This window comes from Anopheles ziemanni, chromosome 3 (genome assembly GCF_943734765.1).
Source record: "Anopheles ziemanni chromosome 3, idAnoZiCoDA_A2_x.2, whole genome shotgun sequence".
Taxonomy (NCBI): Eukaryota; Metazoa; Arthropoda; class Insecta; order Diptera; family Culicidae; genus Anopheles; species Anopheles ziemanni.
The window spans coordinates 27005488-27077227 of NC_080706.1; the positions used below are offsets into that span (position 1 = coordinate 27005488).

At 44.4% G+C, this 71740-nt stretch overlaps 4 protein-coding genes across 4 annotated transcripts; 3 read left to right on the forward strand and 1 right to left on the reverse strand.

The window, feature by feature from the left end:
- Positions 1–19678: 19678 nt before the first annotated feature.
- Positions 19679–22054, forward strand: LOC131284436 (transcription factor mef2A-like). The gene is made up of 6 exons (XM_058313294.1): positions 19679–19940; positions 20052–20315; positions 20383–21037; positions 21113–21273; positions 21561–21685; positions 21745–22054. Exons 1-6 carry the CDS (start codon positions 19679–19681, stop codon positions 21898–21900), a joined length of 1623 nt encoding a protein of 540 aa, XP_058169277.1. The 3' UTR covers positions 21901–22054.
- A 1496-nt stretch (positions 22055–23550) lies between these two features.
- LOC131289886 (coiled-coil domain-containing protein 25) lies at positions 23551–24409 on the forward strand. Its single transcript, XM_058319226.1, has 2 exons — positions 23551–23693; positions 23753–24409. Exons 1-2 carry the CDS (start codon positions 23621–23623, stop codon positions 24304–24306), a joined length of 627 nt encoding a protein of 208 aa, XP_058175209.1. The 5' UTR covers positions 23551–23620; the 3' UTR covers positions 24307–24409.
- LOC131289885 (queuine tRNA-ribosyltransferase catalytic subunit) lies at positions 24398–25836 on the reverse strand. Its single transcript, XM_058319224.1, has one exon. It carries the CDS (start codon positions 25787–25789, stop codon positions 24485–24487), a length of 1305 nt encoding a protein of 434 aa, XP_058175207.1. The 5' UTR covers positions 25790–25836; the 3' UTR covers positions 24398–24484.
- Positions 25837–39908: 14072 nt separating this feature from the next.
- LOC131289755 (fatty acid CoA ligase Acsl3) lies at positions 39909–47192 on the forward strand. The gene is made up of 9 exons (XM_058319063.1): positions 39909–39988; positions 43031–43166; positions 44357–45002; positions 45078–45412; positions 45505–45644; positions 45712–45884; positions 45961–46224; positions 46305–46580; positions 46674–47192. Exons 1-9 carry the CDS (start codon positions 39966–39968, stop codon positions 46826–46828), a joined length of 2148 nt encoding a protein of 715 aa, XP_058175046.1. The 5' UTR covers positions 39909–39965; the 3' UTR covers positions 46829–47192.
- The last annotated feature ends 24548 nt before the right edge of the window (positions 47193–71740 follow it).

A 71740-nucleotide genomic window follows, 5' to 3' on the forward strand; every position in this document is an offset into this window, starting at 1 on the left:
ACTTGCATAATGCATTTGTCTACCAGTTTATTATGTCACCGTCGGTACAAGTTCTGATGGACCTAGAGAAAGTTTATTATTTCATCATCGTTAAAGTTGCGCTAGCACTTCGTGGGATTCGGGAAAACACTTCAGAGCTTGGCTTCTTTTTGGCGCATTGAAACTTCACGTAATCCGCATAAACGTATCCCGTGTAGGCACTGTTGAGTAAGAAAGTTGTTGATTCAAATCGCCAACATTACCGCATAACGTGAAATGATCGTAAATGTAAATAAAATGGAAGTAGTAAAGTCTAATACGGTCAAGCAAACGCAAACTAATGAGTGAAAATGTACAGTTTGTTGGCATGCACCAGGAATCGAAACGAGCACTCGAAAGAGATCTATTTATTCCCTTTTATCACCGTTCCGGTGGCGCTGCTATTAAAACGATCCTCTTGTACTATCATCCTGTGAAGTGAGCTTTTCTCCTGTTCCTCCTTCCTGTTACGTTATCTGTCACACACATTCACAAAGAAGTAGAAACAGGCACTATTTGGGGATTAAGGATTCGTCTAAAGTGAGATGAAAGTGAGGAGTTTTCTTTAAACTATAGAATTCACGTGCAAACAATTTGTTCAGTTGTTGAACGCAATCTAAGATGGAAGCGAAATGTAAATGTATTCTAGACGCTCAAGTTAAAACAGAATGGGACATAATGTCTTCAAATAAGCATCGTTCGGTAAAGTTATGCATGATAACTTCGAGGATCGAAAAGTTATGCAAGTTCCAGTCACAAAGCGTTGCTTTTTAGTATTGATTGTTTGTGCGGACGATGAAAGGAATAACGTTGAGCAATGATACATACAGGATGAGTGGAAAGGGTTGACGCTGTAGCGCATCAATATGTACCGAGGAAAAAAATAAATGATTTGGACTCTCTCAGGAAAATAAGGAACATGTAAGAGATGGAAGCAGAATGTGCAAATAAACTGCAGGGAAAATTATCGAAATTGCATTGTCGAGTAGTAAGCATTGGTACATAGATGAAACTAATTTATATATTTTTAAGCTTTTTCAAAAGAAATAAAAAAGGGACACTCAAGCGAACAAAATTGTAGAGAGAAACAAGCAACGCACAGCAAGTGCTGCATGGTGTGAATTGGAGTGGGCGATTGCAAGATACAAAACTTATAAATTAATGTTCTGTAAGAACGTATTCACGCATGCACGTAAAGGGATATGTGCAGTGACCACCGAGAATCCTTTCACTCGTGCGCCCTACGGCTTGTGTCGACGATCATGTCGCCCCACATAATCCTGTCAAGTGGAAAGTGATGAAATAAATGAATTATTTGAAGTAAAGACCATCCTCCCTTGGTGCCTTATTTGCGTAACACCGTCCAGGAACAACCAGTTGCTGCGAAGAATTATTAAAACGGTCGTGTAATGTGCTATTAGTATGTCCGGCTGGTGACCATTTATTTCTCTAAATGGGACGACGGTCTGTCCCGGAATCGGCGAGACGAATGATTGATAGCTTGAACAGCAGGGTCACGCAATAATGCAGCCATTAAGGAAGACGTCAATAAATTTCAGTGTCATTGATTTTTCTGTCCCGCTCTTTTCATTCCACTATTGCCAGATTGTGCATCATTGTAGCACCTCAGTCACAACGGTTCGCCCGGAAAGTAACAACATCGCCATACACATTAACACAAGCACCACCGGGGGTGTGGGTTTGAATCGCAAATCATTTTTCCTCATTAAGTTCGAATCGTGCCTCCACCCCATTAGGCCATTCTTTTCCCTTTCTTGTTTGGTGTGCAGGAAAAAATATCATTATGGCACCAAGTTAAACGGTGCAGTCAAAAAGTAGCGATGACTAGTGACAATTTTGGTAACAAATTTCGCCCACCTTCCATCGCCGTAGTGTCGCACAGCCCTGCTTTGCCACTGACATCCGGATGGGGTTCCTGTGAGTGCCGGGATGGATCCTTCGTAGAGTGGCTCACGGGCTCCAATGCACGCACACACTCAAACAAACGTATTTCAGGGTTCCCAAATGCAATCCTACAAGACGAGAAAGCAAAAGACTCTGCAAGATCTACTCCTTACAACTATTTTTATTCATTTACTGCAAGTTTTATTCATTATTATGTATAAACTGGTGGTTTGAAGTGTGAGTTAGTTTTTGTTTTCGCTGATAATAAAGGTTTTGAACTGAAAATGTCCTTACGTTTAATCTTATTTCTTATCAATCTTTTTTTCTGTGTCGTAGGTTATAGAAAATGTCTTAAAAATGAATTTTTATTTCTTCTTATTTGATAATGGATATTTAAAATTCAAATGCTTACAATCGCCCTTGTTATTACGTGAAGATTACGGATTTTCACGATCGTAATATAAAAAGCATATAAACGGAGAAATTGGTGAAGTTTTTCTTTTCCCATGACTAATTTCTGTCCCGCAATTATTTTGCATTGTTTGTTTAATTGCATAGTACCCAAAAGTATTTTCATAGTTATTATTATTGTTGTTGTTTTTAAGGTCAAATTGGTTCATTTACATGTGCCAGGATTTAAGATTGTTCAAATTTTTGTAAAATAATTTTAGTGTCTCAAAAAAAACTCAAAAAGGTGTGTACAGTTTTTTTTCTAGACTGAATCAACTTTGTGCAATCTTGTACATCAGTGTGAAAACCGTTGACCATGATTTTGGTATTTGGTTTAACTTAGTTTTTCTTATGGTTCCCGAACACTGAAAGTGGTGGATGAAAACTGACAGCTACCGAATGTCGTGAGTGTTTTCCTTGAACTTCACAGCATGTTTTTCCATATCCACCCAAGAAAGCAAATATCCTTTCCGAGCAGGCGCTGCAGCGGTTCACGCGCTGAGTTGCCAATGTTTTGAATGTTCCCAGCACACCCACACAGTCTCGTGCGAGGCTTAAATTTCCCGGCTCACTCGCACCAACCACCGTGATGGAGAGAAAAACTGCTTGGATTAAATTTCCTCCGTTCACGCTGATGGCGGACGTTGGCAGGAATCTAGCATTTGTTGTTTCGCTGGAACTGCACCGAAAAGGTAATCCAGCCACTGTCTGCCGATGTGTAATAGTGTCCGTGATGGAGTGAAAGTGTGCACTGACGAAAAGAGACACGATTTGTCGTTTTGGAATTTTTGCCGTGAAAACCGTGCATTTTCCGTTGCCATCACCATGGTGAAATGAGGTGCAAATGGGGTACAGCATCCAAGTACTCACAGACAACTCACACAAGCTACCTTCCACTGGACGTGGCGTCGTGGCGTGAACTGGGGAGCCACCGCTAACTAACATTAACAACATTAACCCCCAACTTCCCAACCAATCCGACAGCCCCCTCTCTAGGTTTGGAATTTTTGCGTGCAGGCGCGCTCGCTCACTCGGTCGCGTCAGTGTCCGTCGTCCTGCCGAAGGCTCCTGGCTCGACGGTGAGCAAGAACTAAGCAACGGGCTGCCCTTCGGAACCAAACATAAAAAAAAACAACAGAACACTCCAAAACGGACTCCAACTGCACACAGGTCAAGTCCGCGGCTGGACGGAAAATTCGATTCCGAAGGGGAAAAGGTAGTTAATTGCCATTTTATTGCACCGAATTGAGTCCACCGTCTTTCCTAATCGCGTGTGTTTGTGTGCGTTTGTGTGTCGTTCGGTCGTTTACTCATTGTCGTTCGCTGGAACGATTTATGATTCGGTCCGGAAATGTAGCCATTTCGTTGTTGATGCACAGTGTGGAGTCGTGTCGCTCGTTTACCGTTCGCGAATTACTTCCGTTTTGGCAATATGACACACGTCTAACAAGGTTACATTAGTTTCGTTTCTTTGTTTTCGTTGTGAAATCTGTGCGTTTTCAGTTAGGTGAAAAAGTGTGTTAGTGTGGGTAACCAGTACGATGGTGTTATATTATTGTACCAACAAGCGACCTTAAAACATCTTCCTCATCGTCTCGACGGTTGAGAACGGATGCTGTGAAGGGGACGGTGTGAAACCGCAATTTTCACAGACGCAAATGGCGGAAGGATCGTGGACCGTGAAGCCAAACGGGCACGAGTAAACAATAATTAGCAACGAGTGGCAACGATTTTCCCGTTTCGGATTATGTAAACGACGACAACAACGGCAAAGTCATTCAACTTAACGCTGCCTTCGGCTCTTCGTGATGTAAGTATGCACTGAATGTCAAGCCTTGTCTGGGCGTCTGTCGCCTACTGTTCCTTTTAAAAATATAAATCAAACAACCCCCCTCCCACACACACACACAGACGAACCTAGCTACCCAAGGGTAGAAAGGTGAAGTTTCATAATTGCACATGGCAACGGGGAAAAAAACCCCTCCTCCACCGCGTGTCACGGGTACTACCTCACGATGGCAGCCATTGTGGGGTTTCTTTGTTTGCCTTCGGTTCGGTTTGACACGCTTCGTCGTGACATGTTCGGGCACGACGTAAGAAGGGGATGCAATCCCACTGGAGTGGTTAGACACAACTATCCACCAACACAAATAAGATGTAGAGAAAAATGTGTCTTTCCACTCAGAACGGGCACGCCGTTCTGCGCTACGACAAAAGAAATTTACAAAGGATCTCCGAACTCCCAAAGCGCCCCGAACACGAGCGGGTGGCAGAACAACGGGACGAAAATCGATTCCCTCCCCTCCCTCTTTATCTCTGCTCGGGCTTTTGTTTTGGTGTGTCTGCAGGCAACGTTCGCGACGAGAGTGTGTTCCCCCAGAAACCGAGTGTATTTATATATATTTTTTGTAGGTCAATCCAAAGCTGGAAATAAACGAATTAATCCACAGCGTCCCGGACGGTGCGCTTGGACAGCTGTTCGAATGTGTGTGCTCGTAGTCGCCGCCACTGCTGGGAACATTATGCTTGCCCGATGATGGCGCCAGCTTCGCCGCAGGTGGTCAATTTTTTGTACCTTCCCCCTCGGCCCCATGCAGTTTATCCGTTTTTGTTCATATTTCAGGGAGACGTTTGCACGCCGAACACACGTGCCGAGTTTTTCTCGGATGTGGGGAAGGGATTTTGTTTTCCGATTTCACTCCTTTTCCACACCGTTCGAAGGCCCATCGTTCGAGGGTAAACATTATGCATTATTGATGTGACGGGTTCAACCGGTCCGACTGGCTGTCAAGGATTTGGTTCGGTTTTCGAGCGAATGGTTTTTGGTCCGGTTTGTTTGATTATTTCTTTTTGACGATCGAGTGAAGTATAAACAAACGCAGACGCACGCACATATCCAGCTTCTCACGTGGAGGTGGCGATTTTTTTAACAAGACACCAGGCGTCTCCATCGAGGACAGCTGTGTTTTTTCGCAGGGAGAAAGTGAAGGGTCATTACGAGCCGGTCGTGGCTTTCGACCCCGATAAAAGCGTTGGCGCAAAAAAAACAAATTCTAAGACACGATCGGAACCTCAAGAGGGTTGCCCTCAATTTGATGGTCCACTTCCTTCTTTGCGAGGTAGCAATGAAAGCCGATTGGTAAAATTGATACCTTTTTTAAGATTTTGAGGTTGTTTTATGACCCTACTTAAGGGGAATCTGCCTGTAACGAGCGCAAACTACAACAACACCCGATTTAAGCTTTTGGGATATTCGTATATTTGAACTATCAAACTTAATCAAATTTGAGTAGTAGTATTTATATATGGTAATTATTTTTTAAGCCAACTTTAGTTGGTTGCGAACAAGTCAATTATGTATCATCCGATTTAATTCTGATTGTTTATTCATTTTTTTAAATAACTATTTATGGTTTTGTTTGAAAACTCAAACTATTTCAACAATTGTGCTGCTTGCCATTTTTGAAATATGCAACGTTTTATTTTCACATGATTCGAAAAATTTTAATGAAGAAAAAATAAATCTTTCTGCGTCTACCGTTTCCATTTTCAACGACCTTTTCGCACGTGTGAAAGTGCTTGGTTTCCTTTCGACGAGCCCCGCAGAAGAAGCCCCGTTTGGGCAACAATTTTATCCTTTGTGGGGCTTAAAACTACCAACCAAACCGCACTTCAACAGTGAAGCAACTGGTGAAGGAATTTTTAATTTCCTCCAGGAGGATGATTCCAGCACAGGTTTCCTTTTTATCGTGTTTCAAAAGTTTTCAGTTTTTGTTTCGGTGCTAAAACTTACGTCCGTCGCGTCAGAAATTCTCCAGCTGCTATGAAACTGAAATCACACGTCGTATTCTTGCGGTTTCCCGCCTTCCACCGGGTTGCATTACTTTTCCCCTGGTGTAAGCAATAAACTTTGTATCAATACAGACTTTACTGGTAAAAATCCTCTCCACCAAGTACACACAAAAACGGATTCAATTTCATCCTAAATCGCTTCCTTCTGTTCTTCCTTCCGTTTGGTGGGGTAATGATTTTGGTAATTTCTTTCCTCCCCATTACAAACACCTCTTGCGGATCGTAGGTTTTCAACCCTCAGCAAGGATGGTAAATGGTAGCGAACATACCGATGGTGGTATAAGCTGACTCGAAAAATCTTTATGAGCTCCATCTCACTCTTCCGTCCCAAACCAAGCGACAAACTGAAACTCGACGACGACCGTTTGGAGCGAAAAATGCGGGAGGAAGCTTTACAGTTGGCAAAACGCAGCGAAAATCCGAAACTAATATCGTTTTACCAACCAGCCGCCTTCCGGAGTTGTCACCTCCGTTGGCCATTCATTCGTTTCGTTTTATCGTCTCCTTCCCGCCCTTCGCCAGCTAGTATGGGATGTATAGAATTCTTTCATTTTAAAATACATTCATTCCATCGCTCGTTTTTGCTCTTTTGATAAAAAACATAAAGAAGTAATCCTCACACGCACAATATTGGCTCTTATCTCTTTCTTGCTTGTGTACAACACTTCATATATACAACCCATTTCTATACGAACGGTTGGGGTTCAAAGTTTAAAGCCCGAAACTTTTTCCCAAATGGGATTGGTGGCAATTTAAAGCCATCTGGTCAATGAAAAGCAAAGAAAGTATTTTCTTACTTTGTCTTTATTTGGTGAAACATGATGTAAAATTATTTTCATTTTAATAATTTTTGTTTTCACCTTTCCTTTGTTTTGAAAACAGTGTTTATTTTACAAAAGTGACAGAATATTGAAATACACATTTTAGCGACTATATAAATTGATAAAAATCGTGAAGTTCAATGTGGAAATTTTGAATATGTATACCGGGAAAAATTTATGTACTACGTTTTAACTGTACAAGTGATTTTTTACAATCTTACATCCTTTTTTACTTAACTTTTTCTCACATTAGCGAAAGGGCCAATAGGGAACAAACGATCTTGTCTTCCTTTGAAATATACCTCTTGTAGTCCCTGACACTCCACCTGGTCTCTTATTTTCTTATTGCTTTGCCAACTGAACGACCTAAGAACGTGTCACTTTCGAGAGAGTGTCATTCTGGTCAAAAGGAGTCGCACTGGAGTTCATTATTTTTTTTTTTCTGGAAATCAAAAATGAAAGATACCAACTACCCATCTGGCCCAATTTGAAACCCACCGCCACGTACTACCTCCACTACAAGGTGCTAGCTTTTATGGTGCCGTCAAGGGTCTATGCGAACGTTGGATATGTTTCGAGTGTTCCTAAAGGTTCCTATCATCCCGACCAAGCAGCCAATTGATGTAGTAGCTAAGGGCTTCCCAAAATCCCGTGTCCTACCCCAAGGAGTATCCAGACGGTGGGCACGATACGAATCGATCCCCTTGCCACTGGTGACTTTGTACGGTACGGCGTTATCCCTGGGGATTTGAGAAGCAAAGTAAATCCTCAATAAATATAACCCACCCCAAAGTCACCGTCGCGTGGAATCTGTTTTCTTTACGAGAAAGTGATTTTTTTTGCGCCACTCTCCCCTACCTGGCCTGGTTCTTTACATTTCTTTTCCTGGAAAGATTTTACTTCCTTCCTTCGAACGGTGGGAATTATTTAGCCGGACACCGTCGTAATGCAAACTAAGAAGGTAGCACCAATGACACTGTCCTGTGGAAACACTCGCTAGGGTTAGGTTTTGAATGGAGAACGAAAATATAAAAAAAATAAACAAAAGATGAAGGTAAAGGTGCGAACGCATAACCCCAGAACTCGCCAGCGTGGATCGTACTTTATATCGAGGGCTTATAGGGACTATATAAACAACGAAAATCCTTAATAACACCAACCCCACAGCAAACCGTAGCAACGACTCCCTTCCCCTACGGGTTTTCCCACCCATCGAGCCCCATATCTGTCAAACCAACCACCAGGCGCCTCCATCGTTAGAAGAAAAAAGCGAACAGGAGCAGCAGTAGGAGCTAATAAAATAAATATAAACGACCATACGTAATTCTCGGTGGACAGCGATCCGATGGTGTCAGTGGGGCGCAAAATCCCTACCGGAATTCACTTAATTGATATGGAAACGTTCCCCGTACGGGTCAGTAAAAGCGCATTGAAAGGCGAAATGTTTCCTGAAGTTTTCCGCGAAACGATGTCCAACGCTTTGCATCATTAAAACTATGCTGAATGATGTGTAATCGGTTTAATTGGTCCTCGGGTAGCTTCCTGGTTGTGAGGTTTTATTTATTTCGATTCTTCGAATATTTTATGTTTATTTGAAATGTGTGCTTATTTTCTATGAGATTCACTATTATTGGATTACATTTAAAATAAAAGTAAACACTCAAACAACCCACATCTGGTGGTGCTGAAGGAAAACAAACATAATGTGTGCAAAAATAGCACAAGGTGGTCCATTACTAATGCAATGCCATGGCCCTGTTGGTAGTATCCTTTTTTTTCTGTCACAGTGTACGCTTCCCACATTGTTCTTTCCAAGGTTGCAATTATTTTAAGATCTTCCCGCCAGATTCCAACCCGACGATTGTTAACTGTCTAACATTTCCGACGTCAAACACGCAGTACAAAAAAAAAACACGTTTACAGCAACCGCCGCAAAACATTGTTTTTCTCATACATTAGTTACCACGCTATGGCTTGATATGGTATTGTTCTTGTTGCGTTGCATTTCCACAACATCCACTTCCGCGAAGGATTGATTCCATCGGTGTAAAATATTCATCCCAACGGCTCCAACGGCTAGCACCGACCGGTATAAGTTTTTATTGTTCCGCGATGTTCGCTTTTCATTTCGCGTTTCTTTTGTTTCCACTTCGCTAGTTGTCACCTTGGAATGTGGTACATTTCCCGTGGAACTCCGATGGGCCAGTGGGAGTGGAGCTCGCGGCAAAAAGGCAACAAGGGAAACAAATGGCAGAACTAGCAACATTCCACCAAACATACCATGTCATCGGGGTTGAAGTTTTACACCATAACATAATTTAACATTTCTTCTGCTCTGTCTTTCGTTTTCCTCCGGAACGGTACCCTAGTTCCCCCGTTCAGGAGTTCCGTGTTTGTGTTTTTCTTCCTTACACATTTGACTTCCTTACTGACGAAGAGAAATAGAAACCACTCCCATCGCATGTAGGTTAGTTTTATTGTTTTTAATAATCATACCATTCTACCCGCGTTCTAACCGTCGGACAGCTGGCAGCTTTCCAACTACTTTTATCACTCTTTTGTGGAGTGGAAACGCGCCCACCATGGGATCCAAAGGGAAAGCGCCAGCAAGCTAAACCGTAATCGTTTCCTGTACGAGAATGACTTTCTTTTCCACCCAATTTCATCAAGTCAGTCGATGGCTTCTTGGGATTGTCGGAGGGAGCGCAATATAGAAGACACGGTTTTGTTGCCTACGATGTTGGAAGATTGAAGGGGAAAATTTAATCAATCAAAGCTCGGAGAAAACTTGCACCGATGCAACTTGCTGCAGTTTTTGCTCCCATCTTCTGGCACGGCACCGTTTCCTGTATCTGCAATGTTCGACCTTTGAGATCTTAAGGACTCCTTTTGTGGCCAAGGATGAGCTGACAAAACGAACATTTCTGCCAAATGAAAATTACATTCTCGCTGATGCCCACATCATTTGCAGTACTTGGTAGAAAAATTTGTACCGCACAAGCTGAAGCACAAAGCAAATAATTGTTCGTTTTGCTTAAAAAATTGTAAATGCTTTTGAAGTTAACTTGTGCCTCACACACATCATGCGCCCCATCGTTCTGTACAAGTTCTGATTTTAATTACCATCACTGTCAATCTCTCCGCTGACAGCATGACTAATCCCTCGCCGGGAGGCTTCAAAAATCCCCAGCTGTTCACTTTCGATTTTCGATCGGTTGTAATTAAACATTCATCCAACTCCGCAGGACAGGAAGGCGAGCGGATGCATAACGCCGGGAGCAAAGTTCATCATTGTGTCATATGTATCGAGTGGCGGAATCCTGCCGAAACGTTTCAGAATAGATCATTATCCAGGGCTACATATTTCACAACGGGACGCTGAGTCAATGTTGAAACAGAGCATCATTATCAATATGGGATGTAACGAACGGATTGACGAGCGACGATGACGGATTGACGGGATGATGGAAGTGGTGGCAATTGGAATAGAAAATGGAAATGAGAATTTAGTTAATCGTTATCTGTCCGCATGGGCCCTTTGGTGGAATCTCCGTCGAATCTCTGTCATGTACATTCGACAATGGCTAGCTGTTGGCATGCCCAAAGGAAAATTTATATAACGGATAAATGGGGTAGAAACGCTTTGTTTCAATTAAATTTAATTACACAATCGATTGACAGAAATGTCTTCAAAAGTTTTGACAGTGTTATACGACATCGCACAAATTGAACCACCCTTCAGGTTGAAAATTATAAAAAGAGTAAAAATCATGTCTATGGAAGCACACAGTTTTATCAGTGCAAGCCTCGGATCCCTGAAAAAGTGAACGAAACGACTGAGATGACGAGAGCAGGCAGGTTGACAGAATCTTCATTATCGGAAGTCAGCATATGACGGTGGGACATTTGCTTTGAAGTAGAAACGAGTTCCAGAGAACACTGGAAGCTTTATACCAAGGCAGAATAAAAAACCTGTGCAGGATTTTACTTGTAGAACGTTTGCTTCAAGATTGCCGAACAAAGCCAAGCTATCCGCCATGTGGGAAAGCTTTTCCATGCAGCATAAAATCTGTGCATGTCAAATCTGGTCTGCATGCAATTCCCTGGGCTGACATGAACAAATGGAGAAGACTGGTATGTGGTGCATGGACAAGTATAGGGGTATGGTACGGACAATACCTGTCCAGATGAATGCGTTAACAAAGCTTTGTACCGCTGGTCGAGGAAAGCCCTGAAAAAAATGAATAGCAAAGAGAATGAAATATTGGTCTGATATAAAAAGAAATGTCATTTGATGATTGTGTAAAAATACAACTATATTGATCAATAAACATTGCTTATCGCATGGTAAACAAAGGCATTCCCTTGATAGTTAATGACATCAAAGGTCATTACGATTCATATTTAAAACCACAACGATTAATATTTAAAATTATGCTACGCCAAGTGCCATAAAATTTCAATGTTGTGAAAGTATTGTTTAAATACACTTCAAAACAGATCCGCTAGATACACCTTTGCTCAGTTACTTTGCGGTAAATCTGAATGACCCATAAAACCATTACACTACGACGGCTGGCATTTGTTTACCACCGTTGACCGTGGTCGGCCCTCAAAAATGGCGTTAAACGGATTGGCGTGCCGATTTTTCACCCTTTTTAATAAGCTTGCCAAAACATTATCTAACCCAGCGCCAGCGTCCGGTATCTTCTAGGCTTCGGGTGCTTCGTACGGCCGACCGGCTTGAAAAATTAACTTCCCAGACGGGTTAAAACACCGAGCAAACGGGGAGGGAAAAAAAGATTAAAAAGAACTGAGAACATACTCCACACCATCACAGGAAATTCAAGCCGGTCCGGACCGACAATTTCCCGTTGGTTGGTGCAACAATTTATCACTTTCCCCAGGCCCGGCGCTGGAAAGAAAACTCATTCCGTGGTTCGTGACCGCCGCTTAGCGAGCGTGTCTTCCAAACTAAACCGCACACAAACACACACACACACACTGCCAAACACATTTCCGGTCACATGTTCCGGACAGTAGAATTGCCTCTCTCGATCGGTGGCGCGGAAAAGTACCTTGGGCTTACTTTCCCAGTTCGTGGACAGCGTCGCAAAACATATTGCAGGCTTTGCATCGCCTTGCATTAAGCCACTGCAGCCACGTTGGTTCACCCGGTTTTCGCTGTGGGCCGTCCGCTAAATGTAAAACCGTGTATGTACCGGTGGCAAGGAGCGGAGTGTTGCCCGGTTTGCCATGAGTGATGAAAATGACAGCGATTTTCCCAATGTGTCAGCTGGCCCGGTGTCGCTCAATCGCGTTTTCTACTTAAGTGGCAATGCAGTGGCGGTGGTTTTGGGAACGAAAACGAAATGATCTGCTTTTCTTTTGACTGGTTTTTATTTTGTAAAATTTGAGCTATCTCAAGGAGAGCAAAAAATTGAACGTCGTCGTTGCTACTACGATAAAAGTAACGATTTAAACATATTATTCCGATTGTATTCCGAAAAATTATTAAATTTCATAACAAACAGGAAAGACCAAAATAATTTTAAAATGATAGCATAAAACCAATAAAGAATTGGCTAAATGATAGGAAGTAGTTGAAACTATAGATATTTAAAAATCGCTTATATTATTATGAGCATGAGCGCTCTATGTAAGTGAATGTTAAAGTGTTGCTTAGCAAAAGATCGCTATCTCTGCCAATATCATCATGATCGGACATCATGAGATGAATAAGAGTATAGCACGAGAACCACGACTGTTAAAAACAAAACGTTTAGTAAACGGCACCAAAAAACTAAAAAAAAAAACCTTAGTACCCGCTCGGCTCCGGCCGAAGTAAACACACGAGCTTTTCGGTGGAGCTTTCGCAGCCCGCCTTTCGTTGGACGTTGGAGTGCGCTCAGTTGACTGACTGCCGTCGTCCGGGACGGTTCACGCGGTTTTACTTCGCTCGACTCGGCTTCGGGTTTTGCGCGTTTGTTCCACCGCAACGGGTGAATTTTGTTTACATCCCGCCGCCTTCCATCAGCTGGTGTCCTTCCGGGGGCAAGCTGACCACTAAATCATCGCCCGTGCTTAACCGGAGGCGGAAAAATGGTGGATGACGAGATTTAGTTGCATTTGCTGGCAAACAATCATCGGTGCCCGCTGGGTGGTGTTGATGAGTCAGTCAGTCGGTCGGTGTGACATGTGAGCACGCGGGCTCGCGAAATGATTAATATTACTTTCCCGTCGTTCCCGCTGATGGATTCTTCCCAGTGCTCCCCAGTGCAGTGTGTCCGTGTAGCGCACTGCCTTGCCTAGGGCTACAAATTAAACTCTCCCGCACGTGTGCATGTGTGTGTATCAAATGACAAAGTGTAAAAATAGATTTACCAATCTAATATACCAAACGCAGGCATGCGAGCTGTTTTATTTGTTTGTTTTATCCCCCGGAAAAGTAAATTGTGCGTTGGAGTTATATTTTGCGGTGGCGCCACAACAGCGTGCCCATGTGCGTGTGTTTGCGAATTATTTTCTGGCATCAGTTTTACTATTTTCACTGAAGCCAGATGCGTCAGCCGGCAGATGAATCAGAAATGGCGGCCCAGTGCTAGTGCTCTCGAGTTGGATGTGCTAGTGCGGATAAGGGAGGATAGTGATCGGTTGTGGCATGTGGAACGGGGAACAAAACAGACCACCATCCGTACTACAAACAGCCAGATGGCACGAGGAATGATTTGTTATGTAGATTGTGTGGTGCGGCACGCCAAAATAAAGGGCTTCATGTGTTTGCCGATAAGTAAGCGTGCGGTTTTCGATGGAACTTCAAATTAAACCGGGGCTTATTACGCTACTCGATAAGTCAAACCACCACCTTCGATGGATGGTTACCATGACAATCGACTTATAGTAACGATTAGCTGTGAAAACTTAGAATGGTTTGCTAATGCCCTCAGCTTCAGATTCTCGTCTTGCGTGAATTTGATAATTAGATTTGCCTTTGATTGTAAAATTTCCTATCGATCAAATTGTCATCGATCGTCCAACGTACGATTGTCTGAGTAAGGTATTCAGCCACCCTAAGGATTCACACAAGTGACACACGTGGTGTTACCGATTAGACACCGGTGGTGGCAAATCGGTTTGTTGTGTAGTATTATTGCAAAACAGGACTAATTACTAGCGTTCTAGGAAGGGCGAATCGAATGGCCCTATTCGTCCGTGTATCGACCACTTTTCGAATGACCTTTGTCGCCATCGGTAACGATAGGCTTCAGCTGTGGCTTCATGTTGCTGCTTTGACAGGCCGCTGCTCATCTGTCGTTCGAGGACAGATGGAGAACGCGTTCTACCGACGAATAGGAAGAACATTATTCAACCTCTTGCATGGTTCAGTTGTCGAACGGTAGTAGTAGTGGTAGTAGCAGTAGAAGTACTAGCAGAACCAGCCGAGCACCAAATTGGTAATAGGATTAGCGGGATTAGGTGGTAAAATTGTACCGGCGTGGGCACACAAATATCACCGCAATTCCTGCGCAGAGAAGGGTCGTCCCTACGGCACGGAACACCTCTGTGACCTTCCCGTGGCACCGGTGGCTCATAATCAGAGACCTCGCGAAACATTGGTAGCTGATTGGAGCAGCAACCGATGCGCCGTAGGGTATCACTGCTCAAGGGCTTGTCAAGGTGGACGTAACGACAACAATCGAACGTTCCTCGGGAACCGAACCGACGGGAGGGGTTTAGGAAAATCCTAGAATTAAGTGAATTAACGACAAATCCGACGAAGGCTTGAACCACCGAGCTAGATCGCGCCAACGGGAACCAAAAGGAGGAGCCGTCAGTTAGTGCAAAATCTAATACAAACACCGGAACGATTCGAAAGTCAACGGTGAAGCCTTAGTCCGGGAAGGCGAAATGGGAGCCCCTCCGCGCGGGTTTTCATTTAATCACGGATTCTTCTTTCACTGTCCTCCTGCTCGTCCGAACAACCCACACAGTTGTACAACCTTTATTAAAGAAACATCTTTGAACCGGTACCCGCCATTAAGTGCGAAATGTTTCGTGCTTTCTTGGAAAGGATCTGCATGTTGTCTGTTCTTTCTTTTTCTTAAGTTGGAGCTAAGTGTAGACCCACGCATGCATAACCTTATCACGTTGTTGTTAGCCACAGGCGGTCTCAAGGTGGCACAGGACTCGCTGCTTAGAGGATCGCGCACTCATTGTGAATGTTTTAAAGAACCTCTGAAAGCAAAACCATTATCGGTGGGAAGCAAGCTATGTGACATCGCATTAATGAATACCGTTTTGTACGACCGGAGCGTCCTTAAAACCGGCTGGCCTTTTAGTGACTTCAAATGTGATACACACAAACTCTCAAACCCGTTACCGCCGTACCCGGTGAGCAAAGTTTGGGGATCTTCATGGGGTCGAGATGCAACTGGCAAGAAGGCTGAGGCGGATGAGGTTAGATAAAAATTACCATCGACAGCTTCTTTCGAGTGCAGCTCACTGGGAGAACTATTTGGAACACGAACAGAACATGGGACACGTTGCTAAGTGCTGGTTGGAGAATAAGTAAGGGATGCTCACAGCACGTATCCTTTTAGGTGCAAGAATTTTTGAAGTTTTTTTATAAAGCCTTTCTGAGCTTCCGTAATTGGAAAAAATAGTGTGGATACCTAAAGACTATCTCAAACCAAATTGTTTTACTACTCAAACTTGATTTGGATGATGTGAAATATTTTTACGAATTTTAGCAAATTCTATATCCATTAATATTATTCTATGACATTACGTTGGCCGTAATGTTACGAATGCAACACATTGAAAATTATCATTTTGAACATAAACTTATAGCCAGGAATAATTTGTTTACCACGATTTATCAAGCAAAATAGATGTAAATATAGTTGTTATGTTTGTAGACAACCTTAAGCTGCCTTAACCGAGTACTAGAAAATTCTCAACTTTGAACGAGTGATATTTTTCGAAAATATTTGGATGTAGTCGTTTTTTGTTGATAAATATTTGATCATGCCCTGTTTGTTACAATACAACAAATAAATAAAATGTGGATAAGATATAAAAGTAGAAAGTGCTTTTATCATACTAATCACAACATCGCTATTCGTTAATTTATAGATTAAAGTATGAATTCATTTTTTTTATCTATGAAGTTCTCTATTACACCATTCTTTACCTACCATACTGTATCATTGTAATTGGAAGAAAATAAGTTGTTATCCCCTAAATTTTTTATCACCTTAGCCTCCCCATTAAGCTGCATTCTGCTTTGCGCCAAAGCTCAGTTTATCATACAGGAGTGATGGAAAATGATAGTGTCCAATACTGTTTGGAGCAAACATAAATCATGCTCAGAACGGTCTCATTTGCTGCGGGTTCATTTTTCATTGCATGATTGCACCAAAGCTGGTCGGTAATGAACGAACATGCCTTAGGTTCAATCAAAGCATCTATTTTCCCCGCGGTCATCAACCATTGCAATGTGGTTTATAATTTTGTTTTTTTTTTTGCTGAGTTCTTATAATGCGTGGGAAAAGCCACAGGAATGCCGTGTTGTGGGCCTGAGCGCGCTGGAGGCGCAGAGTAGAGTAGGCAGATCAAAGCTAGTACCTTATTTGCAACATCAGAAAAAAAACGAACTGGCAACCATGACAGGATACATGAAAAGTGAAATCTATTCCACTACAGCCAAGCCGGCGGGCAACAGGACACACCAGCTACATGGGTGGTGGCCGAGGGGGAGGGAAAATGCAACATCCTTTACATCGTTTGGCATCCTTTGGCATACATTAGAGCTAGGTTGCTTCTTGAAAAAAGAAATCCCCAGAATATGAATGCCATTATCAACCAAGACGCCTGTCGCGGTTGAAGATTAATGTGCACCGATTTTTTTCCCCTTTTTCCCTTAATTAATGGGCTTGAGTTTCGTTCGTTTCTTTCGGCGGTAAGCGGATGCGTAATTGCAGGGCTTGGAAAACTTTGAATGAATTTTCCCGCCACTCCGGTAAAGCTCAAATTGAAGGTGGATTGAGAGAGAGAGAGAGAGAGAGGGGGGGAGTGTCACATGCTTGAGGAGAAGATTTTCTCATCGTTATCGTGTCACCGTTACGCGGCACGCGGATGCTGCACTGACGCGTTGAATGTTTGACACACATTTGCTAGATTGAAAAGGAAAACTTCGCTTATTTCAGGGTGTTTCGAGTGGTTGCACGTTCAGCAGAAACCCCGCGCGTGTATGGCTGAAAGAATGTTGTCGGGCTAATTCGGGCCCCATTTCTACAAAATGGGAGGGAGCAAAAATTCAGGTGCCGCTATGATGATGCGTACACCAGTTTTTTAGTGTGGAAAATAAATGCACCACCACCTGCCCCATGCAAACCGGCACTCTGCGTGGAATGGAGTGTTTTGGTTTTGAAAATACCATCCTTTTGCCAGTTTTCCCACCATTTCATTGCAAACACACGTTTTTCCCCCATTTTGCGGTGTGACGAGATGTAGGTCAGTGCCGATTCCACGCGAGAAAAGAGACATTGCTGATGGGAAGGAAAACAAAAAGAAGGCAACCGACATATTCTGCATATCGTTTGCATGGTCGCTTTGTGGTTGGTTAAAAAAAGGGCAGAAAATTCCTGCACGGAAAGAAAATTTCGAACGTCTGAGATACAGAAATCATTGTTTATTAGAATGGAATGCAAGTCGAACGGATTCAAGGATTCAGACAGAATGGCCGGTTGCGGATGGCAGAAGACAGCTTCCTAGCAAGCGATAAGATGTGACACAGTTGCACATTCATGAGTGAAGGTTTGGAAGCATTTGTCTTTTCCATTCGTTGTGAAAAGATAATAACTGCATACAACTTAACACGCACATGACGGGTGTGTGGTATCATTTTATTTTTCTTTTAAAGAAAAGTAAAAAGAAGCTTTCTCATATGAGCCCCCCATTAACGAGAAACATTTCATAACCACGTGTACACGCAGTAGTTCTTTTGTCCCTGCGTTGGTTTGTACTTCCATAACAATTATTTTCCACACAACATTTCATTTCATAGACGAGCGGTGAGTGCTGTATCGAAACCAATTTCATTAAGTTTCGATTAAAAGTGGTCGATTTGTATGTCAATCATCACGTTTTTCATTACGGATTTTTGCTATACCTGGATAATGTATGCAAGGATCATATTTTGGTTCCGTATGTGTACTGATAATAAATAGAAAATTATTGTGAGGAAAACTTAGCAACAATTTTTAATTAAAATATACTTTCCCCCATAAACTAAATTGATCGTCTGGAACAGCATAGTTCTATAGCAATCTATGGCAGTAAAAATGCTTACTTACGCAACAGTAAAAATAACTAACAATATTTAAATTATTCTCTTTGTTCAAGATTACACAAAACATATTTTTAAAAGTTCACTCTAAAAAATTTGACGAAATTAACATATCCACGGACCGAGTCGTCAACCTCTTAAAACCTTGACCACCATCCATGGGCTGGTCGTTGATGGCCAGCGTGACTCTAAGCTTGAAACGCTGGACAGAATAATGTCCCCGCCAAAATACCTTCACTCTTACGCATGGAATGCGATTCCGCCACCCATCACTCGCATCACTCTTTCAAAAACATTGACCAAACATTCGTCCAAAAATGGGGCTGCCAAGCGACGTGATCGACGGTCGGTCGTGGCAATTGCTTCCGTCTTTACCGCCCTGCGGGGGAAAAAATGGGTAAAGCTCAATCAAGACTACCATTGGCGGACACCGTCAAATTGGCAACCGATTTGAACCGTACGGTACGGATACATTACGACCTAGGCAACGAGTTGACCGTGGTTTGTGCTGCACGCTCGGTTCGGCTCTTCCAGTGCCATCATGGAAAGGTGTACCACTAATTGAAGTAAAACCGATTAACATAAAACGTGTCCCATCGAGTGGCGGAGGGGGTGGCCATCATTGCTGGGGAAAAAGGGTAGCTACAGTGTTCTGAGTTGGACATGAGTGACACAACCCATCGCGCAAAGTCACGACGGAGGAGTCAAACCAAAATTAAGTGGGTGAAGTGAAGGAAAAAAACGAGCACAACAACCAATGTGAACGTTTGATAATTCAATAATAAACGTAGCACATCCTCTTTCATTTCCGCCCGGTTGATTCCATTCCGGTGCTCGGGAGAAGTTTTGCGATGGTCAAATTTCCGGATGGGCCCTGCAAGAATCTGCAACTCTGGCGAGAGTTAAAACTGCTGTTTGTCCTCGGGTCGGAATCGTGGTCTGGTGATGGTTTCACTTTCATCTTGTGTTTGTCCGGTTGTTTGTTCTTCGGTGTGGCTTTCGAACTTCAAGTGGGTCTAACTCTATCGACGTCCGCCAGTTGGAGGTTTCTCATCGAAAGTTTTCCACAGACACAGACAATCGTCGCACCGGCTTCGATGTAAAGCTTTTTACTTGGCGCCAAACGCGTTGGGGATTATTATTTTCGATTCAGTGCCAAAGAACATTCAACAAGTGATTCCTGTGTCCTGAGTGCGCGTGTGAGAGTGTGCGCACGCGTTAGTGTAAGCGGTCCAGATATTGAACTCCACTACGACGGCGACCCGCCTCGGCTGGACAAATGATGCCGTCAACCACACGGTCACCGATGGCGTCGGTGCCTGGAGCTGGTGCCAGTCTGCTCGACAAGCTGGACCGCCTGGTCGGCACGACAGCACTCCACGAGGCGAGGGTTTATCCCGTGACGGTACCATCCGGGGGCGTCTCGCAACCAGCGACGGTGGGGATGGGCGAAGTGTCCGGTGTTGGTACTTTAACGAGCTTAACGACCCCACCGACCGCTCTGACGACCATTGTACAAACGAACGATTTCGTGGTCTTGCCAGGTATAAGGGGAGAAAAAGGAATCACCGAACATTTGGTCGGCCAAATCTTCCTAAAAAATCAAATACAACTCTTCACTAACTCGAAACGCTTGTGTCGCTTACCTTACACAGGGCCAGAGGATGTACTGCTGCTCAACACCACCACTGGACTGTACCAGCAATCGGTGACGCTAACCGCACGAATGTATCCGATTGAGGCCACGGCGGCAAAGTCGATCTGGGGCCTACCGACGCTGATCTGGGGAATACTGATCGGAACGGTCGTGATACTGATCCTGATCCTAGCGACACTGTTCTTCTGCTGCTGGCTGCAGCCCCGTACGAGAAAGCTACTCAACTCGAGCTACTACACGACCGCCGCCAACAACGGAAACGGTAGGTCGCGTGGCCTTAACATGTTGTTTGAAATAGAGCGTTTTTAATTGCGTTTTCTTACCCTCAGCTTCACAGAGCTCGATCGTGGCCAAATCGTGCACCAGCAGTGACTCGAACCAACTAGTGATGCCCTTATCGATCGGCATCTGCCCACCACAGTACAGTGCACCTCCACCGCCCAACGCCACCCAGCAGCCATCGCACCAGTCCCCCAGTTCCTCCTCGCACGCCGCCCAGCCCACGGGACCGGTGGCCAGCGGAAGCAACAGCTCGATACACCACCATGCCGCACACGCTGCCGCTGCCGGGGCCCATCATACCTGCAGCGGAACGCAACAGCAGTGTGGCAGCATGGCTTCCGGCGGAGGCCAGGACTATGCGCACGTGAAGTATGGCAGCTCGCCGCAGCAGCAACAGTACGCACAGCAGTACGCCCAGCACCATCACCACGGACCACAGCAGCAACAGCAGCAGCAGCACCATCAGCACCAGTGCATTCACTATCAGCAGCAGTACAATCAGCAGCTTCATCACCAACAACAGCAACAGCAGCAGCAGCAGCAGCATGTCCAGCAGCATCACGGACATCATGTCCATGGGCAGCAGTACAGCCCGTACAATCAACATCAGTACTATCATCACCCCTCGCCACAACAGCAACAGCAGCAGCAGTACCTACACTATCAACAGCATCAGCAACAGCATCATCAACAACAACAGCAGCGGTATGTGAAGCGATCATATAAACAGTAACAGTAACACCCAACGCCCTAACTAACCATCTTTTTCCCCTGCAGGGAACACCATCACCAGCATCATCAACAACAGCAGCAACAGCAACAAGTGCATCAACACCATCAGCCATCCTCTAGCCATCATCATCAAGGGGCACAGCTAGTCCACACGCAGCTCCACAAGTCCATGTGGGCGATCAACCCTCTTTACGCTTCCAGTGGAGGTAATAACATATTTACCAACACTCTCCGTTTCAGAAAAAATTAGTCAATTTAGGGGAAACAATTTCATTAATTGCTTAATCAACATAAAATGAAAATAATCCCTGATAGTAAAATCTATTTTTTTTTTTGTTATCTGCACAGCGAATAACGAGAATCGTTGTTATTGCGTTGTTATGGAGCCTCATTTACTCTTTTACCGTTTTATACAAATATTGTTTTGCATTTTTAATAAGGGTTTGTCTTAAGAAGTTTCAACATATTTTCATTCCTTAACCCACGCTTCCAGTGATCAACGATGAAAGTGAAGGTGAAACGGGAACTTCCTACCGGACGCGATCGTTACCTTCCTGGGGCAAGAATAAACAACGGCCACTATCGAACGCGGACGACCTGGAGGAGTTGTACGCAAAGGTACAGGAATGGTAAAACCATTGTGGCAGTGTCTGGTCTCATAATTCGATCTTCCGTAGGTAAATTTTAGCAAAAAACGACGCAATCGAATGCGCAACGATGAGGCCGCCATCATTGCGCTGTGTCGGTCGCGCTCGCAGAATCTCTCCGCACTGCCACTGGCGACCACCGAGCAGGACGCGGTGGTGGTGTACGACGAACGGACGGCACTCTAGGAAGGGCGAGGGAGGCGACACGGATAAACCACCCCTTGCCTTGGCCCGCCCTAGACGGGCCCGCGTTTCGGCAGGCTCGGATCCTTAGCTATGATAATTTACGACGCAATCTTTCGGCTGTAGACTAAAATCGGTAGCAAATGAAGCGTTGTGGAAAAATGTTTCCCGCAGTATTCGTAACATGATCGTTGGAGGCTTCGAAATCGATCCCAAAGCTGGAGCGACCGTCATAGGAAATATGTCAACTAGTCAAAACCAATCGATCGGACGTTTTAGGTTTGCTTAAGGCGCTGATTCGCACTTCAGGGGCGCTTTGTTAGGAGCTATGGTTCCGAATTGTTAGCTTAAAATTTACAATTCCTTAGCCAAAAAAAGAAAAGTTGCCAAGAAGGGCAACGATGGTGCCACGATGGAAATAGTAAAAAGTTGACAAACATCAACAGCGAATCGAATTTCTAGTCTCGTGAAACATACCCTGGAATGTCTCGGTGACAACATTGGTTCCAAAATTTGTTTGAAATACAATTAAGTATGGCTTTGGCAGGAGTATTTGTAGCATTAAATGTACTTTATCGATTTGCATTGAATATCATTAAATGGTTCGCAACGTCCGCGGGCTCATCAGTAGCGACCGTCGTAGCGTAGGCAAATCTTGAACACCTGCAAAAATGCGCGTAGTAAAAGATATCCGAAATATCACGTAAGCCACCGGCAAAATCCAATTCCCCTTCCCCATACAAAAGAAATGTAAATGTGTTTAAGACAAGACTGATACAATCCGCAATACACTTTCATACTATGTAGAACTGGATCTCTTTAAATCTTCTCAGAGATACAAGATGGTAGCAGACGGCACAGCGGATCCTAAACTCAGATAAATTAATTAAAGTACACACGTGACGAAAAGGAACACCTTTTAATTGTCGGGAAAAAATGTATAAACGATAGCCAAACGTGTGGGGTGCTTTTTTGGCTCGACCCGCCGCAAAACTCGCACCCATTGCCGGATAGGCAGGAGACAGCAAATAAATCGTTCAAAAATGCTTTTAGTTCCATTTTCTTGCCCCAGAAAGGCAGAAGATTAGTTTCGCGTACTTAAACTCTAACGAAAAGTTGATTGTATTCCTTCTCGCCGGAATCTCTTCTTTAGCAGTAGAAAACTATTAGGAAACGTTGGATAACGCGATAAATGTGGATTTGCTTAGCATATGAAGGAAAACGTTAAATGTTTAAGCTGGAAAGACCAAACGCAGAATCTGTGGAACGGTAGAAAAGATGGGAAAAAACAGGATGTAGTGAAATGAATTGTTTGAAATAAGTCAAAAATAGTTTGAAAATATAAGATGAATTGATGAGTTGAGTGTTTTAGTTATGGTTCACTATATTTGTTACATTCTTTTTAGCCCTGATGCGTCCAAGAACGACTGTTTCATGCGTTATTTTATTTCCTCAAAAAGAAACGGCTAATTCGAATATGGTTGAGCGAGAAAAAACTTTGAAACAAATTCTTGTACACAAGAAGGGTTTGACAATCGATTTGTAACAACAATCGAATATGACTGAACCTTGCCTTCAAGTACCTTGGTGTACGTCAGATCATCAACTTTAGCGATTTGTTTCTGTCAGATTGTCAAATACCGGTTGTGTGCAGTGAGACCTACGAAAAACACTTTTCTTTTCGATTGCGGAATGTAAAAACGGCAAAAACTCAAGACTCACGATGGTATTTTACTTCACTAGCAATGTCGTTCAACCACCGGTGACGTTGTTCATGGGATTGGACAAATACGAAAGTAAGTTTGTTGTCACATTTGTTTTGCCTGAAACTCACTCTTCCTTCTTCGATCGTTAGACGAAGATCTTATAAAATGGGGCTGGCCGGAAGATGTGTGGTTTCACGTGGACAAAGTGTCCTCGGCGCACGTGTATCTACGGCTTGGACCAGGTCAAACGCTCGACGACATCCCTTCGACCGTGCTGGAGGATGCCTGCCAGCTCGTGAAGGCCAACAGCATCAACGGCAACAAGATGAACAACGTGGACATTGTGTACACAATGTGGGAAAATCTGAAGAAAACACCCGCCATGGAGGTTGGTCAGGTTTCGTTCCATCGAGACAAGGAGGTACGCAAGTTTCGGGTCGAGAAACGTAGTAACGAGATTATGAACCGGCTCAATAAAACCAAACGCGAGGAGTCTGTCGATTTCCGCGCCGAACGCGAAAAGCGAGATGCGCTCGAGCGCGCCGATAAGAAGCGGGCCGCACATGAGATAAGAGAGCGGGAGAAGGAGGAACAGAAGCGGCGCCAGGAGGAGGCGGAACTGCGGAGTTACAATTCGCTGATGAAACCAGAAAATATGAACACCAACTACGACGCCGGGAATGAGTCGGACGAGTTTATGTAGGTTGGAACGCGGCAAGAAAGGGACACGCGGGAGCGGTCCAACTAATAAATTATTGATTGTTTGGTTAAGAAAAACGGTACTGCGATCAGTGGTTGACTTTATCACATAAGTACAAGACTGGTTTATTCATTGAATGTTTTGGTAGTGGTTAAGTAATAAATTATGACCATTTTTGTTCTTAAAGGCTGACGTTGACGGCAGCGAGGGCCTCTCGAATCCACTGAGGAACTGTATTGTCGGGGAATCTAATGGCCATGTACGACTTTACAAACTCCGGGAATCGATCCTCCTGAATGGCGTCTCGCATGTCCTTCATTAATTTCAGCTGGAATGCCACGTTATGCACGCTCACGATGCTACAAGCGACCGGTTCCACGGTCACAATATGGTGCAGGTACGCTCGGGTGTACGTACGGCACGTGGAACAGTCACAGTCTTCCTCGATCGGTCGGCTGTCGTGCGCAAAAATACGTTGCTTAAGATTGATTTGCCCCGCCCGTGTTAAGGCACATCCGAAACGGGCCGTCCGCGTTGGGAACACACAATCGAACATGTCCACTCCTAGCGCAACGCACACGACAAGATCGGACGCAAAGCCGACCCCCATAAGGTAGCGTGGTTTATCCTCCGGCAGCAAATCGGTGCACAGATGAACCGTTCGCCAGAACTCGTCCTTACTTTCGCCTCCACTCAGTCCTCCGACAGCAAATCCACGCGTATCACGTTTAGTCAGCTCGGCGGAACAAACCCGCCGCAAATCCGGCTGCAAACCTCCCTGGACGATCGGGAAAATGCTCTGGTCATCGTTTCGTCCATGCGCAGCAATACTTCGATCCAGCCAGCGGATCGTCCGATGCATTGCTTCCTCGACGCGTGGCCCCGTTGTGGTTGTCTTGACAACATCGTCTAGTTGCATCATGATATCGGCACCGATGGCATTCTGTATCTCCATACTGCGCTCCGGTGTCAGCATGCACTCGCTACCATCGTACGGACTTTCGAACTTTACGCCCTGCTCGGTAATCTCGGCCAGCTGCAAAAGGGACACCATCTGGAAGCCACCGGAATCGGTCAGCAGTGCCCGGGGCCAGCCCATGAAACGATGCAAACCGCCCGCCTTTTCCAGAACCGCCGTACCGGGCCGCATACCTAGGTGGTAGGTATTGCTCAGCATTATCCGGCAGTCGAGCTCGAGTAGCTGATCCGGTAGGATTCCCTTCAGGGTTCCCTGTGTTCCGACGGGCATAAACACCGGCGTGTCAACATCCGCGTGCCGCACAGTCATTACACCGACTCGTGCCTTTGTAACACTGCACTTCGCTGACACGCGGTACTGCAACGGCGGACCTTTCTTTGCTTCTTCACTATTTACCGGCGTAGCTACTTGCGCTGCCATTGTCGATGCCATTTTACTAGAATAAAGTAGGCGCGCTGACACGTGCAAACCAGATGCAGCTGCGGTTTTTACTTGCGACGTAAACATCCAGCGATGCAGAACGCCCGGCAATTTTATTCGTGCCAGCTGCGTAGCATTTGTGGTTTTTTTCTGTATTGCGCAAACATTTGACAGAACCGGCATTGTCAGTTGCGTTTCAAAAATATTTTGTTATGTTGTCAGTGAAACCGTTGCGCAAAGTATCAACGTGTATTTCAATTGAATTATTGAACGAGAATATTTTGAAAACCTTAAACAAAATTATACGACATATCAGAATCGAATGAACATGTCCTCCATTCCCCAGGAAATAATGGTTTGAAGATGTCTTGCGTAAAAAGTACTATAAAAAATAGAAGAAGGGTATTGATTGATTGATTTTCAAAGCATAATTTTAAATTAAAATACAAATGGTTTAGCAAACTCGAACTCGGCACCAAAAACGGGTTTGAAATGCCAGCTGTCACACCGCGGGGCATCTGTCAACTGCAATCAAATCGATCCGATGCGCCACCTCAACGGTTCTGCAGCTCGCACGTTATCTAGACGCGGAATTCATCATCAGGGGTACTTTCCATCGGATGATTCAATCATTCCAAAGTGCTACACACAATCGTTCGCTGTTATGGTTCGGTTGATTGAAACGACGGATTTCCGTTTGCGGCGTGGCGTTTTCGTGAGTCACGGGCACGCCAGCAAAACGTAAACAATCACGCGTGCCACGCCGCTTTTTTCTCGCGCGCCGCTCTGATACGCAGAAGAGAGCAAAAGGTGACGCAAGCAATCACGCCACTATTTTCGTGCCCTCGTATTGGTTGGTTGTTTTGAACCGCGAGCATACGTTGGAAGGAGAGTAATGGGAAAAGGGGAGCGCGAGAGAGAAGGGGAGTTTGTTTCTTTGTCGGAGAGAAAGAGAACGGCAAAAACGAGCGAGGACACGTGTGCCTTTTGAAATCGCTTCTCGCAAACGTGTACGCTCGGGATTGGGATAAAAAATGTAATTCATCAATGAAATTGCATTACAAATGAAGAATCTGATTGAATACTGTGTACTTCGATGGCTGAAAATGACTTTCTACACCCAAACGATGTGACAAATGATTATTTTACCTAAACATGAGTCAATAAACAAAATGATGCAGTGCTGCGAAAACAAGATGAGATCTCTTTCTCTCACTCTCGTTCTCGTATTCTCAGAGAGTACACCTTTTTCCTCTCGTATTTTGCTGCTGCAAGCATCCGACTGCAGACTTTAAGCAGTTTGCTGTCAGTCGCTTGCTAGACCGTCGTCAACGTGGAAATGCTGGCAAATGAAACACGCATCATCTGATAACGGATTACGTTCTGTGTACGCTAGTTAAGATAAAGGTCTTCTTAAGTGGTTCGTGGAAAACAGAAATAGAACGGTACTTATTCGCCAATTCATTATTCATCCTTACCAAAGTCTCAAAGGTGGACTACGTGTACGCGTGGTTTGTTTGTGTGCTAACGAAAATAAGAAAATTGTGCAAAATTGGTACCGTACCTTTCACCGCTTTACTGATGATGAGGCTTTCTGCTCCGTGAAACCAGCGTTCCGTTTCCGTGCTCTGCGACGTATTCGCCCAAAGTGGAGTGGAATCAAATTCCTTGCGAAAAGTAAGCAAACGGAGATATGCTACCCGAAGGAGGTTAAAAAACGCGTTGCATCCTCCAAAAGGTTTGGCAGTAACAGGCAGTGAGAAGAGTTTTAGCGAAACCGGTGCAGTGTACGCGCGGTGTGAACATTTCTTGTGTGCTAGCGGAGGGAAAGTGCTTTCATCCTACATCGTTACCACCATCATCCACGTTCGCAAGAAGTACCACCTGCCCGTGTGGCCGGATTTTCAATCGAACGGAACCGCGAGGCACCAACAGCAGCGGCGAAATTCACATCACATTTTTGGTGAAAGAAGACGGTCGTTTGCGACCTCGCCTCAGTTTTGACGTTTCATCGAAGCGCGGATAGGGCGAGAAAGAGACGGAGCGCGAAAAGGTGTTCCCGGTGGTGAACGGAACAATCTTTGGCCAACGATTCTAGGTGTTGGCATATCGAAACGTCATCAGAGAAAACACCGTCATAATCAAAGGTACCGGGAAATAGGAAAAAATGTTTGCAACCATTGCAGCAGCTAACAAATGGATTAAAAATGCTCTTTATTGAGCCGGCTCGGGTCGGTTTTGAGTAAAAATAGACTCGCACCGAAGGGTAAATGTTGTTCTTTTTCCATTTTCGATCACCTCGATCGATCCCGCTGAATAACCCCACAATAAAACCCGTGTGCGTAAGCAGCGATCATCTCCCTCGTATGGTTCGGAAATACCTACGCCTGCGTTTGGGTAAAGCATCCCAAAAATGTGTTACATGATCCTTGCTTGCACAAACGCACGCAGTCTGTGGTCCCCGGAGGGGTGGATAGATGAGCCGTGTGGAGATGGTCGGTGTAGTGTACCGTATATCGTATGGGGATTTAAGATTTCAATTCGTTTTAATCTATGCTGCAGTTCGCTACTTCGAAGCACCGTCATGGGTCGCATGTTCACTAAAAAGTGGTCCGATGCCGACGTCATTTCCTTCGCCCTCAAGATGTGCGATTAGAACGAGAACAAAACAGGTCCGTCATCAGCTCGGTTGAATCATTTCTGTGAACAAGTAAATCCTCAACAAAGGAGGCGGTTCTGGGGAAATCCCCCCTCGTGGTACGTTGTTTCGATTTGTGCAACTCTATACCCCACCGCAAACCGTCATTGATTATCGACTGCTGCGACAAAAGAGTGCAGCTATGCAATTGCAAATTCGCTGCAGCTTTTGTAGGTCGACTGTCGGACCCGGTCGGCAGACATTCTCTTTCTGCAAAGGAAAGTTACCGCAACATGTTGTTGTAATCCTCACGAAGCGACAACAGCAGCAGCAGCAAAACCATCATCCGACGTTGGCCTCGATAAACTCTTGCTGCCCGGTGTGCGTACCGCTCAACAGCAACCACCACCATCAGTCGGGATAACCGGTAACCACGACGCAATCATACTGGCCGCCTTTGCCGGTCCGTAGTCCGCGCGCGCGAATATGGTCAGCGGATCGTACGATGCCGAATGCCGTACGGCGCAGGACCGAGCGTGCCGTGGAAACACCACCGCGTGCTGTGTTGGATGTATTTGTGTATGGGTTAAGCGAATACGATTTCTTACTGTTTGCAATAGATATTTTCCTATTTCTCTATGGTTGATTATTTATGTTTGAATTTTTTCCCGTAGCCCACAACAATTCGCATTTACTCAGCCACGCATACAGGCACTGGAAGCGAAGCCACCCGCGCCAGGTGGGAAAAATGGAGGAAATAGCCGAGCACCTTTCTTATGCTACATCCGCCAGCAGAATTGCGTAGGTGGAGGACACTTGCTTACATTGGTATTGGTGTCCCCAACGAACATAAACATACCTTTTCCCATCACATCGAACAACATACGGATTGATGCACCGACTATGGAAATGCCCACACACCCCATGCAAACGGCGCATACCGAAGGAGGTCACTAGCGCCCTTGGAGTGGTAGAAGGGGGAGGGTACGATGCCGGGTGGAGTTTTCGTTTGGCTGTGTGCGAGAGAGGAAGCGGTTCGACCTCATTTTTCGCATCACCGTGTTCGACTGGGCCCTCGTTACCCTTCCCTTTTGCTTGCCATCCGGTTGGGCTAAATTGTTTTTTTTTTTTTTTTTAACATTTCACTAGCCGGCTTGGATGGGGTTTCTTTTCGTTCCTAGGGACTTTTGGTCCCTTCTTTCACCGGTCTTTTTTTTCTTAAAAAAAGCATGGCCTACTCGTGCCTTATCTTAGGAACGGTTATCCGATGACAAAGAAACTTTCCAGTGAACGTTCAATATATTATTGAAAACATCTCAGAAAACGTGGACGTGAATGCGAAAAAAAGGCAAAAAGCATAATTCGCAGGCAACCTACACCCAAAAAGGATTCCTAATAACCTCATTATTGCGCAATAGACCGTGGACAAACTCAAAAAAAGACAAACTGATCCGCATGGGACTAGGATAGCAGTATACGCTCCATGTGTCTGCTCAATGTTCCTTTCTGACAAAAGCACGGCGGTAATTTTAAAGTTCACACGATACGTCCGAGTGACATAAAAATTATCGATTGAAAAGAAACCCCATAAGGCCCTTTGCGAAAGGTTCACCGGTGGTTTCCCATCGATTTGCATTGTGAGGAATACTTGTGTTTTTGAGCTCCCAACGCACGCTCCTGTTCGATACTGTACCGGTATTTTAATCCACTTATGCTTGGCTCCCTGTTTCATAGTGAAGGCAGCGAGCAATTTGCATAAAGAGAAATTCTACTATGCAGTTGTGTTATGCCGCATTCTGTAGCCTTAAGAAGCTTTTAAGGGAATAAACTATTTGAATGCAGTTTAACCTCCCTGCCATTCGCGAAACATGTTAGCCACTGTTGCGGAGTGGCAAAATACAAAGGCCAGATTATGCTTCGCTCGCGTCAGCCATCAACCGGAGCCACCAGGTAGGCCACGAATACACCCGGGAAAAACAATACAACCCCCAGCACCGACCGTCTTGGTTTGCGTGTTGTTTTCATCGACGATTGAATTAAGTATTAGCGGTATTTTACCTTTTCTTCCACCATCCGCCGTGTTACGCTTTGGTTGGCGTGTGTCCTCCTTATGGAACATTCCACAATCTTCGATTTGGACGACGGGGATTGGGGTGGTAAATGGCCCTCCACTCCGTACGTTACTCGCGTTACGTTGTGGCTTTTAGCAAACGTTTCTTCCGCTCCCGGTGTTGGCCGGTTATTTTCTTACCGACGACATTCAACGCGATTCCAATCGATTTCTTACCACAACACGCAACCTTGGTTTTGTTTTCGCGAAGTCCTGCTTAATTGTTTATTTTTATCTCCATAGCCTGCTTTGTTTTCTTGCACTTATTCAAGGGCAGCCTCTTTTTCAAACCCAGGGACGTACTCCAAACCCGGTGAAGGTTTACACTACTCTTAATTTGGTCATGGTTCGCTCCCTTCGATCGAAGAAGATAACACCAGCATCTTCACCTGATACGGGGGCTACTGAACCACCTTCGTAAACTCCACCGGAAGAGCCCCCCAGCATGACCGACCCATCCCCTGGTATTGAAACCTGTTTTGGCTTTTTTGTTGTTTATGCTCCCAAACCCGTTTTTCCTTCGTGTGCACTCTGCAATTTTTCCAGTCCAACCGCAATCTAAAGAACAGTGGGAGAGGTTATGGTACTGGGCCCCCATATACACAGTGTGCAGCCGGGTCCGTGAAACGGAACATTGATTTATAATTGCACATTTATGTGTGTTGTTCTTCGCCAACTCTGTGCTCTTTATGCGTAAATTTTTCGCCAAAGCAAGACGATGGCCTCCCGGGGAGTGGGATTTTTTTTCCACCCGTTCGATGCACGCGAAATGCAGTCTGCCATGGGAACAAAGCGAAGAACGATCACGTTCCTCAGATGGAAATGCTTGAGTTGGTTCTTGCAGTTGTTGTCTCGCGTTCATGATCGGTTGGAGGAAGAAAGAACTGTTTGTTTGCTTCTGCTTCGGTGCAATACTCTTTGATGCTCTTTTCTTTCTGCGGGGGCTCGCCTTGGAGCTCAAGAAGCAAAAAGATAGTATCAGTAATGATCGTGCTAGAGTAATCGTAGGAATGATTTGAACAGATGTACCGGAAGATAATTATTTTTGTTGGTTGATTTAACGCCGGTTTCACTGTACAACCAAAAAGTACCGATAGTTTCCTCTAGAGCACAGATGCCTTCGGACCGGGGATGAAACGTGGTCACAGAGTAGGACACTGCAACACTGGGGCACCATCTATATTGCCCGTGCTAGATGTGATAAACGAGTTGTTGACTCGCGAGAAGTTGTTTGCGATTGTGATATGGTACGTCGAACCTTCCAGATTATTTTCTTCTTGAGCTGCTCTTTTGAGCAAACACAAACTACCTCCTCTTCAAGTGGCCATTTAAAGTGCTAATTTTTATGACCTTTGCGTCCGGTGGGGTTGCGATCGTATGTTAACCAGTTTTGTTTTGCTTGATGAGGTTTATTATGGCATCTTTTACATTCTTTGCCCAAAGATAGATACCCAACGCATAAGACACAACCTTATGCAGTTGTGGATAAGCTATTCGACATGGTTAGAACCTGTTTAGTGCAATCGTTCATAATTGTTGCTTGTGGCATACAGCTTGTAATTGTCAACTTATGCATGTTCTTTGTAAAGACTTCGTGTTCTAGCTGTGAACATTTTCTGCGGATAATGTCCCTTAACTTTACATCGTTAAAATTCCTTTGGAATCATGGGTTTTCTAGCGTAAACAACGATTGACTTGTTGTTATAGGAAGTGTTTAAAACTCTTTTTGAACTGATCTGTCTGATCTTTTAATGCCTCTATGGCGAGGACGCAACCATTAACATATGCAATAAATGTTAAAACGTGAATATGTCGTAAAAGTAAATTATTATTACTAATAATCTCAAGAAAACAATCGAGTGTTTTATTGCTTATAGGTTTTCTAGTAAAAAAAACACGAGTCGTGACTATAACAGAAAAGTTTAAAAGAATTGTTAAACATTTTATTTTGAACATTGGATGAACGCGACAAGTTGTTAAAACAGTTTCCTACTTGTCGGCATAATGTTGAAATGACGGGCATTTTCAAAGTTTTTAAAAACAATTGACTTGTTTGTTGTGATGAAAAAATGTTTAACAACTTTGTCCATCTTTTTCTGAAAGTGTATAAAAATAGCCATAATAGTAGTCTTTTAAAGACTTTTTTCATAAAACCCTGCAATTTAACAAGGTTTTAACAGCCACAAATCAACTTATTTTTATCCTACAAACAACTAAAGCATGAAAGTTACGGATAGATTCAATGTTTCACTCGGGATGGATTGTTCCGTGCCGTACCATGTGAGACCGGGGAGAGGTATGTTGGGTTTCTAAAATTAAATTAACGAATGCAACGAAAAACTCGTCTGCGCTCTTGGTCGAGGAGGAAATACTTGAATGACTGAAGCAGTGAAAACACGTGGAAGGATCTGATCAATCTACGAACAGTTTGGTTTATCGATACAACTATTCGAGCAAACAGTTTACAAAGGTTGTTTGATAATGTTTAAAATCTTTGTATGATATGGATTACATTTAAAATAAACTTATGATTTCGATAAGAGGCAACGGTTTCGTTCAGCGTTTAGTATGGCCACAAAGTGTCGTTGCGTAACGCATAACGCGTACGAAAATCGTTCTATTTCTCGAGAGATAGAGCACGTGGGAGGAAAAATGAGTTTTATGATCGGTTGGCCGATGCACTTTAGTCCCAAACGATTTCAAGTATAGTGTTGTTCGCAGCAACAGCAACGCATATCCCCAGCATTCGCAACGAAACTGTGTACAAAATTGCGTTTATCGAGTGACCCGTCTTTTCTGCTGTTTTTTGAGTTTCCTTTTTTTATGCTGGATTCAAATAAGGAAGTTACAGTGCTGATTGATGGCAAACCGGATGGCAGCGGCGGATTCGTCACTCAACCGTCGTTCGGTCCGGCGTGCAGCACCACCTCGCGATCGCCGTGGGTCGTACGATGAGTCCAAAGATCGGTTGGCACGTACGCAAACACATTACCCTTCGCCCGTTCCGAATCTTCCCACCAGGTACAACCGGTTTTTTTTGTCCTCTCGCGGTGCAAACTTGCACAGACGTACGTTTAATGCTGGTTTTCTTTTTTAGTCCCATTTTCATCGCACTGTTTTTTTCCTCCTGCTGCGCCTTTAACCGCCTTCGTGTGTGCGTGTCACAACGTTTTTACTTGGGAGTAGCAAAGCATATATGTCGTCATGTAACGGCGTAACACCGCATCCACTTACGAGACGAATGACCTCGCCGGGCGCATGCTTCTGTCCAACGGACCGGGAGTAACTTGCGCGCCGAATCAACGAAGACGAAGGCGAAGGCGACGACGGCCGTTGACGCGCTAGTGTTGTCGCGGACCCATTAGGCGATCGTTAGTCTGCGATCTCGTAATCAGTAGGAAGGATTTTCACCTCGAACCGGGGCCGAGAAAGCAAGATGAAAATGGAAAGGCAATCTTCATCCATTTTCACTTTTAATTAAAGCTGTGTTTTCTTCTTTGGCACTTGGGCAAAGATTTTAATTTCCTTTTATTGCAGCTATAAACATATGCCATAGTTTTTTTTTATATTGCTCGGTATAAACTTCAACTGGAAGTTATTTCAGTCCTTTCAGTAGAAAGTTTGGCGAATGTCCGTTAGACTTCGGAAGGACTCGTAAAACATACACTCTGCAGAAGATTGCATGCACACAGAATGAGATGGCAAGATTAAGTGAAGCCTGTGTACGGCCATTTGCGTAATTACTGACAATTAAATATCGCTTACGCGATAGGGCTTATGGAGAGTTTGGTTGACCTGGTTTACCGCCAATCCTAAGAAGAGAACGCTGTTGCGTCAACAAACAACATTTTGCTAACGTTCAGCTGATAAGAGAGAGGTATCGTTTACTATTTGCTTCTAATTGGATGGTTTTAAAACTTCATGCGAATAATATGATCATGTGTGATTGATCGAAAAGATAGGATTTGTTTGAAAATAAAAAAAGAATGATTATTTAATTTTGTATTTTGTTCAATATGAACACGTGTTGAAATAGTCAAGAGGAAGCTTGCTACCGGACCTAACTATTTCCAATATGATCAATTCCTTTAGAATGCTAATTTCGTTTTCCAACCTGGCACGAGGGTCGATACTCTAGCATTCCGATGGGACGGCAATAGGGAATACATCTTCAAAACAAACCATTTTTTCTTCTAGACTATCTCCTTGATAACTCGTTCGAGAAGATTCGCATGATCGATCGATCAGGGGATAATTGGTGCCGTGTACCGTGTGTTGTTACATCATAAATATTGCACAAATCGAAACCAGTTTGAAACTGCCGTACGATTCGCAAGCTAGCCTAGTTCAAGCAGACATGAACCAATCCGCAATCTGGTCTTTTCATTATCGGTTCTTGAAAACATCGTTCTGCATCAAAATCTCGATCGTAATGTGCGTGTGGAACGCGCTTCTTCTCGCGTCCGCTGCGTTCTTGTCTATTCCCATCCCACGTTAACCTCAAAGGGGCAAAGTCCAACGGTCAATCAGCTGACTTCAGTGTAGCGCGGAGTTTTACCGTGGACCAGTGCAAAGTTTACTTAGCGTGCGCACTGCGATCACTTTAGCTTCCCCGCGAAGTAATCAAGGTGTTTGCGACTTTAGACCCTCAGGAAAGAGAGGGAGATCGAATGAAAGATGGGTCAATTGAAGTCGTTTGAGGGAACGAAAAATCATTGCCATTCCAGCATCCAGTCGTGGCCTCGGGTACAACCATCGATGTGACAGTCTCTCAAGTTCAAGTTCAATTGTTTGCAGCTCCTGGCCTCGGTCTCATGGCGTTGATGATCGAGCGTGTTGCTGGACGGCTTTGTTCGCTCGTTAACCGCCAGCAGCGCCAGCGAGAAGATGCCGATTGATCACGACTCCATGCCAGAGGATCCACGCGGCATGGAGCATAGAGGGGCTCAAGATGGATCAAACGATGGTTCCGGTGAGGCGCGTGGTACAAACATTCCGGTTTCAACCGGTATCCGTTAGTTGATTGACGAGCTGACCCCAAAACTGCTTGGGGTCTTCTTGTTGGTTGTTGAAGAAAATCGCAGAGTAGAGATCGTGGTTTCGGTGGGAATGATAATGTTTTCTATCGCCAATTTCAATGGGGAATCAATTTGTGCTTGTTGTTTGTGAAAGTCCAAACAGCGAGAAAGGCTTTAATCAAAGGGGATTTATGGTAAAAAAAGGTTGAATTCGTCAGTTGACGTAATGTATGTGCTCATTTGTTTCTTTTATGTATTTTATTGTTCATTTGCTTTTTTGTAAATTTGCTTCAAAAGTATATGTTGAATTCGATCGTTATGAAACGAAGATTGTTATAACATTGTACCAGACAGATGCAGAAACGTTGAAGGGCCTATCAGACTAATTATAGACCGTACACCCTTTACCCCTGATAAGCGGGATCGGGCTGGTAATCGAATGTTATGACCTTATCTACTTACTATTCGATCATAAATTGCGAATCGGTTCGAGTGTCAATGACAGATTAGAAGGTTCGTTATGCCCGGCATCAATTGCTTCCATTCGTGTTGCATTTATTAGCGTCTTCTCGATGTTTTGTTGGTAAACACTCGGCGTCGATCGTCGACTGAGACACCACTCGAGACACGGTACCGGAAGCGTTGCTTTCCTCAAAAGGGGAACGATCTAATCTTGGTGCTAATCTTGTTTACCTCGTACAGTTCATCCTCCCCGAACACGACCTCAGACACTTCCTTCCTCGTTTGGTGGGTGGTTTTCTACCCCCACTTCCGTTATCTAATGTGCGCTAATTGCGATCGTTTGAACTTTGATCTTGCTAACATCGAGACGGTTTGACCCGTGGTGGCGCCATCGTGTTTGTATGATCGATCGATTAAATCGAATCCGATGTCGATCGTTCCCTTCACTGAAGTGATCGTGTTATCGTCGTTCAAATGAACCTTGACCGGAACCAGAATGAGGCAATTGCTTGGCGCTTTCCTTTGTGGTGACAAGTTGAGCGAGTAAAGTGGTTTGTATGTTTGAAGCACTATCGAAGGGGACAATGAAAATGCCACTTGAAGGTGACAGCTTGTACCTGAAGAAGAAATGTAGCGCTTTGTAAGAAACCCTTAGTCAGCGAGTAGAAAGGTTGAGCCCAGCATTATGATTGATTACTATAACGAAAGTTAACAAACCACTTAACCGAAGGAAAAAGAATGATTCAGAAATGGAAAGATATATCAATTAAATCTTCATAATGTTTTCTCCATGCATGAGGTAGGATGTTGATGGTAAAGTTTTCTCGAGGATTTGTTGAAAATAAGCTTCAAAATCGATACCGTTCGTCAATCGACTTTGTTTCGTTAACCATAATAATAGGTATTACTTCCACCTGGTCCTACATCATTCTTTCCTAACTTACCAGCCTACTAGGTGGATCATCAACTCTTTAAGCTTTTTTTGTGTGACCGTTTCCGCTCACGTGTCCTTGTGATGCATTATTCAAAGGATGAGGATAGCTTCATTTCTTTACGTCGACCTTACTTGTACCATTTTGAAAGCTTTCGCTTTCCATCGTAATGAATTATTGTCTGTTGGGTGTTATATGGAGGTGTGGGCGCAGAACTATCTGTATGATTTGTGGTAACGTGAGTGGGTACCATTCCCATTAATAATATAGTACCATTATTAAATAACTAGGCACATAGGAAGGGTGTTTTTTTTTCAATTGGTTTGTTCGGCTATCATGAGAGTGTAATTATTTTCTTATAATTACGATGCGGAACGCACTTGTTTTATTTCCCAGTTATGGATTCTGATTGGTTATTATCTTAGTAAATGAACAGAGGAACACATTTTATAGAGTTGTTAATGCTTAACAAGGGATAAGGGATAAGCTTCTTGCGATGTTTGATATGTTTGATCAATACGGCTGTACACAAAGACATTGAGAGTTGCGAAAATGGTGTGAATCATTTGAACCTCACTTGGCTAACATTGGCTAACAAAAAAAGGTTTCTCGCATGATGAGTCACAACAAAGTTATTATCTTTTTGAAACGTGCTTTGCGGCTGAATTGATATCTTACGCTATTTATTTGTGAGTAACAATGATTCTAGGTTTTAAAACTAAAACAAAACGGTCGGTACCTTCTAGTCGTTCTACAAGCGTGCGAAACAATACCTGATCATACTTTATACTTCCCTTCCCCCAGTAGAGAGATAAGTAATTTTATTACTTTGATTTATTTACTTATGCTCATACGTCAAGCGAATGTCGGGGAAAATTGGAGAGATCATTTCGCATCATTTACTTTTACCATCGGTCGGAAGTGGGGCTTGAACTCCAGCGCCATGCAGTGGACGTTCGTACGTGACCGGGCCAGGTTTATCTCCCGACCCCCCACTCACCCAGATGTTGGTGTGTATGTGCACGGTACGTGTGTACGATCGTAGTATGTATGGACCAACCAAGCTCCACTCTGGTAATCTCACACAACCCCCCTGGTGCACTTTGTACCTGTGCCACGTGATGCGCGTGCGAGTGATCATTATGGCAAATTACTCGCCACAAACGACGACCACAAGCACACACAGGCAGCAACCCCTCGATGGGGTAGATGAAGGGAGGAAGGGTTTGTGGCGGTTCTAATGATGGACTTCCAGTAGGCGCGAGTGCCTAGAAGATGAGGAAACAACATCTGACAAGATGTAGCGACTCGGCGTGAATTGCAGCTTATCTCACCTCGGCCACCTCGACTGACCGTCGCCTTTGCTCACGTCTTTCATTCCGGCCTGAGATCATCGCACTTCTCTTATCGTTAAGTGTGCCTGCGAGGAACGCAGCATGCAACAGGTCGCGCCTCAACTGCAAAGCTCAATTTGTGTTCATCTACTTTGCTAGAACAATCGAATTATGATGGCGGCAACAACCTATGTGCTGATTACACTAACATTCATTCTATCATGTTTATTCTGAACGTAGGAATCGGGCCACAAAGTCCCACCAGTGGACTCGAGAGACATGCAAGAAAGGGAGGAAAATTGTGCATTGGACTTTGAATGTCTCGGAAGATTGTCCAACATGGACAATAGATAATCCCCTAGATCTCTAGGGAGAGGGAGATATACCATGCGGAAGGAAATTGAAAATTGACCCACATTTCTTGCCCAACAACCTCTTCAACTAACGGCTTATTTTAGTGTACCTTTTGATAAGGTAAGCTTGTACTGTGTCGGTGCTCACATGTATCAATGTGAATACAAAGTGGCCAGCATGAGGTGTGGGTTTCTTACGGTTGTAAGCAACTAATAGAACCCTCCAATATTATTTGAGTAATGATTCCATTTAGTATGTTTTGAACATGCAAAAATTCTGTGTGTTTAGAGGCATGGTGTAACAAAATGTAGATACAACAAAGTTTCTGAACATGTACTGCATAAGGAAGTACTTGCTTGGAAACAAAATCCTTCGTAAAACCTAGTGCTGGAAGGGTATTTCCACACGCTTCCTGATATCCTTTCCATAGTAGCTGTAGGAAGAAAATAATTAGGCTCCACTCTTCCGGGGCACGATCAACGAGCTTGATCGTTATATGTCATATGACCATAATAACCCTTCAATCGAAACATACAGGGCATTTTTATGGCCTTTAGTGGAAGGGGGAGCGTATGTCGAGGGACTAATTACTTTTTACGCACCGATTGGCGTCATTCGTACGCTGGCGGTTGAATTGCAAGCATTGCCTAAAAACTAAGCGAGAACTCTACGAAAAAATTAGATTAACTGATTTACGTACGTTGGATGTTGCTGTGTCTCTAGTGTTGCAGATGGTCATCTAGAAATATATTAATGCCTTTTTTTTGTTTTCTCCATATCGTTTTAGTTCGCAACAACATCATCCTTTGGACAGAAGTGTATCGAACCTCTTGTGCTCTGTCTTCCCTCTGGACGTAATAAAGGTAGACAACAGCGATACACGCGCGGCTGCAAAGTGTCGGCGATCGTTCTTATGCGTTGCTTGCCCATCATTTGTTTGCCACCGTTCATCACGCACTGACCACCATCTTGTGTGTACGTACGTCCCACGTGCTGCTTTTATCGAGGAAGTGGCAACAGAGTCCGTGTCGATCGTCCATTGATCATCATCACCCCATCGTCATCCTTTTGTAAGGGGTGTGTGCATTGTCCTTGTGCTGGGTCCTTAAAAGTTAGTGAAACGGAGAAACAATAGTTAACGTCGCTGTATTTCAGTGTGCATCACACCAAGAGGAGTCACCCGACCGAATTTCGGGAGGAATAGTTTATATTTGTATGTTAGTTTGTTGTTCACCTCCACAGTCGTGTATCGTCCAAGACCATAACGGGTAGTGTTGAGTGATAAGGAGTTAAACAAAAAGATACCCGCTTGAGGGGTTTTAAAAATTTAAGTGGAGTGCACCCTTAAGTAGTTCGCACAACCGCGGTAACGTTGTGTTGGGTGGGACGGCATCGATATTTCTCCTTACTCCAAAATGTTCATCGAGGAGGACAGCAAGTAAGTGTGGCCAACGTTGGTTAATAGATTTGGCTTATTTTTGGTTTGCAATTTTTCTTCTTGTTTGTTTTTGGTTCTACTTTAAAATTATGTACAATACGATTAAAACTCCTAACGAACTAACTGAGTAAGGCTCCGCTAATCTACTACCTAACGCTGGACTGAGCGAGCGAACCGCCCTTCAGTCAAGAGTGAATAACGATCAAATCCTCTTTTTTCTGTTCCTACAATCTCTTTCGCCTACGTTTAGCACTAACTTGCATGACAAAATGAGAAAGCTGTAAGAACACACAGTTTTCTAATAATGTTTTTTCCGTTGTAACTTTTTTTTAGCTATTAGTGTCCTTCATTCGCACGTTGCTTTAGTTTTTCTACTTCAAGTAGCCTTAAATCACTGCTATCTTTTACCATCTACTAAGTAACTTTTTTAGCCATAAGTATCCCTCATTTGCTTTAAATCACTACTATCTTTTACCATTAACTTAGAGCAATAAACAAGAACACTGTAGACTTCTGAGCGTTGTTAGGAATCAACCACACCAAACCGCGTTTAGTGTCTAACCATCAACAAGTGCACGTGTTCACGAGCTTTTTATCTGGGTGGTGTAAGTTATTTTATCTTATCACGTTCGTCGTTATGTTTGATTCATCGACGAAGAAACATCAAAAAGCGGAAAGAAGTTCCAAAGGTTAACTTTCTCGAAGGGATTCTTCGAACGTTTATCTGTTCGGTTTTTCCTATACAATTTGATTTTGTTTCTTCTAGCTACCGGCACGTTGGCTACATAATCTTCGTGTCGCTTAAATCCCGTCGATAAGGGCCTGGGTTCAACACGCGTGAAGTGATATGAGATGGCGCGCGACAGGAAATGCACCAGGCACGGACAGAGGTCACATTATGAAGCCGACGACAGCACAAACCGATCCCGTCGTTGATATTTAGGCCTCCGGTGGGTCAGAGTCCAACCCCTTAATAGACCCCGTGCAGTGAACCACGTGATTGTTATCGGCATGTGAACGTTGGAAAACCTCTCAGAAGTCTCGGAGAAGCAAGAGGTGGAAACCAAGAGCTCCTCTCGGTAACATCAACTGACGGTGAAATGCAACCCAAATATATACCACTCGGTTGCCTAGGGTCTCACTGAGACGATAAATGTTACGTTATCAGTCAATGATACTCGATTTTTTTTATGCCTGCGCCGGCTGTAACGAATTGAATCGGGACCCGTAAATCACGTCAGGCGATATAAATTGCGATTTTAACAAATCCGGTTACAGTAGCGCATGTCCATCGCGTTTGTCGCAGGGGGTAGCTTTGTTTTATGACACTCCATTCTTAAATTGCCAACCCCCGGGTAAATCGCACCCGCTCGATCTTATCCAAGCAACCGGTGTAGCTTTAGGGGAACGATAAGCGATAACGTAGGATTGTTAGCAAAAATTGATTACGTAACGGGTTGGCGCTGGTGGTGGTGGAAAGGCCGTCGTTAAAGGATTTGCGAAATAAAAAAACAACAATCGAAAGCCACACATCAATCGAATTTTTGAGTGACGCAAGGTAACCGAACAATCGCGCACGCTTGTCGGCTTTATCTTATCACAAATGTGCCGCGATCACGAAAAATCTTAGTACAATCCCGTCATCTGCAACACAGGACGGCCGGTGCCTGCGCAGAGAACTGAGGGTTATCCTAATCCGTTCCAGACCATTGGAGAAGATCCGTTAACATGTTCCCACATTTCCCATACATCGAGGGAGCTCCCCGGGGATACCGTTTGATGTCACTACAGAAAAGTTGCTGAATGTCCAAACACATTTTCGCAATCCTCCTCTTCTTGCTCCCGTCCCTAGAGCTTATCGTGTATCTATTGGGTATCCCCCCACCAACTTCCCGCGTGGTTTAGTGCAAGGTTAACCATTATCTGTACCGTGTGCACCGATTAGAGGGGACTTGCTGGATAATGTGCAATGTGGCGAAAGGAACAGGGGAAGGGATAGATAACATTTGGGAACGATAAGTTTCCCGGGAGACACACAGCATGGTAACGCAAGTAACCCTTGCCACCATGCTCCTTTCCCGTCACTGTGTCCTATCGGTGTATCTTGCATATCGCGAGGGATAAACTGGATTTTGCGTTTCTTTCCGTTTTTCCCTTACCTTCTTGGGCTCGGTTTGGCTTTTTATGTTTATGACCGGACCGGTGCACCGATCAGTTCGTGGTTCTACACGCTACGGTGCGGTGGTTTTTCGGCAGCGTCTCTCCTCCCGCTTCGGTTGCCCGGTTTCCGCTCGGTTTTGTGGCCTCACTTGCTCTTCGTTTGCTAGCACAAGTGCACTTGCGGTGCAACACTCCTACGGTCTGTGGATTCAAGTTCTGGATCAAGTATTGACTCGTACGCCATCGGTGATTGCTGAAGTGAAAAAGCAACGCGCGCGCAAGGATGAGCCAGTATAATAAAAAGTAAGAGTTGCCTAGGTGACGAGATCCCACCCAGATCCTAGCAGTTTCGCTTGCTACGATATGTGTTTGAACTGGAACGATGTTTGATCAGCGTAAAGGAAGCTTAGACCATGTGTATCGATGATTAACGTACAGATTTGTTAAACTTATCGTAAATATGGTTTCGACTAAAAATTAAAGTTTATTCAGAAAACGTGATAAAGTGTTTGATAGTTAGAATCTATACAAGTAGCATCTAGTAGCCTGCTACTAGCATCGAGAAGAGGAAAAATGGTAAAAGATCGGGAATTGCACAATCATCGGGAAAATATGCATGCTACTTTTGATACCATGTTTTAACTTATTTAACCTTTAATTTCTGTAACAAAATAGTCTTTCAGTATTTTCAACTAACACAATTTCTTTTGATATTAGTTCTTTAATGGCTTGTTCTTCGTCCTGCAGTAGTGTTCATCCACGCACGTTCATCTATTCTTTGCACCAGTTTCGTGTTTAACTTTCTTGTGCAAATGATGGTTGTTGTGGTTCTCATTGGTTCTTTTTTGTTACATTTTCCCCCTCAACGTCTCATCATTGCAGCATGGAGAGCGTCTGGGTGCAGACGGCCATCGGGGCGATCAAGATCATCACGATGATGTACGACATCATCACGATGCCGATCTACCTAGTCATCCAGCGGCCGTGGAAGCGGAGGCAGCTGGCACGCCGAGTGAAGGTAAGCAATTTCGGTTCCTGCGTGCGGGGAAAGCGTGGGTATCCTTTTTACCCATAGTAGTAGGTCTCCCGTCATAGCTTCAGGATCGTGTATCGCAGCCTACTTACGGCTTAGTGGTTCGATCAGCGAAGTATCCCAAGTGCGTCACTACTTGGATCAACATAGAAATCGGCTAGGCAACTGTTTCAATTTAAAGGATTACGAACAATTGAGTGCTGATAACCAAAGAAAAGCCGGAGACAGAAATGCCCGCTTCCAAGCAAAAGTTCCCGTGACTGCCGGAGATTATCTTTGACATTTTTGATATACGAAAGAGGTGTGGATTACTTTTCCATCGCTTAAGGGTTATTTTTACTGCCTTTTTTCATACGGGCTACAACATACCGAAACTTATCACAATCAAATTTATCTAAAGCTCTACGTTGCTATCACACACCTCCATAAAAACAACCCGGTGCCGTGCGTATTTCTACTGCAAATTTGTTGACTCGTGCCTGATTGTTGCTTATCTCCAGCTAGCTCTCCTGTGTGGTAGTAATGTAGTAAAAAATATATTTACCACTAAACCTATTTACCAGAATGCTCCAGAGTTCGAAAGAGCTTATGCCACTGATTCCCAACTATCAAATTTCTCTGGCACGATTTAGAAAACCAGTGGGTGCTTTCTAAATTTTTGTTAATCCAACTGACCCTTTCATGAAATCATGCATAAATAATATGCATCGGTTATTTTTCCCTTTGGCGATTCGCAAAGGGCAAAGGGTTTACACCTGGAAAATCATGATAATAAATCTTGGGTTTGTGAATGATTGCTAGCGCAATTCACAACGTTATTTGTATATGCTGTTTTGCAAAAGGAAGAAACACCAAAGGGAAGGGAGAATTGCGTAAAATCCCTGTGAGCAGTTGGATGAATTTTTAGCTGACTCGCTTGCGATAAACAATTTATTAGCACGTGCCCGCGAGAATACGATATCGGACGCGATGGAATGTTTAAATACGTCCCGTGCAAAGTACGGATTAGCTCCGTAGCTTACCCCCCTGCCCCAATGGCAAACCGAGAGGAAGGCGCTTATCTATTTTGCGCAGGATGACTTTCTCATACTCTGTGCGTGATAGAAAATTCGTTGGCTAGCTAATCCGCATGTGCACTGATTGATTTTCCCGATTTTTGTTCCCTTTCCCCACAGGCTAAGGTCATTCAACAGGATGCCACCTCGATCACATACCGGTCGGTGGATACGCCGGGTGAAATGCACGTCAAGATGATGCAGAACAACATCGATACGCTCGAGCGGATGTTTAACTTCGTCACGAAGGTGCACACGACCAAGCGGTGCATCGGTACGCGGAAGATCCTGGGCGAGGAGGACGAGATGCAGCCGAACGGGCGGATGTTCAAGAAGTTCCGCCTGGGCGAGTACATGTGGCGCAACTTCATCGAAACGGAGCACGCGGCCGCCTGCTTCGGACGCGGACTGCGCGAGCTCGGCCAGCAGCCAAAGCAGAACATCGTGATATTTGCGGAAACGCGCGCCGAATGGATGATTGCGGCCCATGGTTGCTTCAAGCAGAACATGCCGGTGGTAACGATCTACGCCACGCTCGGCGACGACGGGGTAGCGCACGGAATCAACGAGACCGAGGTGACGACCGTGATCACGTCGCACGAGCTGCTGCCGAAGTTCAAAACCATACTAAACGTCACGCCGAATGTGAAAAAGATCATCTTCATGGAGGACCAACTGCACCCGACCGAGACGACCGGCTTCAAAGAGGGCGTCGAGATCATTCCGTTCAGCAAGGTCATCGAATCGGGCAACAAGAGTACAATCCGTATGTATTACATTACTCAAACTCAGGAGCAACGGTAACGAGGATGGTATTAATTTTGGCTTTCGAACGTTGTAGCTGGATCTTCTCCGACGGCCGACGATACCGCCATCATTATGTACACCTCCGGCTCGACCGGTACGCCGAAGGGTGTCCTACTGTCGCACGCCAACTGCATCGGCACGATGAAGAACTTCTGTGATATCTTTAAGATCTACCCGGACGACGTGCTTATCGGTTTCCTGCCCCTGGCGCACGTCTTCGAGCTGCTGGCCGAGAGTGTCTGCCTGCTGACCGGCGTCCCGATCGGCTACTCGACACCGCTCACACTGATTGACTCAAGCAGTAAGATCATGAAGGGCTGCAAGGGAGATGCGACCGTGCTCAAACCAACCTGCATGACGTCAGTGCCGGTAAGTGTTGACGACTAGCAGTTCGCCACTAACCAGTGGTACAAATCCACGATTTTAACACTTCTTTCTCTCTTGAACCGGAATCCCTTTAGCTCATCCTCGACCGAATTTCCAAGGGTATCAACGACAAGGTGAACGCAGAGGCACCCATGAAGAAGGCATTCTTTAAGTTCGCGTACGGTTACAAATCGAAATGGTGTGCTCGTGGCTTCCAAACTCCGCTGATGGACAAGTGAGTTTGTTTATTCGGAACCGTTAAGGTGAAAGATACTTACGGGCAATTTTTCCCCTATTTGCAGAATCCTGTTCAAGAAGATCGCCAAACTGCTTGGTGGCCGTATCCGTAGCGTACTTTCCGGTGGAGCTCCGCTAGCGCCAGATACTCACGAGCAGATCAAGCTCTGCCTGTGCGTCGATGTGATTCAGGGCTACGGACTGACGGAAACCACGGCCGGAGCGGCAGTAATGGACAGTAAGTAGTCGCTAAAGTCGAGGTTACTTAAAAGTTCGATTCATTTTATCATTTTCTTTCTTCTTTTCTCACGTAGAATGGGATATGGAGTACAGTCGGGTCGGCGCACCGTCGTCCAGCAATGACATCCGGCTGATCAACTGGGAGGAGGGTAACTATCGCGTCACGAACAAACCGTTCCCGCAGGGTGAGATCGTTATCGGTGGCACGACCGTTTCGAAGGGTTACTACAAACTTCCGGGCAAGACGCAGGAGGACTTCTTCGAGGAGGACGGCCAGCGATGGTTCCGCACCGGTGACGTCGGTGAAATTCATCCCGATGGTGCCCTCAAGATTATCGGTTAGTTAAACGCATAGCCATCGGCTAGTTGGAAGACGTTGGTGAAAATGTTTCCTCTTTTTGCCCTTTCTCGTGTGCAGATCGCAAGAAGGACTTGGTGAAACTGCAGGCAGGCGAATACGTGTCACTCGGCAAGGTCGAATCGGAACTGAAAACGTGTCCCGTGGTGGAAAATATCTGCGTCTACGGTGACTCGACGAAGCAGTTCACGGTGGCACTGGTTGTGCCGAACCCGAAGCATCTGGAGGAGATCGCCGAACGTTTGGAGATTCGTGGCGTCGAGTTTGAAGCCCTTTGCGATAATAAGAAACTAGAAAAGGCCGTCCTACAGGAGCTTGCTGAACATGGGCGCAAATGTAGGTTTAATTACTACAACCTTTCTTTTCGATTTTGTACAACCGCTAATGCCGCAACCTTTTTTATCAATCCTCTCCATGGGTCGTGTATAGGCAAACTGCACCGTACCGAAATTCCCGCCGCCGTACACCTTTGCAAGGACATCTGGACGCCCGATATGGGCCTGGTGACGGCCGCCTTCAAGCTGAAGCGCAAAGACATCCAGGAGCGGTACCAGGCTGAGATCAACAAAATGTACGCATCGTAGATGCTTTAGGCAGTACCACGCAGCAACCCGCGGTGTAGCAATGAGAGCTATTTCTTCCCATCCGTTAAAACAATCCGGCCGTCGTAGTAGCCCGTTGCAGCAACACTACTTATGAGATAAGGTACATCCAAGAGTTCAAATGACACCACAACAGCACGACGAGTAGCAACAAGGGAAAGAAAACGTGCATTGAAACGAGCGTACCTTAGATTGATTGCTGTGTTTTTAGCGCCCAGGTCACTTTGGTATCCAAATGGCTAGTGGGTACGATGTGCTGAACTCATGAGTCAAAACACAAACACCAAATTGGCACCAGAACGGGTGTGTGTGTGTGTGTGTACCGAAAGATGATTGGCGCTGGAAGTTTTTGGTCAAAATCTGCCGAGGACTAGAAGTGGAAGAGAAAGTGCATTAGATGGACCGCGGTGTAACATCGGGTTAGTGGTTGACGACGGTCATACGTTTCTTGTGTGCAAGTGTTACCTTTCGTAAAGCCCTAGAACACTAGTCGGGAGGAATGAGTTGAGTGTTTTGTTTTTCGTTTTTTTTTCGTTTCTAATTTTTGGCTAGTTATAATTATTTTTCCTTGTAGACAGTTCCTTTGTTGATACCGAAGGAAAATAGTGAACAAAATCGGAAGAAAGAAGGACAACCTTTCTTCTGACCTACTTGGTATCCTTGCTTGTTGAAAGGATCATTCGCACTGCTAGATGGTTAGGAAAGAGTGTGATTTTCCTTGGTTTTGTTGTGTGTAGCCGGTTGGAGTGAAATTCATTTCACAGCTACGTTGCAAACAATCAAACTCTTGACCAGAGCGCAAAAGGGAACGCGGCAAAATTTCCCTGCCACTACCATCTCGCGGGCATCGAACGGATGCGGCAGTGTTTGTACACGCGTCGACATGTATAGACTGTACGTAGGGGGTAGAAAATAGACTATTAGCAAACCTAAACCCAGTTCCTCGCGAAATCTGCTTCGTTTGGAACTGTAATGAGAAAAAATTAATCAACTATAAGAAAAAAAAACAAGTTTAGCAGCAAATAAACAATAGTGAAATTGTTTCCTACCGACTCTTTCGCCTATCTTTTTCTGTACATCACTTTTTCTTTTTGTTTCTGTCCTAGCATCTGCATTTGACTCTATTTCCATTTCTTCCTATGCTTTCCATCCGGATGTCTTGAAAAGCTGCGTTAGGTGCTTTCCCCGATTGTTTGTTCGATCATTAGGATACAAAAAGATGTATAAAAACGAATAAAAAGTGTACCAGTAATAAATTATTGTTATAATAATAAAGTTAGTTTAGCTCACAGGTGAAATCATGCGGTATAAAACAATTAATGAAAACCAAACACTAAAAACACCGCGTGCGATAGGAAAACGGATGAAGGAAAACAACATGTAAATGAATTAGGCAACGATGCACGGTGCACGAGAAGCATACACAGATTCTTTTTTTCAATTTCGTTACGCGCACCCGTCATTTTTAAAGCACACCAGGGAATCGGGAATAGAATTCAGCAAGCAGCGTTCCGGCAGCGCGAGTTTATTGTTGCTTGGTTAGGCTAGTATAAACGAAATATAGGGCAACTTATCTTACCGTTAAGGAAGCGGTACAAGTACGCCCGCACATTGGTGTATTGGATGCTCTAATGCTTTATAAGGTGGACACGAAGGACTTCAATTAGACTCGAGGCTAGAATTCGATCGGCAATCTGTAAATAGAGACGAGAGAGGGTGAGGTAGTGGGTTGGGCTTAGTAATCGATATAACTATATAATTATATGACGCTCGGCAGGAGAATTTTGTATATAAAGTCGTTAGTTAATTACGATAATGCTTTATCTGTTTTTTCAACGTTCATTTCATTGTTTATTCTAACATCGCGTTTGAGCACGTCGAACGAAACCCCGGAAGAGAGATGGTGCATTATAGCGGATAAAATACTTGCCGGGAACGGGGATTGGGTAGAGGGTTAACTTATGGTGGCAAATACGCATACAATAAATAGAAATTTCACTATTCTCATCCGATGATGGAAGAAAAACAATACCATAGGGACTGTAGGGATATCAGTACGCAAGACCATATAGGGGTAGCTGTGCGCGTTTTCTGAGAGTCTGATTAGGTAAGGGCCGACATTAGGCAGGATCTAGCTATGTACCAGGCGTAAAAAAGAAGCCTATGTGAATTAGCGCGCAGCAGAAATAATAGTATCATGAAATGAAAGGTGAAACAATAAAGTTTATGAAATATCCAAAGTCTACGTTTTACAGTTTGGTCACATATTTAAATGTAAAAATTTATTGAGAACTGATTACAAATCCTGTGGATTCGGTTAAAATTACGAAACTGTGCGTGGAAAAACGCTGTTAATTCGAATGTATACGCTTAACGGACAATTTTTGAATTGTCTCGTTCAATTGTTCGTTAAGTTTTGATCAACCGTTACTGCTGCCTCGGAGCGTTACGAAGCGTTTTTCAATATTTGAAAACTCTTCTTGATTTTTTACAGTAATACAACTCTAACAGGCCCAAATCATAGACACAAAACATTAATAAATACTAAAACTATTTGCATTCATTAGTTATCCACAACGTGTTTCTTGCGAATCAGAATATGGACAACCACGAACAAAAGTTTAAGCGTTATCTGCGCGTTACTTTGAGTTTTTCTGTTCACATGGAACACAACTTCGAAGAACTGTGCGAGGAAATTATTTTAAACATTTTACACCTTAATTACCTACTTTTTTTATATCGCATACCCATCTCGATATCTATTCGGCAACAAAAGAAAAATCGGAAAAAAGAATATGTGCTTTTGCAAACAAATACGGTTTGTCGTTGTCACAATTCACGCTTCAGCCAGATTTCCATTTGATTCGGTGCCGGGCTTGTTCCTCACATTGGGTAAATCATGGCCGCATAATTATTTAATAAAACCCCATTATGTTCGTTGCACGTGAAACGATGGTGGAGCGCACGGGCGGTCGGACGGGCAGGCGGGTGAATTGCGGTTCGCGTTTCATCATCATCTTTCACTCGATTTTCATCGCCACTTGCTTCTTTCATTCCGCCACAGAAAGAAAAGGTGTCGTCATGCATTAGTATCATCATCGATAATTGAAGTCCATGAAACATGAATGGGTTTTCCCAGCTTCCCTCCAGCACGTGGGTCCCAAAACAAAAAATAACCATTCCAGCGCGGTGGCAATTTACAATTTGAAAACTGTACAATCCCAATCGGGGGTTCGCTCGGCGCGCAGTTGTTCTTGGTTGAAAATTTAATTTTCAATCGTGCGTGTTCGTGGTCAATTTTGGGCCAAGCGCCCGCCTTTAAAACTGCCCGGTCGGCGCGTTTCCCTGGATCGGTTTGCGGCCGGCCGAATCTCCAATTAAATCCGGGGGTCTTTGAACCCGTTGTCAACACCCAACATTGCGCGGTTCCCGTGACCCACGGACCGATCGATCGGCGTTCTCCTCCCATCAACTTTCGGCGATGGTAGAGAAGCTTTGAGTGAACAAAAAAAAGGGCCACCAAAATCCCAAAAGTTCTACTTTGATCCACGTCTTTGACGTTCTCAAATATCTCATTTCGTCAGCTCAATTATCTTATACAACCAGAACCGTCTCATCTAATCCTTTTGCAAGTACCAACGCAAAAACGTACCTCTATAGAAATGGTAAGCAGTCCATCGTAATCGCCATCATCGTAAAATCATATCCATGGAACTCTGGCTCTGACTGCTGTGGAGTAATGTTGCTTATGATTGATGCCCAGTTGAGAATGATGATCGTACGGCTATTGTAAACCCTGCTCTGTGTGATGAAACTATACACCATGGAATGACATAATTTTTAGGATCATCTAAGCTTCGTTTTGTGCGAATTGGAAGAGCAAATACATTTAATTTCAAATAAATAACAAATCACTATATTTACAAATATCGTAGTGCATTTAAATTACAAATTCAACTAAATTACTATTATTATTTAACTATATTTCGTGATATTTTTAACATTTTAAATTTTTAATTTACTAAACTTCACTTAACCGTCAATTTTAATTAAGCGGATAAGCCTAATGAAATGTTTTACGCATGATGCAAATTGTTTGTCACGCTATATCATTATTATGTGGATAGTATTTTGCATTTGAGCTTTTCGTAGAAGTTACTGCTGGCCGATGTTAATTTGATTTTTGATCCTTTTAAATTTATAAAAAAACGTTAATATTAAAACAATCAGTTTAATTTATTTTCATGATGTTAGCTCAATAAATATCTCCGTCTTCCTCGTAAGCCAACAGTTTGCAGAAACATTTATAATTGTTCACCCTTTGTTTCTATCACAATCTATTCTGACTCATCAGATACGATCGAGAATCTCGTTGCGTTCCGGAAGCCTGGAACCACCGGAAGCACCGGAAGTGGCGCGACCAGCGTCGACCATCAGGTGCACACACGCCAGACGCACCTCATTCGAAATTCCGATTGCGCAGGCGCGATACACGCCAAGCAAGCAGAAGATATGCATTCACACATGAGTAACGTATAAAATATGATGCTAACGACTTTCTTCTCTCGTTGGATTTCCCTGCTCCGCTCCGTTTCCCTCCTACGGAGCGTGAATTAAATGTATGTTGATGGACCCGTCCGATCGGACACTCTGTTGTCTTCACAACGGCACTGAAACACAGACAGTTTGTTTTGCATGTTGTTTCCTTTTTTCTCCCGCATCCCTTGTCCTCCCGCGACGACCGAGGCCACCGGAAGCGTGTCTACGTTTGCGCAATGGTCTGTTGCGAGCCGCGATTTACCGCAAACGCGCTTTGAAAGTCGAGCTGTCGAGGACACCGGGCTGCCTTGCGGCCGGACGGATGCGAATTCCGGCTGGGGGAAGGATACACACGGGCAGCGAATCCTGTCGTGCCGTGTCGATGGCGTAGATATGACAATACCTGCTGCGCATTTGCATAAACGAGGTAAATTGTGTTTCTTTTTTTTTCTATCGGACTTTATTGTCTTTCTCTGCATTTCGAACTTTTCTTTACCTTCGTCGCTCCCCAATAAAAAAAAAAAACATGGCATGTACACGATGTTGGAAGGACCTTCACCCGATGTCCGGCGATGAAGATGGTGGAGCTGTTTAATATCTGGTTAAAAGTTGTCGACGTCCGGAAGAACAAATTGGCAGACAAGATAGTCCTTCCGGTTGTTGTTCGTTTGCTTCCGTTTCTTCTTTTTCAGCAACCATCAGGGAGGATTTATGATAAAGACCTAAGATTGATGGATTGATTGATTGGGCAAAGTGTCGCGTCTCTCGCGCAACCGACTCCCCGGAGCGGCCATAAGCAGACGTTTTGTGAATTTTTCACTTTTAAATTATGATATTGGGACCTTTTAAAGCAAACATAAAAATGGCCTGCAAAACACACCAACGAGCTATAAATGTGTTAACAAAATCCACCACCGCAAGGCAACATTCGTTGAATTAAAACTTCTTTAAATTAAACTGGTGGACATTCACTTCGGTAATTCGCAATCAACGCCACTGCCATCGTTGTTAACAAGCTCATTACCTGGCCGACGATTTTCCAGAGCTCCCATTCGGCCCTTGGGTAGCAAAACAGTTGCGAAACAATGAATGAAAGTAGAGGGTCCCGCGAGGGAAAATCAAAACCACCCCAAGCTGAAGAATGGCGGTGACTGTTGGTTTACGAAAATGCAGACCACCTCTCCCGGGGGAGCGATTGTAAAATTAAAATCTCAAAACTTCCCCAACATGGTACACGTGAATGGAAACTTTTGCCTTGCCTTCTTTACAGCTTTCCAATGGTCGGGGAACGGGACGGGAAAGCATGTCCCATGTGCAGCGGTAAAAGTTGGCGGGTGGCGAAAAATGAAAATCTAACCATTGTGGCCAATTTTCAACTCGATGTCATTTCGCCGAAAGTTACTCCGGGTACGAAATAAATTATTTCTGCGCCAAGGATGGCGTCTGCGTTTACCTCGTTGTTGTTGTGTTGGTTTAAATTTAACTTTCGGCTGCAGCTAGGACCAATAAAAGCCAATACGAACGCCGAACAAAAGCACGCGATTAATCCCCATCGAAGGGGTTTGTTTTTCTCCACTCAAGGCAGTTCCGAGTGATACGAGGAAAAGCACAAATGCACAAACATGTGCAAACAAAAACAAAACCAAGAAAATTTACCCGCCTGTTTATTCCGTGAAGCAAAGTGGCTTGCCGCTGCTGGAAGCGAAATAAGACCGTCGTTTTCGCTACGTTTGTTTTCGACAGCTCCTAATTTTCTTCTTCGATTTTCACCGCAACCGGTTGGTGTTTTTTTCGTCCTGCCCAAAGACAATTAACAGACAGGTCGGGTCAAAGCTGGTTTTTGCTCCGCCATTGTTGTGACAGTTGGTTAAAAAAGTGTTTTCAAAAAATTCCAGCTTACTTGTGAGAGATCTCCGCCAAAATCTTCGCGAAATAGGTAGTTGGTAATTCTAGATCACAGTATCCATGGTCTTGCGGATAGAAACTGCTCTTCTGTGTGAAATCATTCGATATAGATCCTTTTGCTCGCTGTGATTGCCGAAATTAAGTGTGTTGGTCTGTTTTATACCCAGCCTTCCTCTAGAACATATTCCGAACGCCTCAATTCTTTTTTCTTTTGATGAAACATACCAAATTTGCAGTTTTACCCCACTTTCTTCGCTGTTCGTGAGAAGTAAACAAAATTTTAACCAACTGTCAAAAATTTTCCCACGGTTTTCGGCTCGTTACATGGTATGCTGCGACCTGACTGTTAATTGTCTTTGGTCCTGCCGATTGATTCGTGCGAAATGGTGAACAACAAATGAAAATCGATTGAGAAATTCTTTCCGCCCGACTGCTTCGATGGAAAATGGAACGGTGCGTCTCGTACCGGTCTTGGTTGCGGGCAGCATGGCGGTCTTGATCCTCCGGGGGTTATCTTCATCAGTTCGGGCTTCCTTTGGGTGTTGCTGGGAAAAACTCTAGGGCCGGAAAACACCCATCGGATCAGAGCATAGCGGCTGAGAGGTGGGCATTTATGGATTATTCTTACCCGGCTGGGCAGAGGAAAAGTTTACCTATAAAATGTCGGTGCCGATGGGAAGTTAGACAAAAAGCGAGAAAGAGAAAGTGCTGCACGAGAATTGGGAGTGTTAGGGTTCGCGCGGGGTAAGCTTTAGCAGGCCCGCATAAGAACTTCGAACAATTTCGTTTATCATTTTAAAGACTCCCGGTGCTATCAGGAAGAATAATTGATTCTGCTTATTCATTTCTTGTTATTTGCCAACCTCGGTAGACGGAAGAGGAGAAGGGGCTCTTTTGGGAATAGATAATATTGACAGAGGGCAGAAACTTTTAACGCCCGAGTTGCTGCCCCGAAAGTTGTGAAAGATGCACGAGTATTGTTCATATTCGATAGCCATTGGGGGCCTAGTTTTTAATCCGACAATTTTGAGAAAATCAAAAGCTTTATGGGTATGATTTTGGTTTGAAGGAATTTAGATTTTAATCATAGATGCTTACTTTCATAAATAATACCTTAAATAATAATACTCAGTTGTTTCCGAAGGTATGATGGCTTTTATTTTTGAAAGCTACCTTGGATAGATTTCGAAAGTTCTATGTGTTTCCAATATTTCTAAAATAAGTTCTTATTAATCTTACTTTATAGTTGATTTGTGTATAAAAAACTTTCCTAATTTTTTAGTTTAGTTGCATTTCTAAAACTGTATTTTAGCAAGGAGGTGTTATATCTAACGCTCACTTATGATTACAAGATTAATTAAATTGAATATTATGTTTCTTACCTGAATTTTGAAAGCACATAAATATTGTGTTTTTTTTGGCTATTAAAATCTATGTTCTTATTTACAATTGAGTTTATGATACTTTAGTGCAAGAATACTAACACTCGCCTACACACTTTCTATAACATATACTTTAATGTGTATAAAAACCAACTCTGAAATACCTCACCGAACAAAAGGTTTACCCGTCTGCTTAAGCACTTTACCTTCCGAAGAAAATGTGCATAATTGAAACAATCCTAAAGCGTGTGTCTCCCTCCGTTAGGCGACCCATTAATGCATCTGATGACTTCTAACGGCAATTGGATTGAAGTACGCGCAATCGGTGTTGACTAAGAATTCACCGACGGCCGCAAACAAACGCTCCAGCTAATGGTGAGGTATGGATGCCATTACGGCCCGTTCATCTTTCCCGTTCGTAAACCTCGGTTACGGTTTCTCGAGGACTCCTCCGGGAGCTGCTTATTAAACACTGCGGAAGCACTCCGTCAATGGGCGTGCAACCAGTACGTCCTGCGTTTAGCGTTTCCCTTGTGACCTCCCGATCTCGTCGTCTTCGATTGCATAATTAACCCGGCCGGACAGCGAACCCTTCGTCCACCTCTTGGAGGTTCAAGTGCAATAGGTCTACCAGCCATTTACCAAGTCAGTACGTCTGAGACATAAGCAGCCCGGGTTTGGCATTCCTAGTTGGTGGGGCCGCGATCGGTCTCCACCATCAAATCCCCTTGTCCGAGCCCCGTTCGCAGATGTATTGAGTCATTCCGAAGCTCAACTGGCCAGTTTGGTCCCGGCTGTTCCTCGCTTAAGCGCTGTAGCTACAGGGGCCATTGACATGCACTAGGCATCATCATCATCCTTCTCATCACCATCATCATCATCGCTGGGTTCAGCATAACTGACCGCAAGAAGCTGCGCCGTTTGCCGGGGCCTTTTGCTTGAACTATAATTTCTCCTCAATATACGAGACAGTTGGTGGTGTGGAAATTCGTTCCATTTGTTTTCCCAGTTTCCTCGCCACACCAGCACCATCGGTCCCGAGTGAAGAGTTCGCTGGGGAAGGATTGAAGGTGCTTTCATTCGTAACATTGTCCGATATGTTCTTTATTATGTAAAGATAATAAGCGATCTACCGTTCAAGCTCTGTTTTTCTCTCTTTCTGTTTCTCGTTTGGTCGAGGTCGGCGTCCGGTGGCGTCTCGGAAGCCAGCGCTGGTCAGAGGCTGAAGTGTTTTGAACGAGCGGTTGAAATAGTTGAGTTCTAGCCTCGCGATGATAATGACCGTGTCGATGGTTATGAAGCTCTTGAACACCTGTTCAACTCAAGAGGATGTTGCTGCCGTTGCTACTATTGCTGTGAAGATGTTTGGCTTGGGAATGGGACAGGGAAAGTGCGGGGATTAAAATTTGCCAACATACGTTCTACGGAAGCCGTTGCACAGTGGGCAGCAGTGGTTGCTAAGGAGGGACAAATCAACGAGTTCGTTCACATTGGAAGAATGAGAAACAATTTGGAATGAGAAATTAATTTCGTCACATACCTTGAGCAGGGTAGTTCTATTTAGATTCATGAATCAAAATAACTCTTTGCTTCGATTTTGAGATTCATTAATCAATTGACGAGAGATGAATCCCAAAGATTTATTCACAGAAGTTCAAAAAGTCACTAAATACGGAGAAACGCATCCTTTCTTGATTCACTTCATCTACGGCAAACAAAGAGTCGTGAAGATTTGTAAAAGATTCATGAAAGATTCAAGAAGATTCAGCAACTTTTCTAAAGATGTATCAATGTTTTAAGATACGTATGGATTTTGTATAAACTTCTTGTTTTCTTAAAGCTCCCACGTTCTCGAGCAATCCAAAATAATGCAAATTATTTTCCCTTGCCATGGGGAAACGAATCATCACGAGTGTAGTACGGTGTCCAGTTGAGCGAGTATGACATAAGCACCGGACGGTGGATTGACCCGCTTGTCGATCGGTTAAAACCTGCCAATCGACTGCCCATAAGCATGCTTCTTTATAGTCCCATTAAGGAGTGTGTACCGAGTCGGGACTGCCGCGAGTCCATATGCCGGTGGCGAGTACAGTTAAACCGGGAACAAATCGTCGCACACAAACGTACGAGACCGATCGCTTCGGATTCGATCTCGGTGGCTCGATAAGCCAGGGGGCTTTAAGGGGTGTGTAGGGATAAGAAAGAAGAAGTCGATCGTGGCAAGGAGTGACGGGACGGAACTAACTTTACTGTCTTTGTGCGTGGCGAATGCCACTAGCCTTTCCTCTGCCAACCGGGGCAGATGTCTACGAGCTCTTAAAGCCGGAATTAAAGATAAAGTTTGTTGAAAACATGTTTCGCCACAGTTCTAACTCGACGACACCTCAGCCGATGAGTCACTCGTCTATTGGCTCCCAGCGGTGTACCCTTGCGGGGTTTTTTGGCGAAACGTGAGCAAACTCATGAAACCAATCACACATACGGTACCTTGTAAAACGGTCCCTGAACTTTGCTGCGAGATGCTCCCGAAGCCATGCCAATGTCGGAATGGTTATTTCCACGATACTACAGCTACTACCAACCGTGGATTATGGGCCGTTTGGGAGCGGCTTAACACGGCCGGGGAGTTGGAACGGAACATTTATCTGGCACTAATTAGCAATTTGCCTCCGTACGGACGGTGCATGTGGAATGAGCGTATCCCGGCATCGCAGAACAACAACAACCGATACGCAACAGTTCCGGCCCGCCACGTTCCGGTGGTCGTGGAAAACAAAGCGCGGGGAAAACTAAAACTAGCTGTATCTACTGTGTATGATACTGTTTGTTGCAAGCAAAAAAGGCACCAGAGAACAGAATAAAAATAAAACTCACGATAAAATCCGATCAGCCGAGTAATTAACAGATGGTGCAAACAAAGTAGTGAAAAACACTCGTCCATCAAATAGTATGGAAAAAGTTCCGGTGGTGTTTTCCGCAATGGTTTGTACTGTTCAAGACTTCTAGTGAATTAGACTTGCATCGTTAGTGCAACAGGTTTATTCTACATCTATTTTACAATGTAAACCGAAAAGAAGCCTATGAAAACGATCGTAAACAGAGTTTAGTTATTAAATTTAGCTTCGAGTCAACAAGATTGTAACATATCATTGTTTAGTAAGTATCGATTGTTATTAATTATGCTACAAAATGTAATGGTCAATGGAATCAAATACATTACCACGTCAAAACTGGTTGCTTCATTTTTGCTTCATCGATTTAATGAGGAACATGTAGGTGATATTTTGTTATTTTGTTTTGAGTCCAAACGAATGCGATGTTGTTCGGATTTTAATGGTCTCGTCCTTGCTGGGTTATTTCGAGAAAGTGATAATGACTCTTTAACACTGCTAATGAATCTCTCTCTCTCTGTGTTAAGTTCTCTTCTGGCAAGGCTGCCAATTGCGTTCGGAAACCAATTCCGAGGAAAATTGATATCAGGATACCGGTGCAAATATAGCTCTTCAAAAGGATTCGATAGTAATCCTCGATATCAACTGCGCACGTGGCGGATAAACACCGCTACGAAAAGCTCGTTGGGAAGTTCCTGCGTTTTGTTCATGCTTTTTCCAAGTGAGGTGGTTTGCAGTTATTTATACTCTTGTTGTTAAAGAGGTGCTCAATCTGTTTTAGAGTCTTTCGCATATGTTAAGCCTGGTTCCAACTGTACACTTTGTTTACGGTTTGATTCAAACGAATATTGGAAAGAGTTTTTAATTGAAATATGGTTTCATTCCAATTGCACTAATATCCATTCTGCAGACAAAGAAAAGCCCGGGACATTTTTTATTCCAAATAATGATCTGACCAGACCATCTGAATCTATGCAATTCCTCCGCCAAGTTCATGTCGAAGTCAACGAAGTTTAGGAATGTTTCCCGTTCAAATATAATGATGTGGAAAAGCTGCGTTTTTCGAGTTGAAAACCCAAAAACAAGCCAAACTTTTCGAGCTCAATAAGCTACCGTACTTTTGTCATTCTGCCCACGGGAGCTGGTCCGGCAGAAGTAATTGGATTCAGCATATCGAAAGCGAACTTGCAAGGACAATGCAGTTATAGTTTGGTCTGTCTCCTTCGGCAAGCACCGCCGCTGGCCATGACCTTAGCGTACATAAAAAGCCAACCAAAGTCGTGCACTTACACTGGAAAAAAACATATGACAAAAAAGTTGAAAAAAGGACGATAGCTGACTCGACATTGCTCCGAAAAGGGAAACCCTTCGATAGAGGTGAGTAAGTTTTCCGACGGGGTGAGAGGGCGAACGGGTGCAAGAAGTTTGTCCATCGTTGACAACAGTTTTCGGCACGATTTTCTCCCAACACTCCGCAGGAGTGTTTGCGTGCAGTTGCGATCGTGTCATGGCACGGAAGCTCGTGTCTGGTTGGTTTGCATGCTCGGTATCGTTTGCATAAGGGAAATTTATGTGTTTTCCAATGCCTCGAACTTAGTTTTAGCAGACAAAGTTTTGTCAGCAGAATTTCTATATCTGGTGGCGCTTGTTAATGACAACTGCACCAAGTAACATTATTTGAGGTCAAATAGATTCCCTTAAAGGGGCTACTTTCGGTTTCAATGTGAAAAGGGAATTTCCCTCTCCACCCGAAAAAAAAAACACAAATAGCTGGAATGTTGGGACCGATCAAGAAAAGTGTTTCCAATTTTCTACCGTCACACGGTAGGAACGGGACGGAACTTGCTGCGGGGGAACGAAAAAGATAGGAAACTAATCATCCACTCGGATCGGATCGGATTTCGGGGGGGATGATGCCGAATTCGGGACGCCTGAGCGCCATCGAAGGTCCGGGTGGTGCAGATTGCGCTACGCGTGTGCTAAGCGAATCGGATGATCGACTCGGTCGAAATCTTTCCGCCGATCGCCGAACTCGGTCTTCCATTTAGTTCTCGCTTTGAAGCACTGCTTGCCATTCTTTGCCGGATAAATTACCTTCTTTGCTTGCTGCGAGCAAACCGAACGGCCAACCGCTGCGCCATCGTAATGCTAATGGCAGTGGTGGTGGTGGTAGTGGTGGTGGTGATGATGCTCCCGCTGCTGATGATGTTGATGATACTGATGCGCATCGGTCAACGGTCGGGGATGGGCGCGCGCGGCAAAAACGTGGCAGGAAAGTAAAACTAACCGCCACGGAAATCAGATGGCTTAGCCACGGACCCTGGGAGGGGGGCGGGGGCGAGCGGACGGGCGGAGATGGAGAAGGAATTAACAATACGAAAAACCCACCGTGGCAACGCAAAACCCGTGCAAACGTGAGAGCGGGGAAGAAACGAATCGTTTACCTTCATCCGGCGAACGCGTTGCGTCCGTTTGGTGCTGCGAAGAAAACAGCGAACCACGAGGTGGCCATGTTGGGCGAGCGAAGAAAAGAATGCTGGCGCTGTTCGGATCGACCGATGGGACGGAAAGGACGGCGGGGTGAGATGGGATATGGAGGGTTGTGTTACACGATTTCCAGTTTTCCAGGTCGTGCGTTTCTTACGCGAGCACCTCGCTCGGCCACGGTCATGGCCAAGTTCAAGCGCTGAACCCGCAGCCCCGCGGGATGGGGTCGTGAGAAATGAAGCTCCCGAGCAAACCGAAGCAACGACGGTTGGGTGCGATTTGGATGCCACGCCAGTGGTGGTGGTACGGGGATGTTTCGCAATCGCGAGTGTGTCGTGACAATGGCGGTTCGATGCTGCAGATGTCGGGAAAACGCTGCTCCGAGTACGGCACAATAGGCGTTGCACAATCGAAGACATGGAACGTGCGCGAGTGGGCTTTGTTTGGAATGCTGTTTGCGGCACGGCTTGACAAGGAATATGTTCAAAGTGCAACAGTGGAACAATGCTGGTGAATGCGAATGTTCATCATCTTCAGGGAGGCACGGGTTGTTTGTAGGAAAACATACACCATCGGTAGCTCAAGAGAACAATGGGGGGAAATCGAGCAGTTTCGAGCAGTTTGGGAGAGAGTCAACGAATTGGCAATTTCAAGCTGACCAAATAGTATTGTTGTGAAGATGGAACAGCATTTAATGGTAGTTTGTTTTCAAAACTAGATAAGGTGGGACAGACAAAACGAAAAAATAAGTATTCCGAACTATATACAAAACAAACCCCTTTTTAAAAATATTAATATCGAATTGTTAAAGACTTATCTGGTAAAACTTAAAATTACCTAGAACAAAAGAGTTTGAACACAGAAACGGATTGCCGTGTGGGAAAAACCCAACCAAAAGTTAAATTTGACACATTATATCTCTATAATTATCTGCCCGATGCTGATAAAGTACTAACGTAATAGTTTTCGATTGAAAATTATGCAATGTGATGGTTGTTCTGGAACCGCAGTTAAGGAAATAAACTACATTTTATTATGGAACAGTTCATGAATTTGATAGTGGAAACATACATAAACACCACTTTTTGATATGCTAGAACAATATTTTTTGAATTCGATGTTATCAGAGAATATCGTTGCGACATTTACGATTTTAATTGATTTATTGTTTGATAGATTTATTTATTGTTTGATCATTACGATTTTCGATATTTGTTGGCATTTTGAAAGAGCAGATTAAACCTGGTACCAAAGCTAAACATGCTGAATTATGAAATTTTACCTGCCATTTGGAAATTCACCACTAATCAAATTCAAATTTATTAGCAGTTGCATTAAACTACACACCCTGTTCCAACAAAAATCAATGTAGTCTCGTGTTAAAGAGTAATTTATGATAGAATTATGTTTTACGTAGGAAATCGTTACGTGGAATACATGCAATTCAATGCGATTTTCTGCACTGCATAATTAATTTTGCTAATTGAAATGGCGAAATAGTTTCGAATAATTTAATTAAACTGTTTTTTAAATCAAGGTAAAGTAGAATCGTAGATTAATAGACACGCCTGGACGAACCATCTGATGTTTATTATTTGTGGATAAACAATCGTACAGAGCACATGGATATTAATGGATTTTCTGTAGCTCTAGCATCCAATCCTAGGGAAAACTTTTCCTGTTACAATAACCCTTTAAGCGTGAAATCGTAATTCCAATTTCGGTTTCGACCACCCTTGAATAGTGAAGCTCAGGTGGAAACGCAATTTGTTCCCTTGAATCTCGCCCGTTTCGTTTCGTTCGTACGCCGGTTTGTCGAATCATCGAAAGTTTTGTCGAACGCGACCAGCGGCCATCGCAAATGGAGTATGTTTGCGGGCGAACCACAACTCGGTGCATCAGCCGCAGTCGCCTCTCGGTACGAATCCTGACCGGTTAGCTTTGCTGTGCTGTTCCTTCCCCTCTCCACTCCCTTTCCATCCCCGGCGTATCGTACAATGTCGCACCCAACAGTAAGGATAAAAAAGGACGCAAACGAACGCATTTCGCCGCAAACGAGCGTTGCGTTGTCGGCCGGCAAAGCGGTTATGCACATGCACCGCAACCGGTGGCGGAAGGCAAAGCGGCCACGACGCGGTGGACGCCCGATGCACACAGGAATGCACACAACGTGCTTCGGGCTTCCCCGCCCCGAGCCCTGATTTGCCGTTTTCAGGTTTTCCCTTTTTTCCACCATTTTCGCGCCGTAATCGATTGCTTCCATCGAATCCCTTTTGCCGGAGATGCGTTTCCAGAATCGCATTGGGGGATCGCGGAAGGGGTCGAGGTGAGGACGGGTGGAGCAAGCCGCCCCACTCGTTTTTTCCCCCCCACTAGAACGAATCGTTGGCAGACGTTCTTCGGCTCGACTTCTGAAGAGATTTGCCTCGTGCGTTCCGTTCCGTGCGCGTTATGTTGTGAAGTTTAATGACTTATGGCGAACCTATGCTGACCGCTCCCTCCGATTCTCTCCCGCCCCCACCCCCCCCACTATCAACAAAGGGTTTCTGCCTTTTCGTGGCCGTACCGGGCGTATGCTTCCCTGACGTTCGCACGACGGAACACCTCGTTTTCTCTTTCGCGTTTCGTTTCAGTTTTGTTTCGATTTCGTTCATTTCGGTTTCGTCCGGTGAAGGGTTTTTTTTTTATTTTATTATTTGCACCAAACCTATGTTTTTGTTTAGGCTTCCCTCCGGACAAGCTCAAGTTTCATTTTCGTCCAGCGGTCGAAACGCTAATTACCTTCGCATTCGTCTTAGCAACGGTCGGTGCTTGGGAAGGAATGCCTTTTTTCCGTTCGCCATACTTTTTTGATTGTTTGATGTGAGGTGGTTTTCGGGGTGGTTTTTTTTTTTTTGTTGCCCCTTTGGTCCGTTGGTTGTTTGCGAAATGGTTCCTAGCGACGGCAAAAGCGTGACCCTTCCGGAAACCGGTCGTCCCAAGCCTGATGGATTGGTTCGACCGTGAGGACCTTATTTTCGTGGCGGGTTTCAGGAAAAAATCACTGCAAACGGAAATAGAAATATCAAAAGTTGTCCAGTACATTTTTTCTGGTTTACACTTTGTACCGACATGATCGCCCCCGCCGCTCGCGGTTGTCAAGTGGACAGAATGTCGTCGTAATTGAGACAAAATACACCGAAAATTACACCTCAAAGCTGGCGTTGTTTATTTTTTTTTGTTCGTACAAATTCCACCGTCCAGTTCGCACAGTTGTGCGTCCTGGCGAAACGAACAAGGTTGGTGGATAATTATGCCACGTAATGTGGCGTGACATGGTGCGAAATCGTTTTTTCTACCAGTACCCTGTACCCTTATCACTTCATCTGTATTCAAGCCCGGCGACTGACGATTCCATGGTAAACGAGCCCGTTTGGGGTGAGTTCGTTTTTTTCTGTTAATGGGTGCATTTTGTTTTGTGTTGAGGCTGCACCAACAGCAAAATTATTTATTGCTCTGTAATGTTGTTCCAATCAGAGGCGAATGAAGTCAGGTAGGAATATTATTCAGAAATTGTTAATAATTTTATTTTGGTGAAGTTCATCTCATTATCAACTAAGCTACTTTCAACTACTTTAAAGTTTTTACTTTAATTACTAACTGAGGTACTTTCAACAGCTTTACTTCATAGATACGAGTTCATCTGCTAGAGTATCAGTCTAAATAGTACCCTTGAATGGGGTGAAGATCCAAAGGGATCAAATCCAGGCTTAAGGATTCTGATAGAAAAAATCATCAAAATAATATTTATGTTTTTTGTCCGTAATTACTTTAAATATAATTTAAATACTAATAAATAATATGTTTGATTTAAAATAACAAATTTGCTAAACTGATACTCTTTTTGTAACCATACATGTTATTAAGAATTATCAATTATATGAATGATGAAAGAGTGCGGGATAGTATACCTAAATCTTCTTTTTTAAGTAATGTTAACACGTTTAAAAATTTCATGTTTTGAAACAATTCCGTAACATTTTTCGTATTTCACACCACGCCACCAAAATTTGTCAAAGGGAAATATTTTGTAAATTTCTTGTGAAAACAAACTGTTCAGTGTTCAAACATGATACATTACTAACAATCGGCTTAGTGTGGCAGGACGAAACAAAAACAAAACACTACTACTAACGAAAACAATACTACTAACGGTTCGATGATGTCGCGATGAAATGGGAATGATGTTTCAGTTTTTTCCCCGTACCGGCCTAGTTTGTGCCGAGCAGTGGTGATTGACGTGTTTTGTTATTGAACATTGTTGTTTGAACATCATGATGCACCAGTTCTAATGAACACTGACAGGTTGGTTTTTCTCGATGGATTCAATGACTTTAAAAATGAAGAACGCAAGAACGTTTAAAAATGTTGCTGCCGAATATTTGATACCATTTCATAGACATTTATTGAAATATTTAACGAACTTTTAACAGGAACGCAGTCGCAAATGTGCTTCCATGGTTAGAAGGTGCAGAATATTGATTGCATTCGGCGAAATGGTGCAACCAGAAACTGCATCAATCAACCGACAAAAAGAAAAATATTTGGAACGCCATACGAACAGCTCCATCGTTTCGAACATACTACGCTGGTCTGCGGTTGATTGGTGAACCATTGTGGGATCCCATCGCTAGGATCGTTAGGAAATATTGTGTGCGGTACTAGAACGCACTCCAGGGCTCGGACATTAGACTGTCAGCTGGAGCGTGTAAGTTTTCTTCCTCCCATGCCCATCTGACGAGCTTGGACCCAACAACCTCGCACAGGAGTGATGTGGCAAATTGCATCCCGCCGCAATCGTCTTGCACGGGGGAGCAAACATAAAGCATCCACGATCGTGCCACAGGTCAATAGTCGCAAGGGAACGACCCGCCACGGGGTCATGCCAGTTCGAGAAGGACCCCCGAAGAACCGATCGCTGCAGCGAGCGAGCGAGTGCACGAAGCCGTCGGCAAGAAGGTTGCAATCGCAGGAAGCCGAGCGCTGGTGCGCGAGTGTTTCTATTTGATTCCTCTGAAGGGCCCTGGTTGGTGGAAAAGGCAGAAAAAAACCCCCCTGCTCGTACAAGCGTCTTCCCATAATTGGAATGCATTCCCATGTCGTTGCTGATGCTGCGGCGGAGGACTGGCCCGACTGCGTTCGGAACAATTCCCAGCCCATGCCGGGGGAGTCAAACCCGGAGCGGCCCATCCCGACGGAAGCGCCCGCCATCGGGGGTGAATAAATTTAAATTGCTTATAATCGGATAAGCATAATAAATAAAGCGATTCCGGTTGCGCGCGGGTTCAGCAGGAAACCGTTGGGGAAATGGGGGGGCGAACGGAGTGGGAAAGTGCCTGTCGTACGGTAACGGAGGGCACCAGCGTCGATCGTTTGATCCGTTTATCGATTGACAATCGGGAGCGCCGGCGGAGTACCACACGCTTGGCCGGTGCTAACATGCATCATCTTGGCCGGTGCGCGTCTTTAATCGTCGTAATTACCACCGACTGGAGCGCGTTCGAGCAGCAGTGAGGAAGATTTATCGCTCGCCGTTTGAAGCTACCAGCGATTTTTCTCCCTCCATTCTTTCTGCAGTTGGGTGGAGCGGAGACGTAGGACCGTCGCGGAGATTGACCGTCCAAGAAGTGCAACTGCTTCTTTCGCGGTAGAATCGCTGCTCGGCGGACTCGCGTTCTATGATTTATTTGCCGGCTCGCAGACGGGGTGGCCGGAAAATGACAATCAGCTCCGGCTTGAAACTGTCCGATTGGCAGCTGGCAGACGGGGACATCACTCGACAGTATGACTCATACCCTCTTCTTGCCGGCTGCAACGTCCGCCAACGACAGGTTCGTTAATGTTTGCCGGTTGCTCGCCGGATCGGGTTCGTCGCTTGTACCACGCGCCAGCTCTTTCGTCGAAGTCTTCTCGCATTCGCTTCTCGCGGGTCCAATGTTTCGATCCGTGGCAGTATCTTGCACGTTTGTGTGTGTGTGTGTGTGTGTGTTACTCTATTTCAACTCGATCACGACTTCGATCGATACCGCGATCGGGTAGGCTGCGATCGGCTATCGGTCATTGATTTTTCCTACCTTCTCTCTCGCGCGTTCCTTCTCGCATTTCCTTCCTTTCAGGATCGCACGCCGTCAAACCGGTGGATCGGCATGCAGCACATAATTGTGCGCCCAGGTCAGGACCCCTTGAGACACCATTCCCTACCCCCCATCTCCCTTCGCCGGCTTGGCCAAAGTCTTTGGCTCACGTGGAGTAATGATAAATACGAACCGCGAGTAATTTATGAGTCTATAAATAGCTCAAACCCTGCCACGTTTCTTGGTCGCCTCGGTTCGCCAACGGATTGCACCGGAACCTCCATGCACCACCGGTGTTTGCTGTTGTTGTTTGTTACGAACCGGCGCAAATCGTGGCGTTCGGTTTCGTGCAGAAGATGGATCTCTCCGCCGACGTGTGGTGGTGTGTTGGTCGAGAAGAATGGTCAGAAGAGGTTCAGTGAACCCGAAAAGCCGCCGGACAACCCTACGCCAGCATTACGACATTACGACGACGACGACGACGGCGAGGATGATGATGATGATGATGGGAAATAGTTCGAAAGAATGGACAAAGCACGATCGTGTGGACGATGAAATATTGCCTAGCGAATTGGGTGGTGGGAGTGGGTGTGGCGGAGAGTGAAAAGTGCCGCTTTTCAGCACACCCGTTCACGATTCTAGAGGTCAAAGAGCGCGGTAGGGCGGGTGAAGACATTCTCCTGACAGTGATGACGATTGTTAACGGGTGGAAAATGGCCCCAATGTCAGAAGGGAAAACTCCGTACTCGTATTGAGTGTGTGGGTTTGGATAGTGAGTTTGTTGACATTGTTGCCGCTGGGTGCCCTCGGTGAGGGTGGTGGTCACTTTGATTCCATCCCATCCCAGCGGGCGCATGAAAATGCAGCCCGTCGTTGGTCCGCTCACGTTGCATGAGAAAACTTACTTCGATAATGGGAACGAAGGTGAGTGGTTTTTCCGTATCCCATTGCTTCCGCTGGAGTAATTGAGCAATTTTCATCAAACGGGATAATCACGGCGAAGAAAACGTTTTGTACAAAGTGCGAGCGTCAACTTAGTCGAAGCAAATTGTTCGTTCGTTACTTTGTAGCCATTTTGTTATTTTTCTTTGCTTTTGATCTATATTTGCCGTCAGAAGTAAATTTCTTAGCTAAATTATTTCTTGGAAAAAATTCAGTTTTGATTAATCTTGCTAACTTAGTAAACAACGAAGTTTACTGCGAAAATAAGGTTTTCCAAGTACAAGGTTTATTCAATCGAATTTTGAAGTAATGTGCTTCTGTTACAATCTTGGGTTACCATAGCGCCTTAACCTTTCAGTCGAAAGTTAATTGACGTCTTTTAGCACATCTTTAAAGTAGGTTCCATTCCACGTCGTTATCGAAATATTGTTGACTAGCTTCTTGTTCTCGCACACGCCACTCTGTCGCTAGCAAAACGAATGAAAGTGATGGTTTTCCCCGAAGTTAGCTTGTTTGTGGTTACTCGTGAGCTGAATGGGATAATGAAGTTTACGTGCAAAGCCCTAGTCTAGTATCTGCCTCGCCTGCCTTAGCAAAACAAGCATCTTCTTCTTGCGCTTGATTGACGAACAAACAGGCTTATCACGATATGCGCCTCGGCGCCGCTTTCCGACCTTTCGCTTATCCACTAAACGGAAAACTGTAACCTTTCCGCATGCTACTAGTACGAGCTAATTCGATAACTGTTTCAGCACACGACAAGGACGACCGTTTGGGAGAAAAGCCGGTCGGAATGCGTTCGGTGAATGTTTCCCACGAAGGTGTTAAGCAAAAATGTTGCCAACACCACAACAATGGTGCCGTGCGGAGGGCCCAGTATCAGTAGATGCTGCCGAGTATGTTCAGGGGAGCCGTCTCCTGTCGGGCGAACCGTTCTGCCCCGACCATAATCTAATGAATTCAGTTAAGCAATTTGCTCCCATCGGGCAAACGTCTTCCCTGCATGCCAAACTATGTAAATGGAATATTGAAATGTTGGCAACTGGTATGGGTTTGTACGACGGGGAGGGTAATTGGTACAAGTCGACATTTCCGGAAAACTGTAATTTAATGCAGAACGCCACGTTGCAACGTCGGTTTTCTAGAGTCGTAGAATCGTTTTCTGCTAAAAATGGAACGGTTCCAGGATGAAATTATTGCCGGAATTCCTAAACATTCCATTAATGATGCCATTCATGTGTTGAAATGCCATAATTATTATGTCGGGTAATTATATCACTATCAATTTCCAAACAATATAGAATTTACTTTAGTAAATGGGTTGGAAACGGGGAAAACTCAATGGCAAATAATGATGATTCAGTTTGAGTTATTTTTTCAAGTTTGAAGCTGAAACCAGGGATAATCATTTAAATTTTGTGTTATTTTAAAACAGTTTGAAACTACACCACACAGTATCTAAGTAAAATTCTCCTTTATTAAAACGTTCACGAACCACATGCCCGGCTAATGTAAATTTCCATCAAAAGCAAAATGTAAATTTAGCATCGGTCCGGCTGGTCACAGGTTTCATACGCCCCGGGCTACCGGTAGCATCGCTAATTGAAACAGAAACCTCATCTTTCCGTAAGACAATTCCAAACAGAGAACCACCGTTAGTTAATGGTCGGTCGGTTTGGGCCAACAAAAACCTAAGGCAAAACCTAGGCAAGGAAAAACAACGACGAAATCCAGCCGAGTTCTCCCAACTTTGCGTTAATTGTCCGCCAGAACAGCAGCGGAGGGCCAGCAAACCCGAAGCGGTTCGGATCGTAATTTCTAACAGTACTCTTAATGCGTCTCCCGGCGCGAACCCGCGAAGACGGAAATCACCGGTATTTAATTATCAGAATAATTCCAAAGGCCGCGTCGCGTCGAAAACCGCTTATCGTACGCGGCTAATTCGAAGGTATTTTCGTTCGCCGTACGTGTGATGATCGTGGGTCGTCCGCCGTTTCGCAAGCTCTCGACAAATCCCACCCCCTCCCCAAACCCTCCTCTCCTAGGGCTCTTGTGCCATAGGTGTGCTGCGGGCACCCTGTTCTTATCGGAAGTGAATTTAATTTTCCACTTCGTTCATCCTTCGCTTCGAAACACTTTCGTCGGGCTGGCGTTTGTTTTTAATCAGTTTCGTTGTGGATTAAATTTACGTTTCATTACGATGGAGCGGAGCGGTTTGGGTGAAATGGCGACGATCAAGATGATGCTAATGAAGAGAATGATTCTGATTGAACCGGTTTGGTGAAAACTGAAATAAAGGAAGAAAACACTGCATATCTTAACCATTGCAACGACTTATCGACTTAACAAGTGAATTAAAAGTATAAACAAAACAGAAAACCATTTTTGATTTACTTTCCCCCCAATCGGTTTCACCGAAATCAAACAAAAACAATCAAATTTAAGCAAACTCTCATCGGCGCAAGAGAACTTTTCATCAATACATTGTAAATACTTGACACCTTTGCACCGCTGTACCATTTTCCAAAAAGTTGTTCCTCCCCAACGGTTCGCGACCAGGCGAGCGCGCGTCGAAGAAAGAATACCATTTTAATTGAATCACTAACGAGTCCTTTATGCGGGAAATGAGTTTTTAAATTGTATGTTAAAAATCCATTAACCACAATCGAGAGGATCGCCGCACCCAACCTTGGCGCTTCACGCTTTTTCACGTGCTTGTTTTAGGAAATACACGCGTTAGACTGATTCATGACGCAGAGCGTGCCGAAAGTTGGTAAGTGTGGGTTTTCACTTCTTACGACGGGAGAAATTGAAAAAGAAAACCGTTGCTTTTAAGCGCGTTGAAGTGGAATGTTTTTCTTCGCCATATTTCCGCCACGAGCTTGCCGAGATGATGGTTTTGGGCAGTATTTGCTCGAAAAATGAGCTGTTCTTGGAAGAAGGAACGAAAGCGCGTGCACACTGGGTAAGTATGTAAGGTTCGCACGTGTCAAAAGTGCACCAGACGTCCCGTATCCCTGAGCATCGGAAATGTAATTTAAAATTCATCCTTTTTCTCCCTCGGGACGAGTTTTCTGTACGCCGCATGAAATATGTCGCTTTTCGTATGCTCACGAGCGTAATCTATTTTAAAGCGAGGCAGAAAAGGTTCACGCTCCTTACATTTTGAAGCTCCTGCTGTGATTTTGGAAAACAAGAATTTGATTTCATTCACCCAAACATACCCGATATACACTCAGATTTTGTTCGCTGGATGTTTTTGTCCCATACTTAATGTTTGAGTTTAAGCCAAACCAAACTCTGCGAACATTCTTACATCGTTGACACCCGGAGGGTAAAATAAAATGTTTTACTTTCCCATGTTTATTGCTCCTTGCATCAGTTGCTTTTTGTTCAGGTTTTCAACTTTCCTGGGAAATATAAAACTACTACATTAAGAAAATGCCATTTCCCACAGCAATTTTCTTAACACACGCCGCACCGAAGAAGTGTACAACACAGCTCAAGCGTTCAGGATACGCTCGAACGAATTCCTCCCAAAGTACTCATCAAGTCCTTTGCATTTTCGAAAACTCATCAGTCAAACTGTCGAGGTGTGTTGCAACCCTTCCCATCCGATCGTTCCAAAGTCCGCTCCTTTCCAGGCGGCAGATAGGACTCGAAACACGGGGGTTAAAGGGTACGGATTGGAGTGGAAAATGGTGGCTGCTTGTGATGCAATTTGGGGATAAAAAGGATAATGCATCATCGAACTCCCTGTACAGCGTCGGCGAAAGAACGTGCCGGTGGCGGGAAAAGGATGAGACCACCGAATACATTAATCATATTCTGCCGTGAAAGGGTCAATAAGTTAAGATGTCGGTTTCGGAAAGGGTTCGTGCTGTCGGGTGGATTTATAATTTCGTTGCGGATGTTTCCATCAACGCTGCTTGTTTTGACGGTCCCCACTTAGTCTAAGTATTGCTAGGTGTTAACTTTTGCGAAACCTAAGTGCTTCAGGTTTGAAATATTTTAATTTTTGCAGAAAGTTTATTCTTATTTTTGTCTTTGTTGCAAAACTGGCGAAAATGTACAGTAAATCGATACATTTTTATAATTGAAAGAAATATTTCATAATAAGGCTATAAGATATCGGTTAATAGTTTTCTTTTTAAGTCGCACGTTCCAATAGCATCATATCTTCCTTAGTGGTTTCAAAACCTGCATCATAAACACTTTCATATAAACGCAAGAACACCCTGTGTGTGTGTGTGTGTGTGTGTGTGTGTGTGTGTGAGCGAGAGTTTAAGAGATTATTTACAGCGCGAACAAATGTTGACGTGACTTAATAGTCCCATTAATCCCTTTATGGGCCGTTCCGATTGCGACGGTGGCAATGTTGGGTTGCATTTTTATTACTACTCTACTATTCTCCCGCCAGCTTAGTCGTAATCGTCGATATTCTATCCATGGCTATGGGCGGTCTCAGCGGCCGGAACAGACCCTTCCGCGTTCGGGTGCCGGCGCTGTGCTGTTCCAAATGAGAGCGAAGCAATCGTAACTGCATGTCGTCCCCCTTGGTAAGCTTGGAGCCTGCCCGTATGTCGGACGGAACTGTGTAATGGTTTCGATTGGGACAAAGATAGGTACTCTCTT

Coding starts and splice junctions, on each gene's coding strand:
- LOC131284436 (XM_058313294.1), top strand. CDS start 19,679: ATGCCGTCAACCACACGGTCACCGATGGCGTCGGTGCCTGGAGCTGGT. Junction 21,038..21,112: donor CATCATCAACAACAACAGCA/GCGGTATGTGAA, acceptor TTTCCCCTGCAG/GGAACACCATCACCAGCATC. Junction 21,686..21,744: donor TGGAGGAGTTGTACGCAAAG/GTACAGGAATGG, acceptor GATCTTCCGTAG/GTAAATTTTAGCAAAAAACG.
- LOC131289886 (XM_058319226.1), top strand. CDS start 23,621: ATGGTATTTTACTTCACTAGCAATGTCGTTCAACCACCGGTGACGTTG. Junction 23,694..23,752: donor GGGATTGGACAAATACGAAA/GTAAGTTTGTTG, acceptor TTCGATCGTTAG/ACGAAGATCTTATAAAATGG.
- LOC131289885 (XM_058319224.1), bottom strand. CDS start 25,789: ATGTTTACGTCGCAAGTAAAAACCGCAGCTGCATCTGGTTTGCACGTG.
- LOC131289755 (XM_058319063.1), top strand. CDS start 39,966: ATGTTCATCGAGGAGGACAGCAA. Junction 45,413..45,504: donor CCTGCATGACGTCAGTGCCG/GTAAGTGTTGAC, acceptor GAATCCCTTTAG/CTCATCCTCGACCGAATTTC. Junction 46,225..46,304: donor TGGTGCCCTCAAGATTATCG/GTTAGTTAAACG, acceptor TCTCGTGTGCAG/ATCGCAAGAAGGACTTGGTG.